This window comes from Oryx dammah, unplaced genomic scaffold (assembly GCF_014754425.2).
Source record: "Oryx dammah isolate SB20612 unplaced genomic scaffold, SCBI_Odam_1.1 HiC_scaffold_2, whole genome shotgun sequence".
Lineage (NCBI taxonomy): Eukaryota > Metazoa > Chordata > Mammalia > Artiodactyla > Bovidae > Oryx > Oryx dammah.
Genome location: NW_024070186.1, coordinates 193,927,108 through 193,999,196, shown reverse-complemented (window position 1 = coordinate 193,999,196; position 72,089 = coordinate 193,927,108). Strand labels below are relative to the sequence as shown.

General features: G+C 43.2%; 1 protein-coding gene and 1 long non-coding RNA gene across 4 annotated transcripts in view; one reads left to right on the top strand and one right to left on the bottom strand.

Annotated features, from left to right (window-relative positions):
- SMURF1 (SMAD specific E3 ubiquitin protein ligase 1) overlaps nucleotides 1-15,042 on the bottom strand; it is a 24,021-nt gene extending 8,979 nt beyond the window's left edge. The window contains exons 1-11 of one of the 3 annotated variants that reach the window (XM_040263248.1): nucleotides 14,869-15,042; nucleotides 13,632-13,740; nucleotides 11,933-12,066; nucleotides 11,712-11,777; nucleotides 10,203-10,278; nucleotides 8,543-8,784; nucleotides 7,751-7,835; nucleotides 7,072-7,149; nucleotides 5,959-6,105; nucleotides 4,675-4,873; nucleotides 3,193-3,296 (exon numbers count right to left, since the gene is read on the bottom strand). In XM_040263248.1, the coding sequence (XP_040119182.1) occupies nucleotides 3,193-3,296; nucleotides 4,675-4,873; nucleotides 5,959-6,105; nucleotides 7,072-7,149; nucleotides 7,751-7,835; nucleotides 8,543-8,784; nucleotides 10,203-10,278; nucleotides 11,712-11,777; nucleotides 11,933-12,066; nucleotides 13,632-13,740; nucleotides 14,869-14,944 (1,316 nt within the window). In that variant the 5' untranslated portion in view covers nucleotides 14,945-15,042. The remainder of the gene's footprint in view (nucleotides 1-3,192; nucleotides 3,297-4,674; nucleotides 4,874-5,958; nucleotides 6,106-7,071; nucleotides 7,150-7,750; nucleotides 7,836-8,542; nucleotides 8,785-10,202; nucleotides 10,279-11,711; nucleotides 11,778-11,932; nucleotides 12,067-13,631; nucleotides 13,741-14,868) is intronic. The other 2 variants (XM_040263240.1, XM_040263232.1) reach the window with 2 other exon arrangements.
- An 18,115-nt stretch (nucleotides 15,043-33,157) lies between these two features.
- Nucleotides 33,158-59,426, top strand: LOC120880098. The gene is made up of 4 exons (XR_005724958.1): nucleotides 33,158-33,226; nucleotides 52,102-52,107; nucleotides 57,374-57,376; nucleotides 59,410-59,426. It is a non-coding gene; the product is annotated as an uncharacterized LOC120880098 (long non-coding RNA).
- Nucleotides 59,427-72,089: the final 12,663 nt, after the last annotated feature.

Here is a 72,089-nt window from a genome sequence, read left to right as displayed (position 1 = left end):
AATATGGAAGGATAAGCACAAATGCAGATAATCTGTCAGAGAAGCTCGTGAAAATACCTGCAGAATGATCACACCAACACAAAGTGACGTATTGAACTCCAACAGGAAGGAACTGTCAGAGATGAGACGCCGAATCTTAGGAAGCCTCTTTATTAGGAAGGCAGGATTTCCCAATTCTGGTGCTTTGTTCAGCCCCAAGTTTCAGAGTTTGGATTTACAAAGAATTATTTTCATAAACGCCAAGGACCTGCAACTGTCTAGACAGGAAGTGATTAAAATACAAGCAAACATTCCGACTGAGCTGTGGACGAGGTATAGAGCATGAGAAAAGTTCTAGAAGTGGTCAAGGAAGAGCTATCCCCAGAGTCAGAAGAGAGAGAGAAAGGATAAAGATTCAGACCCAGAGGCAGGGCAGAGGAGAAGACACACACGCATGTGTAATACACAGGTAACTGACATCTCAGCCCGCCGCAACAGGTATGGACCATTCAGACACGGGGAAGACTCCAGAGCTGAAAAAGCGGGAGATCAGACTAGCGGCAGAAAAGCAGGGCTTCTCGGCTCTTTCCCCTGCAGCACCGTGTTCATCAAGGCAGCTACACCAACACTCATCTCCACCTGCAAGACTTCATAACCATGGAAAACGGTAGAGAACGCGAACTCCTTCCAAATCAAACTTCACCCAGCTGTTCACATGCTCGCCTAGGGACCATAACCCCAGCTACGCATGGAACAATGTAAAGTGAAACCATTCAAGATGCTGACTCTTGAGACATCCTGAGACTAGAAAGAAAAAGGCAGAGGAGAGAGAATGCAAGTAGTGTGACATGAATTTCGGACAAACATGAACGAGGAAACAGAAGTCTCCCTGAAGAGAGGGACGGAAAGCCTAGAGCCCTTTTCTTGTTGGGACTCATGTTTTCAGGGCAGACGAAAGTTACATTTGCCAGAAGAAAGATGCTTTCTAGAATCAATATGGAGATCAAAGAAGAAACCTGGGACAATCGGGAAAGAAAAAGCACTTCCCGGGGAGAGGCAGTTGCAGTGTGAGCACGTGGTCAGGAAGGCCCAGGCTCAACCTGTATCCCAGACGGAGGGGCAGGAGGGCAGAGAGGCGGACGCGGTGGGAAGAGGCTGCAGGAACGATTCTGTTCCCGGCCCCATTTACTTACTTTTGGCGGCTGGAAAAGATCCCAACTTCACCCAAAGACGTAGTGAGACCCCCATATCAGTTCTCAGAACCTAATTCTGCTGGTGCTGACTGCTGCAGGGGTGAGAATCTGCTTGTGTATTCTAAACTGTGAGGGTGGGAGGCTCTCCTGTCCCATGACCCCCAAGATGGGACCACTGTCACACACGACTGCACGCTAACGAGGCCCCTTGCAGCATCTACCAGAGTTGAGGTTTGCAGTCACTGGTGATTCTCTGACTCTAACCTTGTCAGAGAGGGGACTCTTCACAGGGGGTGGGATGCTTCAGAACTGGGGTTCTGCCAGTGAGTGACAGCAGGCCGAAAGAGGAGCAAGGAGGTGAGGAGGGGGTGGGCGGAGTGAGCAGGACGGTGGATACGAGCAGGGAGGCCTTGAAGACAGGAGTGGGAGAGAAAAACGGGAAAAAGGTACAGCATCTACAGATGATGGGTGTTCCCGGATGGGACGAACGGCACGAAAGTGACTGAAACCAGACTCACATCAGACAGTGACCCAGGTGCAGGGAGACGGGGGAGCAAATTCAGAGTTCTGATTGAAAATGATTTTTTTTCTAGAAGTCTATAAGAAGCCAAGCTATCAAAGCGAAGATTATAAAACATTTTCAGACCTAAGATCTTGGAAAATTAACCCCACACACACCCTTTCTAAGAAACCTACTTGAGGATATACTCCAATAACACAAGGGAGTAAGCCAAGGAATAAGTAGCCATGAGACCCACACAACAATGGCTCCAACCCAAGAAAGCAGTGATGTCCCATGAAGACTGCTATGCAGAAAGTCTAAAGAAACCGTGTCAGGGGACAGGGCCTCCACAAGAGAGGATGGGACGGGGGAATTGGCCAAAGGGGATATTCAATGGAGCAACAAAGACAAGACCTGGTTTAAAAGAAGAAGAAGAAATTCTTAGAAAAATTAAAATTTGCTCAAAAGGATAAAATAAATGATAGCATACCATTTAATCTCTCAGGGAACAATATTTACAGTCATAATAATATAAAACAATGTATTGACTTTCAACTCTTACAAATAATACATAAGCACAGGAGACTGACTTAATTTTGGTTACAGAACAAAGTGTAAATCTTTGGCCTTGACACTATAAAAGTTATACTACAGATAATGGAATGCAACAGGTAAGAAGTGGAAGGAAGGGAAAGTCAGCATTGATATCCTTCTCTTATGAAAAAGAGAGGCCAAGAGACAGTGTCTCTAGTGGACAACAGAAAAATAAAGGCGGAAACACATCGTGCACGGTTGCAAAGCCAACGACAGAAGAACTGAAGACACTGAGATTCCAAAGCTGGGAAGGATTAAATTTGATCCTCACCACAGCCATGACCTAGTCTATGTGCCTACAAACACACCTCACAGGGTCAGCAGATAATAAATGAACTTGAGCAAGTTCATGACCTAGATGACTGGTTCTATTAAAACAAACAGGTAAAAGAGCCAAAGAACTGTTGTCTCAAAGGTGAAGAGAGGGAAGATAGGACACATAACATAATCATGAAAAACTACTGCCTTTAAAATCATCTGCATGAATCATTTTGACCCAAACCTCACTTTACAAAACCCCTTTGACACAAAGGCAATGTACTGCCTTCCTCCCTCCCACCCCTGAAAGTCCTCTTAGGACAAAAGCCAGGCTGTCCCCACATTAACTTCCGGTTCAGGAAGTTCAGTGAGTGTACTGTCTTCCCAGGCCAGATGGAGAAGGGAGTAAGGTTAAAAGTTTAATTCAAACTTTGTAAGAAGTGAAGTGATGATCGGGTCAAGAGCTGGGTCTTGATGGGTCATGGCAAGATGCTAGCAAGCACACGCTTTTAGGAATTCTTTTCCTAAGAATGCTCTCTGATGGCGAGACCCGAGCTCTGACTGCCCCGAGATCAGCACCAGGAAGGGGCAGAGGGCCGCTCGGCAAACATCTGCTCACAGGTGCGCCGACATCCACGCAGGAGCGGGGACACACGAGCCTCTCACCTCGCCACCCCGCCATAGTCCAAGCCTTCTTCTCCTCGGAATTTCACCATGAGGCGCTTTTTCAAGTCTTTTGGTCGCATCTTCATTATCTGGCGATAAGACTCCTGCATGTCAAAATTACAGTTTCAGAGAGAAGAACTTGTCTTATTTTTAAAGTCTTAACATGATGAAAGGTTATTTATAATGGAGCTCAACTATAAATAAGATCTGAGCTTATTTTTAAGAATTCCAATCTGAGTCCTGTCTGGTTCCTGTTCAGGATGTTACTTTGGGCTCTGGCTCACTGCTCCTTCTTCACCTTTCTCCCACCATCACTCCCTCAGAAACAACAAAGCTCATGGCAGCTAACACTGTACCCAAGGATACACACAGGTACCCTCAGCACAATCACAACTTAAGGATTAAACGTCCTCTCTAGGGTTGATTTTCTCCACACAAATGAATTCCAATGTGTCCTATAAGTTTATATGCTTTAGCCAAATGAAGACCTCATAAGAGAGTAAAATAATAAGAAAGAAATAGTAAAAGAATCTTGAGCCTGGTTTTACATCTGAAGTCAAAAATCACGTTTTCCCACTGAGTCAAAAAGCCAAGCAGGCGTTCAGTGGAACATAAAGCAGCTTATCAGACACAGGAAACGTGGTCAGCCTAACAAGGCCTCAGAGTCAGCCTCGGGAGTGGAACCAGCTCAGTGTCTGTGGGTATTTTCAGTGAAAAGGCACTGAAGAACCTTTTCTTGCTTTAAACTTAATGGGATTCAAAAGCGACTGTCCCAAGAGGCGAGGGGATGTTGAACGGAAAAGATCTGGCAGCAGCGTGGTCCCCGTCCTGACAGCCGTTTAGGACGCTCAGTGGGCAAAACCGGGCACCTGAGTTGCTCCACTCGTGCGGCCCCGGGCACTCTGGAGAAGGCGCTGAGCGGCCCCCCGGCTGCTGTGGGCCAGGAGAGCCTGCGCCTCAGCGAGGCTTCCACAGAGGCCCGTACATGGCTGAGACTCTACCGATGACGGTGGTCCTGAGAAAAGGGCCCTGCCTGCCAGAGGTCCCCTATTTAGGGAGCCCAATGCCACAGGGCAGCTGGACAGAGGTCAGCACGCCACCCAGAGCCAGAAGGGAGAGGGAGGCCACTGGCTCCTCCAGGGAGACAGTGCCCTACGGGGAGGGGGCGGGCCAGGCCCCGCATGGGGATGCTCAGTTCTGAGGAGGCGGGCCGACGGCAGGAAATACCATCCGTACAATGCAGGTGTGGGATTTACAATACCACTTCGTACTGGTTCTATACAGATTGCTAGATCTTCACTCAGAAGTCATCGATTTTTAAACCTTGACCACAGGAGGAAATATTGATCCCTCTCTTGCCTGGGGCTTCAGCCCTGATAAAGCCCTTCATTTCACCCCCGACACACCAGACAGGAAGCAGAACTCACTGTCCACTGGCGGGGGGAGAGTCCGCCTGACGGCCAGCTGCCCCGAACCCCGTACCTCAAATATCTCCTCTCTGGACACCTCGATGCGGCAGTGGCCAGCCTGGGGCTGCTGCAGGGAGAGCTCATGTCTGAGGACCTTCAGTTTCTGGACCAGATCCCTCTCGTACCTCTGGGCGGGCAGCTCCTCGTCCTCCACGGAGCCCTCGCTGGGTGGTGGTGGTGGCTGGCTGGGCTCCTTCAGTTGGCACTGGTGACTTGAGGAGAACAGAAGCGCTGAGGTCACCGCAAGGGCAGCGGCCAGTGGTGTCCCCCCCACACACGCACCAAGGGACCGAGAAGAGAGGTCAGGACACCCACTTCCGGTCAAGAGTGCTTCCCCGGTGACACAACTCTGTACGCAGATACATGAAAACCGAGGAGGCCACCCTCAGACCATCCTTTTCATCAGATGTTACCGGAAACCCCAAACGAACTTCCTGGCCAACCCAACAGGTGTCCAGGATATAACAAAGGAGACCCCCATCTCCGCCTCTCATACATTCTCACTGCCATGAATAAACACAGAAGCTTCTAGCATTCATTGGCATCTAGTGCCGACGCGCTCTCAGCTGGGCCTCGGGGCTGAGAACCACATGGAGGCGACCGGCACACTGAAATCAGATGGCAGTGGGGGTGGTGACACGCAGAAGAGCAGCCCAGGGAAACGTGGCAGGGGCCGCCTCTCCTCCTCTCATCTGGGGCATCTCCAGGGCTCCTCCAGGGGGCGCAAGTCCAGGGACAGAGGCGGCCCAGGACCAGCTCTCTCTTCTGCTCCAGTTTTGCTGACTCATGTCAGCTCTCAGTGACAAGCACCTCTGGGCTCTCATGTTTGAGGACACACATCCCTTATCTTGGGACGTGGAGCGTGGGATCCAAGGTCATCTCCAGACCCAACTCCCCCGGGAATGATGGTCTGGGAAGCCAAACGGCGCTCTGGACTTGCCCTCCCCCACGGTGGTGAGCAGGCCCCAAGGGAAACCTCACTCCGCTGCTTCCCACTCTGAGGCCACCCGTCTTATCAGATACGCGTGTGCAAGCTCCGAGAATGAAGCTGCGCCAGCTCGGGGGTTTGATTTAGGCTGCAGCTCAGCTATAGGCTGGCTGTGACACAGGCCTTCAGGACTGCACCCAGCTGGCTTGAGAGTTTAAAACACATGACTGTCCACTCAGTAATTAGCGTATTTTGCTCACGCTTATTCTCTGCTAACCAACAAGGCAGTCGACAGATGAAGGGTAATACCAGTAGAAAGCGTGGCACTGTAACGGTACAGAGGCCGGAAAGAGCCAGTAAGAGTCTTACGTCATGATGTGGTGTAACCGTGGGTCTGTAAACTGGGTTGTTCGGTTATTATGATCTACAAAATATATTCTCCCGGAAACTGTGCTGCGGACTTCCCAACCGGGCGGCAGTGGTCCAAGTTCATCGCAGTTCACGCTGTTAAGGTCTCTACCAGAAAGGAAGACACACAGCGGTTTGTCCATCTGAGCATGGAGGCCTGACACCAAGACTTCAGTGAGAGAAGCAGGGGCGCCCCCTTATCCAGGGGCTACGCGGGCCAATCGAGGTGCTACTTACACCAAACACCCACCGAGGCCCGGCCTCCGTGGTGCACGTGGCAGCAAAATCCCACAGATAAAATCGCAACTCTCAGAGCCTGTGGTCATGACAGGGAGCACGGTCTGCCTGGGAATTCCATTCCTTCCACCAAAGAGGAGCAGAACATTGCAAATGCAATGGGAACCTCAATCGCACCTTTGGCCAGCCCAATAGTAAGGGGGATCTGAATGCTGCCGGAAGGCCTCTCTGGGTTCACAAGTTAATGATATGCTCAAGGTCAGAAGGGTCTCTCCGTGGGAAAGCTCCCAGAAAACACGTTTTCTCCAGCAGACAGGGGTATAAGAACATGCACTGGAAATCTTCCCAATCTAGAGAGCTGCACCAGGACAAGGCCGTCTCATTTTTGACTCACTTTTGTTAATAAGCAAGTAGCTCTAAGTCTAACCTCTTGATTAATTATTTCAACCCAATCCACAGTCACCTGGGAGCAAGCATTACTGACCAAGATGCTTTTCTAATGAGCACAAAAGCCTGACCTTCCTTCCCAAGAGTACCAAGAAGATAGCTCATTCATTTGCAGGTAATACTTTCATTCTAATTATAGACACTGAATTGTAAGTTCAACATAGATTTGGAAAATCAAAGGCAAGAAGCTTGTTCTCAGATGAAACAAATTATGAACAAAAAGGAAATGAGCATTACTAAAATGTTATTAGGCAGTAATGCTATTCTGAAACCAAAAAAAAAAAAAAAAAAAAAAAATTATAAGAAAAAAAAAAAAAAAGAAAGCAGAGCAAAGAGAAAAAAGAAACTTAACTCCATTACAGGTAGGGGAGGGGCAGGGATCTCTCTGACCTGGGCTCAGATGTATGGCCTTGTAGAAGGAATTCGTATAGAAAAGCTTCATCTCCCCCAGGAATGGTCCCCAAGGGACTGAGGCAATAGGGATGGTAAAGTAGAAGAGAAAAAGGGTGATAGAGTCTTTATATTTCCTGTTTAACTTTTTATTATGGAGAATTTTAAGCATATAAAAAAAAAGAGAGACCATAGTGAATAACCAGCTTCAACAATTACCAGTTCATCACCAACCTGCTGCCAGGGCTCCCCATTCACTCCCCCACTCCAATTATTTAAAGCATCAGGTCAGATATCAGATCATTTTATTCAGCAATATTTTTAGTTTAAAATGAGAGCAACCACATCTTGAAGGTTTTTTGAGTAAGTGCATTTGATTTCATCTAAGGGTAAGGGTCTTTTCCAGTTACGGAATCTGATTTCAAGACCCAGGATCGCTCTCTAAACTTTAGTCTAAAGGACCCAATTGTGTTACAACAGCTGCTGACCAGCTGCGGGGAGGGGGGAGCAGAGCTGGGACTACCGGCCCCCGCCCCACCCTGAGAGTCTGAGTCAGGACCTCCGACAGCCCACCCTCTAAGCCTACATTTCCATACCCTAAGGGCTGTATCACCCACAGCCAGAGGGTCCAGGCACTGCTGGAATGCAGCCTTGCCGGTGAGCCACTCAGGAAACCTACCTGGGTATCCTGGGGTCGTGCCACGTGCTGACTCCCGTCTGCGTGTGCAGGAAGTACACCTGGCCTTGTACCGTGGTTCTCTGCTCTGCACGACACAGTGGGGACACGGTCAGTGACACTCACTCAAGGAGTCGATCCTGTCAGCTCGGAGGCCCTGCTTCCTTCCCACAGTCTTTCAAAGGACCGAGAGAAGGGTGTGAAGGGCAGGAGTGAACTTGGGCCTGGCTTGCTGGGGTCAGTGTGTGGACAGATCTTACTTCTGTTCCCACCTGGAGAGGCGGCCACACCCCTCAACCTGCCACCTCGAGACACATCCTGCCTCCACCTGTCCCCTGCAACAGCTCATACTTCCTTCCGGTCTCATCTGCCCCATCTATGTGGATCCTCCAACATGGATCTACATGGATCCTCCTTCATTTAGGCGCTTCCTCTGTGGTTGTCAAAAGATTCTGTTTTACCTTTCGTGATAGTGGTACGTCTTACCACTCCTACCCAAGGCCGTCCTTCCCACGTTCAAATCCCAGGGCACTACAAAGAGCTTCATCCAGACCCCCGCCCCAGTCCTCTTGGCTCTCTTTGCCTAAATTCTTCACACAATTGCTATCTTAGAAGCTTGGAGCAAGGGTGGATACATTGAGGAGGAGCAGGATTTATCAACCATCACACTGACACAATGGGGCAGAGCTCTGCAAACATCAGCGGTTCTGGCAGGCACGTGGTACCAGAAAAGGTCTGAAACTGGAGAGGGACACGTGGCCGACCGCACGTGGAATGGCGGGCGCGCACCCTCACCGTAGCCTTCGGGCAGCTCCGGCGACTGGTGGCCATGAGGCCGGTTCTGTGGCGTCTGGAGCGACCCTCGCACCTCAGGGTTTCGCAGTCGCTGGGCCTGAAGTCTTTGGTCTTGACTCGGGGATTCCACAAACCTGCAGTTGCCCCCGCCGGCCGCGGCCCCGGGGCCATCCGTGTATGGGGCTGGCTCCTCCATGAAGCAGCTGAGGGGCCTTCCAGGCCCAGAGTCTTCATACACGGTTCTGGAAGGGGGAGAGCACAGCCCACGTGACCACACCCGCCGAAGACGGGGATGCGCCCCCAGTTCACACCACGCTCCCATGCCCGTATATTCTGCTTCTCTTAGACAATACAGAATGTCCCCTGGGCTTAGTTTCATAAAATTCATGCTGTCCTTTTTCACTGGGAAGCCAAACTTGTTCACGAAGAATCAATGGCCTAAGGAAGCCATGTGTTAAGTGCCACTGAGGCCAAGGTAGGATTTCAAACTTGGGGATAGCTGAATGGTTGGAAAACACCAACCTTGAATATAAGAAGTTCAGAAAAGGAGATTTCAATTTTCTTGACTTGGAATCAAATTCAAACATTACATTTGCCTTGTCATTTTATAATAGAACTCCTGGTTACATCAAATATTACAATGACTTTAAAAGTGACTTTTAATATAAATCCTCATCCCCTGAACAACTGTGAAGACAATTTACCTTAATAGGCTATTTTCCCTTTTAAGCAAGTACTTTTGAAAAACGTTTTACGCTGGAAAATTTCAGAGAAACACAGAGAGGGACTAGTTCAGTGAACGCCCTGCAGTCTTCACCACCTCCGATACCATCCTGTGGCCACAAGTCCAGCTCTTCCCCCCTCCACTGGATTATTCGGAAAACAATCCCCATATTTTACCATCTCATCCTTAGATATTCCGGCACATACCTCTGAAAGACAGGCCTTTTACCATTAGCATGATCCCCAAAATGGGTCGTCATAATGCCAGTCAGTACACAAGCTTCGCCAGCCCACCATCTCGTTAATCAGGATCCAAATAGATCCACACACTGCATCTGGCAGCTGGGTCTCTTAAATCCTGTTTATTAAATTTACAGCTTCTCTTCCTTCCTTTTTATTCCCTTCTCCTTGCACTGTATTTGCCGAGGACACTGGCTTAGGTCTGCTACAGTCTACAGGGAGCCCCACTTCTGGATGGGGTTTGCTATAGTCCCCTGGGGCTGGCCATTCCCACCCCTGGGACCCCCAAGACCTCTGTTCACGCCAGGTTCTCTTTCCTGATGGTGTCAACAACTATTAACGGCATTAAGAGTTAATTCATCGGGGATCGAAAAATCATGATAGTGACCAACAAGAGCTCTTGACAGCTTTGGGGGTTTGGTTTTTTTTGTTTTTTTATAACTTATTTCTTTCTGTATCGTCATGAACTCCACGGATTGGTGTGACAATGCTCTCAGGCCAGTGGGAACCTCTGTAAACTGGACCCTGAGTCTTTGGGGGCACGAGCCTACTAGTCTTGACAGCTTCCTTTACAGACAAGGAAACTGGGTCGCAGCTGCACCCCAAAGTCCCTCCCTGCACCTCAGGTCCTCAAGGCAGAGAAAAGGTGTGAGGCCGCTCTCCTGCAGCGCGAGCGCCGGCGGCCCGGGGCACGCACCCTTCGCTCTCCAGCAGGCCCCTGCAGTCCACCACAGAGCCGCCGGTGCCGATCCTCTCTCGGGTCTGTAAGCTGACTGAAAAGAAAAGGACATCTTGCATTAAAATCCAGGGATATTGTATACAACTGCAAAATAGTGAGCCACTAGAAATGTATAATTTATATACGATATGATTTTTAAAAGGGAGGCGTCTGTCTCCGCACTCATTACACACGCCTGTGCTTTCAAGTGTGAGACATTTCACTCAGTGGCTCCACACCGCCGCACACCACCCGGCCCCTTCCTCGTGAACGTGGAACAGAAGGAGGTGCTGTGTTTTCCACGCTCTCCATAAAAACAACACAATACTCACTCTTCCCAAGTTACCTTGTTTTTTAAAGATTCTGACTTATGCTGGGTAAGGACACAGAGAGCACTCTTTGCACAGTCTAGATGCGTCTGTGTATCTACTCTCCGTCCCTAATACAACCAACAAAGACACTGATGAAGTTGCTTCCAGATACTGGTTTTGCCCCGCACGTCTCTCCACAAAGAAAACGAGACATCACAAACAGGCAGAGAGTGAGAACTCTGACATCAGGAGAGTTTGCAGGATGGATACTCACTGTTCGTTTATCCTGGGTCAGATCTACATAGCTGACTCATTGGAAAAGACCCTGATGCTAGGAAAGATTGAGGACAAGAGGAGAGGGGGCAACAGAGGATGAGATGGTTGGATGGCATCACTGACCTAACGGACATGAGTTTGAGCAAACTTTGGAAGATAGTGAAGGACAAAGAAGCCTGGCATGCTGTAGTCCTTGAAGTTGCAGAGTCAGACACAACTCAGCAACTGAACAACAAGTTCTACATAAGACGAGACCTAAAAGACTTGGGGTCATACGTCATTCTGTGTGCTACTGAAATACTATGGGGTTTTTCCTGGGATTCCCTGCAATGCAGGGTCAATATCTGAGTTACTCTGAAATGCTAATAAGAATGGGGTGGATAACAGGATGAACTGCTTAACCAACAAATTAACTTCCAGCAGAATATGTCTAGTCAACATTTCATAACATTAGCATGTTTCGTGTCTTCATTCTAAGTAAGTCAATCTGTAAAATCACAGGACATGGACGTCTTCAGAAAGCCCGTTGCCTCCTACAAGTACACTGGTCCTCCTGTGGAGCTGTCTCAGCTCGTGCATGCGCAGCCACCATGCGTACCATCTGCGCTTGGGTAGCGGGACAAATGTGAGGACTAAAATTACATCAAAAATTACAACCCTACATCTTTGTGAACCTTAGTCACTTTAACTCCACCTTGAACGACTAAATGAAGGGAATTGGATAAAGTAACAAAAACCACACAAGATGAAACTTTTTAGTACTGGAGAGATGGCCCCCAAATGTGGCTTGTCCTTCGCGTATGTCACCATGGGTCAGTGGCTTTGTGTGTTTTCTCAGTGATGAAGAGCTGGATGTTAAGTTCTGTATAAGTTATCTCTTTAGAGATGAGAAAGTTCTTACCCACTATTTGGCCACGAACTGCATCAGTATCTGAGGGGTTTAGTTTGCACAGATCCAAACGCTGGTCTGCAAACAAACAATTCAAAACTTCACCTGGGGAATGGTAACTAGGCAGGAAGGCAGGAATTCTGTATTCAGTATTCAGAACTAATAGTAAACAAACTGATGGCTCATAAGCCTTCCTTGGTACATTAAGAGGCAGAAAAACGTCGGGCTCTTACAGCCAGTGTCTTTTAATCTGCTGACGGCGTTGGAGAGCAGCCGCACACACCCCAGGAAGCCGGCTCCCTGCTTCTTGTGAACCTTCTTGTGGTTCCACACGCTGATGGTTATAGAATCCGTTTTTCCAACATATCTGAAACCAAAGTGCAAATTCATCTTTAATTGCATTTCTATATTACAACACCCCGTTGAGACTCTATCTGACTGACTTGTTGGTCCAGGAGAATTCTCTGAAAGTAATGTCGGCTCTGTATGCACAATGAGTATCTGTCCACCAGCTTCAATGGGCGGCAAAAGGGCTACAGCTGATTATGGGAGCAGCACACGGAGATAACTGCATGCTGATGACGACCTTATAACAGGGATTTACTAGATCTTAACAGTTTCAAAGATAATGGCAGGATTCATAAACTCCCACCAATTAGGCTGCATAGAGAATAACCAGTCTGCAACAAAGGACTCCTTACAAACCCTCCATCCATCCAAAGCACACGAAAGAGCAGAGCTCAGACAGGAGACCCCCTGCCTCTCAGGGCAGGTCTGCCACTAGGGGGCTTCCAGGACTTGGACTGACAACCACTTTCCAGACCACCTCCTGTGCCACAGTGTAATTGAAAATGGGCCTCAGGATCCAGCTACTAAAAACCCCCTCAAAACCAGCACAATCTGTGGTGTGGCGGTAAAACAAATCAGTAATCATTCAGCGTTACCTGACAAAAATTTCTTAGCAAGGACATGAAAACAGGTGAATATAAAATAGTGATTTTCAAAGGGCAATCCACATAATGATTAGATATAAGAAGTTGTCGGATGGCATGTGGGTTTATATACATTCACTCATACCAAACTTTTATTTGCTCTTGCAAAAAATATGTGTGTGTTAGTTGCTCAGTCGTGTCCAACTTTTTGTGACCCCGTGGACTGTAGTCAGCCAGACTCCTCTGCCCATGGAATTCTTCAGGCAAGAATATGGAGTGGGTAGCCATTCCCTTCTCCAGAGAATGTTCCTGACCCAGGGATCAAACCTGGGTCTCCTGCATTGCAGGCAGATTCTTTACCATCTAAGCAAAATTTTTAAAATCAGCATATATATGTGTGTGTGTGTGTAAAATATTTGTATAATATGTGGAGAAGGTGTGTGTGTGTGCGTGTAAAATATTTGTATAATATGTGGAGAAGGTGTGTGTGTGTGTGTAAAATATTTGTATAATATGTGGAGAAGGAAATGTAAACCCACTCCAGTATTATTGCCTAGGAAATCCCATGGACAGAGGAGCCTGGCAGGCTACATCCATGGGGTCCAGACATGACTTGGCGACTAAACAACAAGAAAAACATAATAAATATGTTTAGTAATGCATTTCAAATAATGCATTTTACCAACTATGTTCATGGTTTTGCTGAAAAAACAGTAGCATATAGAGGACCTAAACTATAGCCCCTTTTTCCTGTTAGAGAGGGCCAGGAGATTGAATGTTTGAAGATCACAGTTACAGAAGCAAACCGTAAACAATGTATGGAAACAAATGCAAGACCTCCCAAGTGTATGAATTCTAAAAGTAGGCACTGGATCTTCGGCCATCCACGTGTGTTACCAGAAAGAAGCTGGTAATCCCTTTCTTGAAAAGATGCTTCTCTTACAAGCTAGACCCCGCCTCTCCCCTCATTCCCAAGTGCCTTGTAGGATATCCGACTCACAGATCGTAGTGCTGGTTCCACTTTGGATCCAATGTGTTCTTCACAGTGTCCGTGGAGTGGCACTGCCCAGATCCGTCCACAACAATCTTTGCAAAAGGGTCAGGGAGCCCTGGAGGAGAGGGGACAGCCACACTGGATGAGATGACAGGTCTGCCAATGCGACACAGAACATGGGCCCGCAGGTAAAGGGCGCTTCAAGATCACCTAACTATCCTGGTATGTTTCATTCTCAAATTTAAGGTTAGTTTCGATCAGCAAAATAAGTTATTTCCATTAAGCTTTCTAAGAAAAGCAACCCAGAATGACATCCTCCTCAGATTTTTAGACACTAGTAATGAAACTCTAAAAACAGGCTTAAATTCAGATTTCCATTTCTGAAGATCACTACTAGTTGAATGGAGGAAAAAGTGTCTACAAATAAATGTATTTGTACTTTCTAAAAAATAATACTTAGACATTGTGTTTGCTGGTCTTTGTCTATTTTATCTCTGAAAGCAGTATTCACCAAATTTTCATTAGGTAGATTCTTAAATGCTGGAGTGTGAATCAGACAGGTTTATAAGATCAGAGAGGTGGCCAGGTCTGAGAGACAGACCTGGATGGGATCCATCCCTCTGCACCTTCTTAGCTCCTTGAATAAAGCCCGTGAACCTCACTTTCTTCACCTGAGAGTGTGAATAATACACCACTTAGGAACCAAGCAGCATTCTGGTGAGGATCAGAAAGAGTGTGAAAATTTTCCTGCTGCGGGCACCTACTTTATAGTAGGTGAGCTTCTTAAGAAGCGATTCTTTTCATAAGAAAATGACTCTCTATTTATTATTTTTATTTTTACAATTCCTTTCATTACATGACTTTTCAAGTGTGATTTAATTTATCAAATTTGACTATCAGTTTTACTGAAACTCAGATGCTTTATAGAAAAATGTCTCATCTGTATTTGAGTGGAGAACACTTCAGCAGAAAGCGATATATTAATGGATGGAAAGGCAGAGAAAACAGTGTGGCCAGAATAGGGAATGAGAGAGAGTTTTTCTTGCTTGAGTTATAAATTCTGTGCCTTGGAGCTAAGGAGCCTCTGTGCCATAGTCAACTGGGAAATGAAGTTTGTCAAACCATGGGTTTCTATTCTTTTCTTTTAGGAGAATACACCCAGTGTTTTTGAAAAAGTTTTAAATTTCAGAAATATGTGAAGAATATTAATAGTGTAAGAGAGCAAAAATGGGTGTTTACTTACTGAAGAAGTCTTTCTTTGCAAGGTTCTTGGCACATAATACTAAAAACAAACAAACAAAAAAGGCAAGAGTTAGCATTTATGGACAAGATTTTCACCATAGTCAGTCACTATGGACAGAACTGTACCCCACCCAAAACTCGTATGTTGGAGGTCTAGGCCCTGATGCGAAGGTATCCACAGGTGGGACCCTTGGGAAGTGCTTGGGGTTAGCTGGGGTCATGGGGGTGGGGCTGTCAGGATGGGGGGTCCCTGCCTCTATAAAGAAGGGCTCACAGCACACGCCCTCACTTGGCTCTTCGTGAGAGGATGCACGAGGTAGCCGTCTACAAGGCAGCAAGAGGGCCTTGGCCCAGAACCAGATCTACCCCTTCCTCATCTTAGGCTTTTCCAGCCTCCTATGGGAAATAAATGTTCGCTGTGTAAACCGCCAGCCAATGGCATTTTGCTAGTGGCCCAAACTGGCTTGAGGCGCTAGCTTATATTTGCAATGGGGAAGAAAAAAAAAAAAACCAAAAAACTCAAAATTATCTTTGCCATTGATTGTATTTCAAATTGTTACATTAAACAAAAAACTGACAAGTAACTAGAAAATGTGTTCTCCTTCAGTTAGAAATCAACTGTAACAAATGCAAAATGGTTTAAACTTAAAAATCTTTCTTAAACATACATGGGTGGATTTATCAATGTGTTCTTAAAACTGCCAGGATCACATTAACACCAGTTGAAATGAAGACCTACAGTCTGTATCTTCAGAGCACCTGCTCATAAGAGGAGCCATGCATCTTTGGTATTTGACTGAATTACACAATTTTATGAACGTAAGCTCTGGTATGCTGGAGAACAGAATGGGAGAGTGACAGAAAATATGGGGCCATCATTAAATGTTGTGAAAAACAAATGATAAAATGCATGCTAAGAATTTAGCACAATGTTGGTATATGGAAAGAATGCAATAAATCCCATTGTTACAATTTTATTAATGAGGTGGGTAAGAAATTTTGTCACTAGATCCATACATGATTAAAGTGATTATATGAAGGGAAAATACATAATATATTATACCACCTGCCTCCTGACAGACCTGTATGCAGGTCAGGAAGCAACAGTTAGAACCTGACAGGGAACAACAGACTGGTTCCAAATTGGGAAGGAGGACGTCAAGGCTGTATACTGTCACCCTACTTATTTAACTTCTACGCAGAGTACATCATGCGAAATGCCGGGCTGTATGAAGCACAAACCAGAATCAAGACTGCCGGGGGAAATCTCAATAACCTCAGATATGCAGATGACACCACCCTTATGGCAGAAAGTGAAGAAGAACTAAAGAGCCTCTTGATGAAGGTCAACAAGGAACGTGAAACGGTTGGCTTAAAACTCAACATTCAAAAATCAAAGATCACGGCATCCGATCCCATCACTTCATGGCAAATAAATGGGGAAACAATGGAAACAGTAACAGACTTTATTTTCTTGGGCTCCAAAATCACTGCAGATGGCGACTGCAGCCACGAAATTAAAAGACACTTGCTCCTTGGAAGAAAAGCTATGACAAACCCAGACAGCATATTAAAAAGCAGAGACGTTACTTTGTCGACAAAGGTCCGTCTAGTCAAAGCTATGGTTTTTCCAGTAGTCGTGTATGGATGTGAGAGTTGGACTATAAAGAAGGCTGAGAGCCAAAAAATTGATGCTTTTGAGCTGTGATGCTGGAAAAGACTCTTGAGAGTCCCTTGGACTGCAAAGAGATCAAACCAGTCAATCCTAAAGGAAATCAGTCCTGAATATTCATTGGAGGGAGTGATGCTAAAGTTGAAGCTCCAATACTTTGGCCACCTGATGCGTAGGGCCAACTCATTAGAAAAGACCTGGATGTTGGGGAAAATTGAAGGCAGGAGGAGAAGAGGACGAGAGAGGATGAGATGGTTGGATGGCATCACCAACTTGATGGACATGAGTTTGAATAAGCTCCAGGAGTTGGTGATGGACAGGGAGGCCTGGTGTGCTGCAGTCCACGGGGTTGCAAAGAGTCGGACACGACTGAGCAAAGGAGCAACAACAGTACGTATACAGCTGGTAAGAAATTTTGCCACCAGACCCATTACATGATTAAACTATGGCATGAAGGGAAAATACACCGATGTATCGTGCATACATAGCATCCCAATTTTTAAGAATACAGTGTTTTACCGTGACCTTATTTGACAAAAGCATACAGAGGAGCCTGTCGGGCTGCGGTCCACAAGGTCGCAAAGAGTCGGACACAACTGAAGTGACAGAGCACACAGATCACTACTAAGGCAAGTACAGGTGATAGGGTTAGCGACCGTTTCACCAACAGGAAATTCATAACATACTGCTCTGCACACTTTTAGTATATTTTATATAACAACTTTATCAAGATGAAATTCCTATACAATTCATCCAAGTGAAGTGTATAATTTATTGGTTTTTAATATACTCACTGAGCTGTATAACCATCAGGACATCAATTTAGAACATTTTCATCATCCCATAAAAGAAATCCTGCACCTATTAGCAGTCACTCATTATTAACCGCAAACCCCACCAGTCACAGCCGCCACTAATCTGCTTCACATCTCTGGATGTGCCTAGAATGGATAGTTCACATAAATGGAATCACAGAATATGTGGTATTTCGTTGACTGGCTTCTTAGCATTTTTTTTTTACTTTTTTAATTGCAGGATAATTGCTTCAGAGTATTGTATTAGTTTCTGCCATACATCAACATGATTCAGCCACAGGTACACATACGTCCCCTCCCTCGTGACGCTCCCTCCCACCCCTCTAGGCGGAGCTCCCTGAGTCACGCAGAAAATTCCCACTGGCCATCCGTTTTACACACGGTAACGTGTATGTTTCCATGTGACTCTCTTCATTCGGGCCACCCTCTCCTTCCCACCATGTCCACAAATCTGTTCTCTAGGTCTGCGTCTTTTTCTGTACCTACTGGGATGACCGATTGCTATTTGTCCTGCACCTACTGATAATGCTGTTTTACATGAATTGACTTCCAGCGTGAAACCAACACTGCATTCTGAGCTAAAGGCCACCTGGTTATGGTGCATAATGGAACCTTTTAATGTGTGCTGTGAGCCAGCCAGGCCAGGGCTTTTCTTTGTAGAAAGTGTTTCCAGTCACTAATCCATAACCTCTTCACAAGTCTAGTAACATTTTCCACTTCTCAAATCAGCCTTGGTAGTTGGTGTCTTTCTAGAAATTTGTCTGTTTTACTTAAGTTACCGATTTATTGGCATACAGTTGTTTACAGTATTCCTGATAATACAAATATACTACCAACTATACAGAAATATACATTTCCTCTTCAGTATAATCTTTACACCCTTTCTTTCAATGGAGATACACACACATACACACACACTCTCTTCAGCCTTTTTTGTGGCTGGACCATAATTTATTACAGCTCTGGTTAGTGCTTTATTACTTGTTTCTCTAATTTAAAAGTAAGAACAAAAGTACTTACAAAAAATGAAAACTTGCAAATGTGTAAATAGGAAATGCATGCCTCCAAAATCTCATCGTTATCCTTTGTGTTTTAATAACATTTTCCTGGCTGGTCTCACATACTTCCTTTTTTCCCATATAACTTTAGAATTACTTTGAGCAAGTTTTCAAAAAATTCATAAATAAATTTGAGGGGAATTTACTGCTTTACAGTATTAAGTATTCCCATTCTTGAGAGCAGCATATATATCCAGTTATTAAATTCTTCTTTAAATGCCTTTAAGTAACACTTTCACCTACTCACGTTTTCCACATTTCTAACAGGGGTTACTATTACGTGTCTTCGGTTTTGTTGTTGTGATGGATGGGAGAGTGCCTTTCATTGCATTTTTAAAAACAATCATCCAAGATAGCTGTTCTTTTATGGTTTTTCAGTGCACTTTCTAATAGTTATTTGGGTGTAGGTGATTACTTGTCTCATAATAATTGTAAACCTACCATCTTTTTCACTGCTCTTCAAATGAGCCTGTGAGGTACTGTTCCCTTCCACTTCCTTGTTTTTCCAAGGTGCTGATGCTGGACTGCTTCTGACTGGAAGAATTCTGATAACATCTCAAAAAGATTAATCCTTGTTCTTTTGCACAAGACAAGTAATTTTTTAAAACAGCATTTATTTATTTCCTTGGCTGTGCTAGTTCTTAGCTGCGGCATGTAGGCTCTTGTTCTCTGACCAGGGATTGAACCCAGGCTCCTGGCATTGGGAGGATGGAAGACCAACAGTGTTTTCATTTAAGGCTCATTCCAGTGGAATTTGGTTACCTCAAGAAGTGGCGAGGGTTTCAATATCATCAGCACAGAGAGAATTTTGCCTCAATTTTGTGCAAAGATCATTTACGGTCACTATGAATCTAGTTTAGTTAAGGGCATTTGATTGACGCTGGGCTGGAAGAAGCACAAGCTGGAATCAAGATTGCCGGGAGAAATATCAATAACCTTGGATATGCAGATGACACCACCCTTATGGCAGAAAGTGAAGAGGAACTCAAAAGCCTCTTGATGAAATTGAGAGAAGAGAGTGAAAAAGTTGGCTTAAAGCTCGACATTCAGAAAACGAAGATCATGGCATCTGGTCCCATCACTTCATGGGAAATAGATGGGGAAACAGTGGAAACAGTGTCAGACTTTATTTTTGGGGGCTCCAAAATCACTGCAGATGGTGATTGCAGCCATGAAATTAAAAGACGCTTACTCCTTGGAAGGAAAGTTATGACCAACCTAGATTTAAAAGCAGAGACATTACTTTGCCAACAAAGGTCCACCTAGTCAAGGCTATGGTTTTTCCTGTGGTCATGTATGGATGTGAGAGTTGGACTGTGAAGAAAGCTGAGCGCCGAAGAATTGATGCTTTTGAACTGTGGTGTTGGAGAAGACTCTTGAGAGTCCCTTGGACTGCAAGGAGATCCAACCAGTCCATTCTGAAGGAGATCAGCCTTGGGATTTCTTTGGAAGGAATGATGCTAAAGCTGAAACTCCAAGACTCTGATGTTGGGAGGGACTGGGGGCAGGAGGAGAAGGGGACGACAGAGGATGAGATGGCTGGATGGCATCACCCACTCGATGGACGTGAGTCTGAGTGAACTCCGGGAGTTGGTGATGGACAGGGAGGCCTGGCGTGCTGCGATTCATGGGGTCTCAAAGAGTTGGACACAACTGAGTGACTGAACTGAACTGAGCAGAAAAATTTTGTGATCCTCTGGTAGAATTCTGTTTGTCCACTCTATGAGATAAGAGAGAACTTATTGCACTTAAAATCCCACTCTGTCTGGATCTACCACTCATTGTAAAGACATGCACCAATTTTAAGTAAGATTCTGGAACTACAACAATGAACAAAAGAGACAATTACTCTTTCGAGAAAAAGCAGCTGGTGTTTTCAGAGTATACTGCTGTGTGTTCTCTTCAACTCTGAGGTGCCCTCTACTGTGGACAATCATGTCTAAATCCAGTAATTTCCTAATCATATGGCATAGTTTCCTAATTTGGGGGGTAAAGAAAGAACAAACTACATAATGTTCACTTAGCTCCTGAAAGTACATGGAAAGGCGTGTTTTGCTAACATTCAGTTAGTGACTCAAGCTTCTCTACCAGCTCCGACGGATGCGTAGAGTCCCGAAAATACTGTTTGTGGGCTTCCCCCACTCTCTGTGGGCTTCACCCACTCTCTGAAAGATCATGTTCTTCAGAAGGAGTTTATGCTATTTCTTACAGTTTCATTAGTGTCTACTGGTTGGCACTATGGATAAAAACGTTTGCCTGCAGTTTCAAGCCAGAGGTTGTATGACAGTGAGAGAGAAACATAGTTCATGTTAAAAAAACAAGTAACAAAGTCCAGGGGTCACACAGAGTCAGACATGATTTAGCAACTAAACAACAACAAAAAGTCCAGAGCGCATTTGGGACTTTTTGTTATGTTTGGGCTTCCCTGGGGGCTCAGGCTGTAAAGAATCCACCTGCGATGCAGGAGACCCCAGTTCGATTCCTGGGTTGGGAAGCTCCCCTGGAGAAGGGAGGGGCTACCCACTCTAGTATTCTGGCCGAGAGAATCCCCATGGACAGAGGAGCACGGCAGGCTACAGCCCATGGGGTCCCAAAGAGTCAGACTCGACTAAGTAACTAAGCACAACATGGAACACTGGAATAGTAAACCCGATTGTCTCTTGGGCTGCCCTTGTGGCTCAGCAGGTAAAGAATCCGCCTGCAACGTGGGAGACCTGGGTTCAATCCCTGGGTTGGGACGATCCCCTGGAGAAGGGAATGGCAACCCACTCCAGTATTCTGGCCTGGAAAATTCCATGGACTGTATAGTCCATAGGGTCACAAAGAGTTGGACACATCTAAGTGACTCTCACTATATTTGCACAAAGCCCTCCTTCATGAACATTTTTTAATATCTTAAGGGATGATTTCCATGGACCAATGAAGCCATTACATTCAAAGAAAATCTATAACTGAGGGGCATTTTTCTTTTTTTTTTTAATTTAAATTTTTAAGACATTTTTTAACTTTAATCTTAAAAACGTTGCTTTCCTTGACACCTGGATTTTCCCTCAGAACCTATAGGAGGATGACTTCTTGGGTGGAGGACAAAGGCCTCACGGGAAGCAATTTCCAAAGCTATGGTTGGTTTGACCTTTTTTCTCCCTCAAATATTACAGGGCTATGCACCTTTGCCTTGGAAGATAAGAAAAACAGTTCATTAAGGGTCTCTGTCACTTAGAATAACTTCCATCTCCATATCATATTTCTGTCTTAAACAAAGTAAATGAGATGTTTTTCAACCTTATTCGAGTGGGACTAAGACGACAAGAAGAATCAGGGGAATTTTCTAGGTAGAAGCATTTTCCCTTGTGAAGAGCTGATGAAAATTTAAGTTTTCATTAGAGAATGTTTTATCTAAATAATTAAAGTTACACTCCAAAACTAATCACCTCATCGATCAGTTGATTATTAGCATCAATGTTGTCTCCCTACATGTTTCTTTCTGTTTTCAAGCGTCCTTATTCAAGAGCCATAACGTGGTGACGTTTACTCAACTCCAAAGCTTAAAAAAATAAAATAAAACTCCCAAACTTCAGCCCTGATGTCTAGTATCTCATCTCCTCAAAAGCTCCTAGTGATTTTATAACCAGGAACTAACTACTGGTGCTTCCAAAAACCACCCTGTAAAGCAGTCTCCCCAGCAACCATCTGACCAGTGCCTCTGCCAAAAGCACTGGATGAAATCTATCAATGGAATCACAGTGGGAGGTTTGGAAACTTTGTCATTGTTTTGTGAAACTGTTCCAAATACAATCTAATTCCCTTTCACAGACCTAATAACAGAAGCTAAAATGTATCAGATGCTTACAAGGTATGAGGCACTACCCTAAGGGTCTGACACACCTGGCCAGGTTTATCCAACACCATAATCCCATGAGAGTTTCTATCATGTTTATTTTCCTAATGAGAAAATGGGGGCTTAACAAGATCACACAACTTGACCAACAAAAGCCACAGTTAATGCTGCAGCTCTGGGCAGTGCATCCGTTTACCCATTTAACAATCATCCACTGATGACCCACCAGAGGCCAAGTCCTGTTCCAAGCTCAGAATGCTACGAAGAACTCAACAAAACCAAAACAAAAAGGTGCTTGTCCTGGGGTGCTTCTCAGGCCTGAAGGTTTGACTTTTAAGGCAAGTCAGGTATTTTTTTTTTTTTTCCTTTTAAACGGTTGCTTAAAATTGACTTCCTAAGATTAGACTATTTTCGTAAGGTTATATGATGTAAAATAAAACTCAACTTTGTCAGGAAGGAAATGAACTTTAACCCCCAAAGGCTTGTCATTAAGTAAATGATACTTGATTGTCACCTTAGAAGGAAAGTGAATGAACTCCATTGACAGGAGATAATCCAGAGTTAACAAGGAGAACCTCCCATAAGGCCAAACATCCCCACCCAGTTGACTGCTCAAGAACTATCAAGATAAATGCAAACTGTGCTCTGCTGGCTAAGTCATTTTAAACAAGGTGGTAACTGCTGAGGGTGAAAGGAAAATGAAGGAACGTTGTGGGAAGAAAGCTAGAATTAAGCAAGCTCTCCTACAACCTCACAATCAGTCCAGACCTAAAACAAACAGACAAGGAAAAAGTAATAATAGCCTGAGAAAGTTCTGTCTGCATTTTCTTTCAGTTACTGAGTTGACATATGAGGCTTTATTAACTTGATGCATAGGAAGGTCAACAGAAAACTGCAAGGGGAAACCAAAGCTTTAGCAAATATCCCCGCAAACGGCTACGAAAAAGCCACAGTGCACACACTCTTCTCAAACAAAGTCCCGTAACGATTCTTTCCTATATATCATTTTATAGTAATACTTTCTATAGCACTGAAGTGAAGGTATTATTTGGCACAGTTTTATCACAAAATCATCTATAATTGTGGAACTAATCACTATTCACATCACAGCATTAGTCGGAGTGAAATTATTATGCTCAGTTTAGTCAAGAAAAATAGAAGAAAAGGAGATTGAACAACTTGCTCAAGGTGACTTTGGCAAGTCAGTGATGGAGATAAGAACTTGATTTATCCATGAATGAAAGGCACAGAGCTCCCTAGATTACGCTCCTTCATTAAGACAACTGAGTGTTAGGAATGAATTTGTCACCATATTAAACTTTTTCAGTCTGTGTGGCCAATATTGAATTCATAAGATCATTTTAAATTTAAAAAAAAATCGTGGCCCAGCCATTCCACCCTTAGGCATGTAATTAACAAAAATACACACATACATAAGTTCGTGTGGCATAACAATTATAGATGCAGTGAGTAAGAGCAGATACATTGAGAGGGAGATCGAATAATGATTAACTGTAAACTAACAGTAACAATTGCTAATATTTATTGAGCTTACTCTGTGCCAAACACTATCAATAGCACTTTACAGATTATATCTTATTTAACACAACAAATAAGGAGGCCAAGACAGGTGAGATTCAATCCCTTGCCCAAGCCCATGGAACCTGTAAATTTCTCCCTTGCGTCTGACCGGCTCCAGAGCCCAAGCTCTACTGCACGCATCCTGATACAGTTTCCAAAAGGTATAATTACGGTGACAAGTTGACATAAACATAAGGAAGCCAGAATACTCTAGAGAAACACATATTTTTGTAAAAGCAAACAAATATGACTTAAAAAATAAAAAGGGAACTAACTCTGCTAGATCCTACTTCTAACTAGAAAATGAAAAAAAAATTGTAAAGCGGTGATATCTCATTAAGCATACATTTTAAAATATAACAACTTGCTGAGATATAATTGACAAACCATAAAACTCATGCTTTTAAAGTATGAATACATTTCAGTGGTTTTTAATATATTCAGAGTTGTACAACCATCACCACCATTTAATTTCGCAACATTTTCGTAATCTCCCAAAGAGATTGTACCATTAGTGGTTACACACCCCTTCACCCCTATCCTAGCCTCTGGCAACCACTAATCTGCTTTCTGCCTCTGTTTATATTTGTATTGATGTTTGCCTACAGCGGACACCTCACAAACAGGGTCATGCAGTATGTGGACTTTTATGACTGGTTTCTTTCATTTAGCATAAGGATTTCAAGGTTCATTCACATTGTAGCAAGTGTCAATACTTTATTCCTTTTTGTTGCCAAATATTACTCAGTTATATGAATAGATCATACTTCATTTAATCTGCTCACCAGAAAATAGACATTTCAGTTGTTCCCACATCTGGCCTACCGTGCATGATGCATGAATATTCATGTAATGAGGTTTTACGTAGAAACATGTTTTCAGTTCTCTTAGGTATCCACCTCGGAGTGGAATTGTTGGATCATATGGTAACTCTATGTTTAACATTTTGAGGAACTGCCAAATTGTCTTCCAAAGTGGCTGCCCAGTTTTACATTCCCACAGCAATGTGTAAAAGTCTCAATTTCTCTGCATCCTCGCCTCCGAGTATTTTTATCTGTACCAGCACCATGAGACACAAAGGCCTCTCTTTCCCTCTTCTAGTTGTCTCGACATCACTGCTGAAAGCCAACTGAATGAAGACATGAGGACTTATTCTTGGCTCTCAGTTCTGTTCCATGGATCTATATACTTCTCTCCTTATCGACCTCTACCCTTGACAGTCTGGAATGACTGCCATGGCTTGGTATTAATAGTAAGTTTTGAAATCGGAAGTATGAATCTCCAATTTTGTTGTTTTTTTAAGATTGTTTTGGTTATTCTAGATCTCTTGCATTTCCATATGAATCTGAAGACCAATCTCTGTAAATTCCCCAAATGAAGCCTGCTGAGATGTTGACTGGCTCTGTGCTACAGGGAAGCCTGCGTGCTGCAGTCCATGGAGTTGCAGAGTCGGACACGACTGAGCGACTGGACTGAACTGCTTCAGGTGCAGACGCGTCCAGTCCGTAAGCATGGATGTCTTTCCATTTACTCAGGTCTTCAGCTTCTTTCAATGTTTTATGGTTTTCAAATACTTATTTTTCTGTTTTTGATGCTATTTTAAAAGGAATTGTTTTCAATTCTCTTTTCAGTAGATTAATGGTTATAAAGGAAGTTAAAATGAGAGGACCCAGGGATGACAGCTAGGGATACAGGGTTTATTTTGGAGGTGATAAAAGTTCTGCAATTGTGGTGGTGGTTATATAGCTCTGCGAACATACTAAAAACCACTGAATGATACACTAAAAATGAGTGGATTTTATAATATGTGAATTCTACTTCAATAAAGGTGTTACTAAACAGAAAGAAAGAGAGAACCCCGTTGCGTAGATAAATGAAAAAGTACAAGATGAAAGGAGTTTATCTCTATAGGAAAGACTATAGGGTTCATTTCCCCAGGCCAATGTCAAAAAGACTCTGTTTAAGGACTGATGATTTATTTACAAATTAGTTAAATCATCTGAAGCAAAGTTTGAATGCCAGGATATTAAACTAAGGAAAGAAAAAAACTTGTTTACTTTTATAATGTTGATCAAGTCCATTTTAGATGGACAAATGACCTGCCCATTAAACAAACCAGCTGAAGACTGCTACAATGATTTCAAAATTATTGGAAGACTCACAGCTGAAATCCCTGCTTCCTATGTTGATTTACACTCAAATTATTTTTAAAACATTATCAAAATCCTTTTTGATAATATCTCAAGGATCTCCACTGTCTACAGACTGCTCCCTTTGGAGTTCAAAACACAAAATAAAATTTCTCTTGATCTATTTAACCAGCTTTATCACCCGAGTATGGTTTACTTAACCGGTCCCAGACCACAACATGGCAACTTTTGCCACTGTGCCTTTCTTCCTGTTGCACGCTGGCCTCTCTCTGTGCTAGTTAAGCAGGTGGTTTCTTTTTTTCTTTTGAGCTAGAGCATGAGTCCAACAATTGTGAGTGATTTGCAATAGCCAAGACATGGAAGCAACCTAAAGGTCCACAGCAGATGAATGGACAAAGACGTGGTGTGTGTGTTTGTGTATATGTGTATATTATATATACGTATGTATAGTGTGTGTGTGTGTGTGTTAGTCGCTCAGTCGTGTCTGACTCTTTGCTACCCTATGGATGGAGCCCACCAGGCTCCTCTGTGCACAGGATTCTCCAGGTAAGAATACTGGAGTGGGTTGCCATGCCCTTCCCCAGGGGATCTTCCCAACCTAGGGATCCAATCCAGGTCTCTCGCGTTGCGGACGGATTCTTTACTGTCTGAGCCACTAGGGAAGCCCTTTGTATACTATATATGCACCTATTTATATACACACGCACATACATATAGGCACAGTGGAATAGTACTCAGCCATAAAAATAAAATGAGGCCATCTGCAGCAACCTGGATGATGAATCTAGAGATTAACATACTAAGTGAGGTCAGACAAACGTCATATGATGTCACTCACATGTGGAGTCTTCAAAGGGGATATAAACGGACTTACTTATAAAACAGAAACAGGCTCACAGATGCAGAAAACAAACCTATGGTTACCAGAAGGGAAAGTGGGGAGAGGGATTAATTTGGGATTAACAGCTAAACAGTACTACATATACGGGGAACTATATAGTCAATATCTTGTAATAACCTATAATGTAAAAGAATCTGAATCACTCTGCTATATACCTGAAACACTGTAAATCAACTATACTTCAAAAAAAAAAATTTTTTTAACCCATAGAGCAGGTATGCAGTCAGTATCTGTTGAGAGCTCTACTTATCTTCTGCTCAACTCTGTCCCAAGCACTTCACCTCTGCAACCTCCAGTAACCCCTCCACAAACCCCAGGAAGAACCTAAGGGTCTGAGGAGAAACCCCGCCCAGGCTGCACACGTGCAAACACCGTTCAGTCACTGCGGTTCTTATTCTTTCAGTCACAGCTCAAATCTTAACTTTTTCCCTGTTAGGCCAACAGCGATTTCTCCTTTCTCTGAACTTCTAAAGGACTTCCTGCCTTTGACATGTACTGCCCTGAATTGTATTTCCAAAGCAGACTTTATTTTTTAGTGCAGTTTTAGGTTCACAGCAAGATTAAGTGGGAAGCAGGGCGATTTCCCTTACGCTCCCTGACCACGTGCACAGCCGTCCCACCTCTCAGCAGCCCTCACCAGAGTGCCTGCCATCTCTGCGGCAGTCAGTGAAGCCACGCTGGGGCGTCATCAGCGCCCCAAGGCCACAGCTGACGGGACGCTTCACTGCCAGTGCTGCGATCCTGCAGAGACACATCCACAAACACAGGGTCACACAGAACAGTTTCACCGCCCCGAAAGTTGTTTTGCTTATTCATCCCTTCCTCCAAATTCCTGGCAATCACTGATCTTTTCAACAACCTCCATAGTTTCGTCTTTTTCAGAATATCACATGGTTGGAATTACACAGTATGTAGCCTATTCAGATTGAGTTCCTTCACTTAGTAATATGCAGTTAAAGCTCCTCCTCGTCTTTTCATGACTTGGCAATTCATTTCCTTTTATGTTTTTTAATTAACTTATTTACTTTTATTGGAGGCTAATTACTTTATAATATTGTAGTGGTTTTCATTTCCTTTTAGTACTGAATAATATTCCACTGTCTGGATGGACTAGAGTTGCTTTCTCAAGTTTTGGCAATTATGAATAAAACTTCAATAAACATTTACCAAAAAAGAATTAATCAACACATCAATCTAACAAAGAAATGGACAGTTTTGAGCCAACCTGAGGATTATAACCCCAGGAGACAGTCTTTCAGAAAGCTATAAGGACTGTTCCACCTTTTAGAGGTCAAGGCACAGTAATGCAAGTTTTGAGAAGTAACATATTGATAGTGTCCTTGTCCCACAAGGCCAGTAGTGGGTTCCTGTGGCCCCTTGCAGGGTTGGGGAAGGAATGTTATCTCCTAAGGAGTTACCTTGCTGGCGCCAGGGGGAAATTGCCTTTTATTCTGGCAAGGAGGCATTCCTGTATCTTCTAGGGGGATCTAGTTAATATGTAATGCAAATACACCATGCTCACTAAAGGTGAGAGGGCAAGCGGCTCAAACGGGCAAAGAGAATTTCATGTTTAAAAATTTTCTTGTCCTGTCTCGAAAATAATTTTATTTCATCATATCCACGTGCAGGTTTTGTTGTGGACTAAGTTTTCATCCCCTTTGGTTAAACACCAAAGAGCACAACTCCTGGATTATGCGGCAAGGATATGTTTAGTGTTGAAAAAAACTGCCATACTCCAAAGGGACTGTACCATTTTGCACTCCCACCAGCAGTGAACGAGAGTTGCTATTTCTCCGCATTCTCACCAGCATTTGATGGTGTCAGTATTGTGGACTTTGGCCCTTCTAATAGGTGTGCAGCAGTGTCTCATCACTGTTTTAATTTGCACTGCCCTGATGATGTATGGTGTGGAGCACGGTTTCATATACTTTTGGCCATCTGTATATCTTCTCTGGTGAGATGTCTGTTCAGGTCGTCTGCCTACTTCTTAATTGAGTGGGTGGGCTGTTTTCTCATTGTTGAGTTTTAAGCATCCTCTGTACACCTGAAACTACTATTATAAGTCAACTATACCTCGATTTTTTAAAGTTATTATTTTGGATTAACAGTCCTTTATCAGATATATCCTTTGCCAATATTTTATCCCTGGCTGTGGCCTCTGCATTAATTTTTTTCACATTTTTATGTACAAAATTGGGCTTAAATATATCAAAGTTATTTTGAGTAGCCATACTGCTTTCCCTGGGAAGTAGTAGCACCTGATGTTTACAGTAACTTCGATGAAAATTCACATCATCCATATAGAAGATAATATGTGGCCTCTCTGTTTCCTGGCAGCTGTCATCCAGATGGGTGATGCGAGCACATGGGAGCCACGGAGGACAACAAGGCTTCCTGCTGCACAGCAGCTCCTGAGCCTCTGTAACCCCAACCTCTCCCGGAAAGCACACAATGTGGGTACGAGGCTAGCCCAGGTTATGGATTTACCGGATTCATGTCTGATGTGGTGGATCCAAGTGCCCAGTAAGTGTGAAACTCACGGCAAATCTAGCCATCACAGTGCCAACCACCTGCAGGACGCACGGAGCTGGAACCAGATGCCGCCAGCACCTTGCTTGTTGTTTAGTCCCGACATCACGTCCAACTCTTTGCAGCCCTCTGCACTGCAGAACACCAGACCAGGACCGTCCAGACCAGGACCGTAACCACGAGCATCAGGGAGACACACAGAAACTACAAAGAACGGGAGGTCCGGCCCGCCAGGCTCCTCTGTCCACGGGATTTCCCAGGCGAGAACACTGGAGTGGGCTGCCACTTCCTTCTCCAGAGGATCTTTCCGACCCAGGGATCGAACCCACATCTCCTACACTGGCAGGCAGATTCTTTACCACGGAGTCAGCAGGGAAACCCATTAGCACCCTCAGAGTCCTGAATTCTTAATAGGCTGGTAAAAATTCCAAACTCATATTCTTTGAAGTTATCCTCACTGAAGCAATCCATAAAATTATCAGAAGACATCAGTGGTAACAGCAAGCCAATCCATAGACACAGGGAGCTTTGTGCCATGACAGCTCCTGACTACAATCCTGTGGTTTTGGAAAGGACCACGAGTCTCACGGCATTGACAGGGGTTCTCATGCTATCGCTTCAAAAGTCTCAGAAATACTCTCCAAATCCACAATCACCACTAACTGAAGCAAGCTCTGTAAAATTCAAACCCAATAAAGTCAGTATGTTAGAACAATAGATGTCTGGACCTTATTTCATGAATGTAGTCAGGCTTAGGAAAATTCAAATTTAATAGTGGTGCCAAACCACTTCAATGGGAAGACAGCAGTCTTTTCAATAAATGGTGCTGGGACAACTGAGTAGCCACATGCAAAAGAATGAAGTTGGACCCCTAATCTCACTCATATATAAAAGTTAGAAGAAATCACAGGCCCGATTAAATAAATCTACATCTGGGACAAAGCAGTGGCTGCTTAACTGTAGCACCAAAACCGCCACCAACAGGGGCGTCCCTGGTGGCTCAGTGGTAAAGAAGCCACCTGCCAACGCAGCCGACGTGGGTTTGATCCCTGGGCCGGGAAGATCCCAATGGCCCAGAGCAGCTAAGACCATGGGCTGCAGCTACTGCAGCCTGGGGGCCCAGGGCCTGTGCTCCACAAGAGAAGCCCCTGGAACGGGAAGCCCCACTCGCTGCAACTGGAGGAGGCCTGCACACAGCAACAAGGACCCCAAAGCACAGCCAGAAACATAAAAAGTAAGTCATCTTTTAAAAATCACAAGCAACACAAGAAAAAATAGGTGAGTTGGACTTCACTGAAATTTAAAACTTTTCTGCTTCAATAGATATTATCAAGAAAGTGAAAAGACGACGTGCTAAAAGAGTGGGAGAAGATATGCATAAATTAAGTTTTTATAAAATCGGGTGAGGGGTTGAATCCAGAATATTTAAAGAACTCTTACAAAGCAACAATAAAAAGACATCCCAGTTAAAATATATAGGCAAAGGATCTGAACCAACATGTCTCCAAAGAAGATGTGCAAATGGCCAGCAAGCCCATGAAAGATGCTCAACACCACCAACCGTCAGGGAGACACACACGAAACCTACAGTGAAATACCACTCCACACCCACCAAGGTGGCCAAAGTGAAAAAGGCAGACAGATGCAAGAGTTGGCAAGGATATAGAGGAATCGAAGCATCCATACACCAATGGTGGGAATGTAAAATGGTACAGTCACTCTGGAATAGCCTGGAAGTTCCTCAAAACATTAAGCAGAGAGTTGCCACATGAATTAGCAATTCCACTACTAGTTATGCTCAGGAGACTTGAAAATATATGGCCACACAGAATCCTGTACATGAATGTCCATGGCAGCATTATTCTTAACAGCCAGAAAGTAGAAACAACCCAAATGTCCATAATCTGATGAGTGGATAAATAAATGTGGTGCAGCCACTGCAGTGAAACAGTATTCGGCCGTAAAAAAGCAGCACTGATCTGTGACATACGCTACAGCGTGGATGCACCCTGAACGTTTTATGCTTAGTCAAAGAAGCCAGACACTTAGGGACCACATACTGCATGATCCCATTTATATGATATGTTCAGAATAAGCAAATCCACTGCTATAAACTGAATGTTTGTGTCCCCTCAAAATTCATATGCCAAATCTTAACACCCAGTGTGATGGTACTTGGAGGCGAGGGCTTTGAGGGGCAATTAGATCATGGGTGAGTCCTCACCAATGGATTAGCACCCTTACAAAAGAGAGCGCCCTTGCCCTGGTGGCCAGAGACAGTGAGAAGAAAGCCAAGTATGAACCAGGAACTGGGGCTTCACCAGACATTAAGTCAGCTGGTGCCACTTCCAAGCCTCCAGAGTTACAAGAAATAGATTTCTGTTGCTTATAAACCACACTGCCTGTGGCATTTTGTTATAGCAGTCTGAACGGACATCTATAGAGACGGAAAACAGGTTCGTGGTGGCCAGAGGCTAGGGATAAGGAGGACTAGAGGGTGACTGCTCAAGTAGGTGGAGGATCCTTTAGGAGGTAATGAAAATATCCTGAAATCAGCTGGTAAGTGGTTAAACTCCATGACATACTGAAAACACTAAACTGTAACTTGAAAGCGTATAGTTCATGATATGATAATCATATCTCAGTTAAAAACTAAATGCAACAGTGATCCAAGGACTAATGAAAGTGTGTTTGTTTCTCATAAGACACACCCTTCAGTCTCAGCTTTCTCTTACTAGGGACTTACAGGACACTGTCCAAAATGTCACGGCGTGTGGAATAATAAGTGTCAATACATTCTTTAAACTGGAATAAAAAGACAATGGGCACCTACAACAAAAGAGGGTAAAATGTCATGTATCTCCCAAAGAGCTTACAGTTTGGCTCAACAGACACCATAAATCAAGAAAAACAAACAATAGTGCAAAGCAGACCCCTTCTGTTCATGACTCATCAAGTCGTATCAATTCATCCTTTGTTGTATCTTTGAAATCTGTTCTTTCCAGGCCCACTATGGTTGCTCAATTCCCGGCCACTCTCATCTCCTGAGTTATGACAACAGGCTCTGGCATTTCTTTTCTCGAATTCATTTCAATCATGAAATAATTATTTGTTGGCTAAATGAATAAAACGCTATTATGTAACCCCCTTCACATAAACCTCTGAGTTCAGCACCACTTACAAAATAAAATATAAAGTCATCCCTGGCCACCACCCTCCCTCTCCAAGAAACAGACAGAGAGAGAGAGAGAGAAAGAAAGTGTAAACTCTTAGGATCTAGCGCATAAACTTCTATAATTCTGTCCCACTCACTTTCTGGCCTTACCACCCGCCCGGGCCCATAAAGTGCGGCCTCTCCAGTCAGACTACTGTACTGTCTTCCAGATCTTTCTCATGCTTCTCTAAAAATTTTATTGAAGGATAATTGATTTACAGTGTTGTGTTCGTTTCTGCTGTACAGCAAAGTGATTCAGTTAAACATATGTATACATTCTTTTTCATACTCTTTTCCATTGTGGTTTATCACAGGATATTGAATACAGTTCCCTGTGCCATATACAGTAGGATCTTGTTGTTTATCCATTCTCCATAAAATACTTTGCATCTGCTAATCGCAACCTCCCAATCCATCCCCCCAATATCCCTTCCCGCTCATGAATTAATTCTCTCCTTTGCTTGAGAGCCCCCACCCACTGCCCTCCTCTACATCATCATCCTTCCAGATCTCTGCTTCCAGACCAAGCTCAGGACTCCCCTCTCCTATCATCTGTCCCCTACCCTTTAGTGCCCTGTAGAGTTACTCACATTTTTTACTAGTTACTTATATACCCCTCCAAACAGATTTTAAACTGAAAGTAGGATCCATGGCAGAAATGGACCTAAGATTAACATCTTGCTCAATAACCACCACCACACGGAATCAAATTTCAAAACGAGCTGTACAGGCAGATCAGAAGAATTCAGAGAAACACAATATTACTGTGGGAGTGCTTAGAAAGGTTGTTTTGGTTTGTTTTTGTGTAAATGAGACAAGTTGGGTTCAAAGGCTGGGTAGGTTTTAGATTCATGGAGAGGAAATACTGTCAGAAATCAGAGGAGGCAGGCAGGGGAGGGAGGTAAAGCCCAGGATCCATGTGTTAATTGACTGCATTTTACTGGGAGGACTGAGACAAAGATAGGAATTAAATTTTTAAAATACTGTTGATTAGTTTATCTTCAAGCCTTTAAATTTTTATGCCATTTGTCAAAATAATGTTGGAAAGTAAACTAGCATTGATCCACACAGTATTGAGGTTCCTCAAAAAACTAAAAATAGAGCTACCATATGATCCAGCCAACCCACTCCTGGGCATACATCCAGACAAAACTAAAACTGGGAAAGATACCCTCTGTTCATAGCAGCACTATTCACAATAATCAAGACATGGAAACGACCTAAATCTCCATCAAGAGAGGACTGGGTAAAGACACGGTGCATATATACAGGGGACTATTACTCGGCCATGAAAAAGAACGGAATCCTACCATATGCAGCAACACAGATGGGCCTAGAGATTATCATACTCAGTGAAGTCAGAGAGAAAAAGACAAATGCCACGTGATACCACTGACATGTGAGATGTAAAATACAACAAAATAAGCTTGCTGGTAAAACAGAAACAGACTCAGACACAGAACAGACATGTGGCTGCCAAGACGGAGAAGGGGTTGGGCAGGGATGGTCTGGAAAGTTGGGATTAGCAGACACAAACTCCTAGTCTTTGAAGCAGAGCTAATCCTCGTTACTCATGAATTCGGTATTCACAAACATGCCTACTTGTTAAAATGTGCTTGTAACTCCAAAATCCACACGTGTGGCACTTTTCCTGTCATTCACAGACACATGCAGAGTGGTGTGAGCACCAACTCGTCACCCAGCGTACACACTCCCAACTGTGGTTGAACAGGTGATATTCTGCCTTCTTGTTCCAAGTGTCAAACCACACGGAATGTCCTTTATGGTCCATTTAGTGCCACATTTTCCACATTTCTGTGCTTTTGTTGGTGGTTCTGCTATTTAAAATAGGCCCAAAGTACAGTGTGCAAGTGTGACCTACTGCTCCTAAACCAAAGAAGGATGTGATGCGCCTTCCAGAAAATTCACGTGTGTTAGGTGAGCTTCATCCAGGATGACTCGCAGCGGGGGCTGGCCATGCTTTAAGTGGTAATGAATTGGCAATATATATTAAATACGGTGTCTTTCAACAGAAGCATGAAACAAGCTTATGTGCTGATCAGGTGACAAAAAGGGGAGGCTCATGGGAACAGAATCCTGTATTCCTTTAGAAGCCATGGTTCTGTGTCCACTAATTTAGTTTGAGGGACTTTAGAACATAGTTACCATGGATAACAAGGATCAACTGTAGAGTCTGCTTTCTACTGACAGTCAGATCTGGTGTTATCCACACCTCAGACATTACACAGACTCACACCCGAAGTTTCTAGTCCGTCGCCAACTCGCACCATCCATCAGGCACTGATTCAAGCCAGGCAGAGTATTGGCAAAAGAAGGAACAAGAGCAGAGTGAAGACAGGCAAACACGGTGTTCCAATAATCATACTGCTCAAACGAGGATGGGAGAAAACGCAAGCTTTACACTAAAAACATATTCTGTTCCTCTCTGCTCCTCCCTACTTTCAGAATGATAAGCAGCTTTGGTAGTAATCTCCAAAATCCCTATATTCAGAAAAGGTTTCCAAAATTGAATTACAAATTAATTAATCAAATTGAAAGCTGCCTTCAGTCTGGCATTCTTGATAATTTATCAAATTTATCAATGAATTTACAACTTTTCTTTCCTCTCATCTCAAAGCCACTGTTTCCAGTTCCAGCCATAAAAATTAGGTGAGAATGTAGACAGAATTATCTCCACAAAGATTTAGTGTGTTTTGTCCTGGAAAAGAGAGATTCTCTTGGAATTTACTGCCAAAAATGCAGTCAAATGTAACACAGCAACCACACCATGATGATATTAATTATTACCAAATTGTCAGAGCCTTACAGAAATGGTGGCCCAATCCTAAGGAGGTTTGCAGTTTCACTGCTAAAATTCTTATGCAAAAGTTATTTTATGCCAAGCTAAATATAGTTATGATTTCTTTTCTCCTCATATATAGGGTTGCTCTTTAAGACATTCTCTTTATTTAGAAAAATATCAATGTGATCCAAATTACATCATCCTACATGCGCACTCTTCTGTGTGTGTGTGTGTAACAATTTAAAATAAAAGCTAAGTATAAATCCCCAGGTTGAATTAAGGTAAGTCAATTTTTCAGTTATGTGTTGATTATAAATAATTTGCTAAAATAAAAGCTTTTCAGTCTAAATAAATAACTGGGCTTTCTATGTTATAATACATTAATGTGAATTTTAAAAAATAACAGACAACAAAAGTCAAGTTGTAAGTTTCATTAGTATTAACTCAGTTGACATTTATAGACAAGATTTTAAAATAAATGATAGAAGTTATTTGAAACCCAAGTATATAATATTCAAAATTAAAATCTAATAGATATTACAGGGCAGAAAACTAAAATACTAGAAATAAAAACAGGATCAAACTAAAAATTCATAAATAATCCCTTTTATAAGAAAGGAAATAACTGGAAAAATGAATAGCCTTATATTAAACAGATCATAAACAGAATCATCTCCTAACTGAAAATGTCAAAACTGACCATGTTTAGGGAAATAGTTAATCAACTTACTTTTTAAATAGCTGCACAACTAATTTTTAAAATACAACTCTTGCTAAACCAATATCTTGTAAGTCACTTAAACTCTCAGTTTGGGCTAGTCCCAGGAGGCAGCGTGCCGGGGGTAGGAATTCAGGCAGCAGCCCACCTTTGTATCAGTTGGTACCCAAGAAAATCTCAAGTCTTAGTTCTGGATTACTACAAATGACTTGCAAACACAAATGTCCAGCACCTCTGATCTATGGGGTAAACTACCAACCGAGCGTCAGGTGACTACTAGCAGCACGCAAGTCAGATACAGACAGCTCTGAACAGGTTTTGAAACAGAACTGACCCTGAACCACAATGCCCAGAGGGCTGCTTAGAACACATACTCTGAACCCAACTAGGTCAATGACAGTGAAACAAATACAGCTGGACCTTGAACAACCTGGGCCTAAGGGACACTGATCCCTGCCCCCTTGCAATTGGTCACCTCTCAGTATCTGCAATTCCACATCCACAGATTCAATCAACCACAGTTCAAGTAGTACTGCAATACGTATTTATTGAAAAATATATTTAAGTGGACCTGTGCCATTCAAACCTGTGTTGTTCAAGGGTCAACTGTACATCGATATTCTCCATAAGATTTAAACAAGATACAATCTCATGACACAACACTCAAGATGTCCAGAAATATAAACCTAAATTACTCAGCATACAAAGAACCAGGAAAATTGCAACTCGTGTGAAGATACGCCATGCAAACACTAATCAAAAGAAAGCTGGAGTCACTGTATCGGTATGAAACAAAGCAAACTTTAGAGCAAAGGATATTGTAAGGGATAATGAAGAACATTAACTCATGATAAAAGTGTTAATTTGCCAAGAAGACATAACAACCATAAACACGTGGGTGCCTAACAGAGCTTCAGAATACCTGAATCAAAGACAGCCAGGACTGGGGACAGAACCGGGGGCTTCCCCGGTGACTCAGTGGCAAAGAATCTGCCTACCGATGCAGGAGATTCGACTTCGATCCCTGATCTAGGAAAATCCCACATGCCTTAGAGCAACTAAGCCCATGCGTCACAACTATTGAGCCTGTGCTCTAGAGCCCGGGAACCACAACTATTGAGCCCACATGTCGCAACTGCTGAACTCAGTGCCCTTGAGCCTAACTGCTCCGCAACAGAAGAAGCCACTGCGATACCAGGCCTGCACGCGCAATGCAGAGCAGCCCCTGCCCGCGGCAGCCAGAGAGAAGCCCGCACAGCGACAAGGACCCCGCACAGCCAGAAGAAAATAACAGAACCGAAAAAGACAAAATTACAGCTACAGACTTCAACACCTCCTTCAGCAACTGATAAAAGTAGCAGACAGACAGCCAGCGAGAATAGAGAAGGAGGGAAGGCCATCAACTGGATCAAACTGACATTTATTTTACACTCTCTTCTTAATCACCCACAGAATGCGTGAAAAACGAATGAACAAACCTATAAGAATTGAAACTGTACAATCTATGTTCTCTAATCAAACTGGAATTCAACTGTAAAGCAAAACAAACAAATCTTCAAACATGTGGACAGTAAATACCATACTTCTAAATAATCAGTGGATAAAAGGGAAGGTCTAAAGGTAAATTAAAGAATATTTTATTACACTGAAAGAAAAAACTTTTTAAAACATACCAAAATTTGTGGAATTCAGCTAAAGTAAGGCTCAGAAGGGAACTTATGAGATTAAAGTTTTTTATTAGATAAATTACAAATGGACAGTCTTTTATACCTTAAAAAATTAGGAAAAGGTCAAAACAAACTTATAGTGAGAAACCCTAATTGTAAGTTTAACTGAAGTCCCAGAAAGAGAAGAAAAAGAGAGTGGGCAAAAGCAACAATGAAAGAGATCCTGTCTGGGAATGTAAGAAGTAGTAAGAAACATCATCCACAAATTCAAAAACCCAAGCAGAATAAATAAAAAGAAGCATATCTGGTTATATCAGAGCAAAACTGTAGAAAATGAAAGACAAAGAAAAATCCTAAAAATCGCCATAGAAAAACGAAAGACTACTGGGGTTCCCTGGTGGCTCAGTGGTAAAGAATCCGCCTGCCTGTACAGAAAACACCGGAGAAGCAGGTTCGATCCCTGGGTTGGGAAGATCCCCTGGAGAAGGAAATGGCAACCCACTCCAGTATTCTTGCCTGGAAAGTTCCATGAACATAGGAGCCTGGCAGGTTACAACCCATGAGGTTGTAGAGTCAGACATGACTGAGCAACTGACACATTTCACTTTCTAGAATTCTCTACCCAGTAAAAACAGCTTTCAAGAAGCAAGATGAATGTCCCTCAAGAGATGAATGGACAGAGATATGCTATATATATATATAATCGTGTGTGCACACACACACACACACACACACACACACACACACACAGTGGAATATTACTCAACCATAAAAAAGAACGCAGTCGTGTCATTTGAAACAACACAGATGAACCTTGAGACTACCATATTAAGTGAAGTCAGTCAGGCACAGAAAGACAGATATTACATGATCTCACTTACATGTGGAGTCTAAAACAAATGAACTCATTTACAAAACAGAAAAACTCATCAACACAAAATACAAAGTATCGGTGACCAAAGGGAAAGGGGGGACGGAGGGAACGCGTCAGGAGTAGGGACTGACAGGTGTGCACCTAACAAGGACTTTCCGCAGAGCACGTGGAGCTGTAGTCAGCGCCTTATAATAACCCAGAGTGGAAAGAAGCCGAGCTGTGCACCTGAAACCAACACAACACTATAAATCAACTCTAGGTTAACTTAGAAATGTGTTAATAAAAAGTTTTATTTTAAAAATGTTTTAAAAGATGAAATGAAAGATCTCTTCAGAACAAAACCTGAATTAGCTACCAGTGAAATTTTCATTGTCACCATCAAAAAATGCTTTTATTTAAAACATTCATGAAACAAAAGAGGCAAGTTCTCAACAGTGAACTTTATAATTATACAGTAAATTTACTACAGTTTTGTAATGGCTCAGTCATGTCCAACTCTTTGTGACTCCATGGACTGTAGCCCACCAAGGCTCCTCTCTCTGTCCATGGAATTCTCCAGGAAGAACACTGGAGTGCGTTGCCTTTCTGTTCTCCAGGGAATCTTTCCGACCCAGGAATTGAACCCAAATCTCCTGCATTGCAGGCAGATTCTTTATCATCTGAGCCACCAGGGAAGCAAGATACAGTACCTTCATTTATATAACTAAAAGCTATATGGCCAATATCATTCTTGCTACTTACTGGCTTCCCCATTAATGAATTAAATAAATCTTTGACACATGCTGACTCTAAATTAACAGTGTGAGATGGGCTGTGTTTAGAGCGGGTAACCAACAAAGTCCTACTGTGCAGCATGTTCTGCGGCAGCCTGGATGGGAGGGAAGGGTGAGGGAGAGGGGGTACGTGCATATGTCTGACTGAGTCCCTTTGCTGTCCGCCGGAAACTATCAAAACACGGCTAACTGGCTATACTCCGATATAAAAGAAAAAGTTCAAATAAATAAAATAACAGTGAGGAAATGCTCGGCCAGGCCCTGTGCCACTGGAGAAACAGATGGCCAAGTCTCTGCCTCTTTAGCAGCAGCAAAGACAAGGAAAAGAATAATATGAGTAAGGTTCTGAAGATACCGCTGCAGGAAGATGAGAAGGGGACTGGCCTCTGCCTAGCAGGACGGGGCTGGAGTAGGCGATTCTACAGAGGAGGAACACACAGGAAGGCATGTTTGAGAGGCATCATGCATTCAGAGGAGACTGTGCTTCTGTGGGTTGCCTGGTTCCGGAGCGAGAGAAAAGGCTACAGACTGGAAGAGGTCTTATCTGCAAGGCTCAGGAATTTGGACTTTACCCCCACCCCGGGCAACCAGGAGCCAGATGACTTTGTTAAGAAGCTAGGAACTCCTGTCGCTGGAGGAGAAAATGAGAAGGAATGGGGAGAGGCTGGAGACAAGAAGACTGACGTTATCTGGAGGCTGTTTCAAAAATCAAAGGAAGTCCTCTTCTCCTTTCTTCTCCTCCTGCAGCAGCTAGCACAGTGCCTTAGGTGTGGCAAAGAGAAGACAATGTTGAACTAAACCGACTCCAAGAGAAAAAGACCTAAGTTCAGTTCAGTTCAGTCTCTCAATCGTGTCCAACTCTTTGCAACCCCATGAATCGCAGCACGCCAGGCCTCCCTGTTCATCACCGTCTCCCCGAGTTCACTCAGACTCACGTCCATTGAGTCCGTGATGCCATCCAGCCATCTCATCCTCGGTCGTCCCCTTCTCCTCCTGCCCCCAATCCCTCCCAGCATCAAAGTCTTTTCCAATGAGTCAACTCTTCTCATGAGGTGGCCAAAGTACTGGAGTTTCAGCTTTAGCATCATTCCTTCCAAAGAAATCCCAGGGTTGATCTCCTTCAGAATGCACTGGTTGGATCTCCTTGCAGTCCAAGGGACTCTCAAGAATCTTCTCCAACACCACAGTCCAAAAGCATCAATTCTTCGGCGCTCAGTCTTCTTCACAGTCCAACTCTCACATCCATACATGACCACAGGAAAAACCATAGCCTTGACTAGATGGACATTAGTTGGCAAAGTAATGTCTCTGCTTTTGAATATACTATCTAGGTTGGTCATAACTTTTCTTCCAAGGAGTAAGCGTCTTTTAATTTCATGGCTGCAGTCACCATCTGCAGTGATTTTCCACTGTTTCCCCATCTATTTCCCATGAAGTGATGGGACTGGATGCCATGATCTTCGTTTTCTGAATGTTGACCTTTAAGCCAACTTTTTTGCTCTCCACTTTCACTTTCGTCAGGAGGCTTTTGAGTTCCTCTTCACTTTCTGCCATAAGGGTGGTGTCATCTGCATATCTGAGGTTATTGATATTTCTCCCGGCAATCTTCATTCCAGCTTGTGTTTCTTCCAGTCCAGCGTTTCTCATGATGAACTTCTTACAAAGTGCTTTCTTGCTTTCCAAGGCAATTTTTTTCTCAAGATAGGGGAAGGGGAAAAAAAAAGCCACACCATGTATACTCTGCTAAGACCACCAATTTCTTTCATACCATTCTATAATATACAGCTAAAACCTTGAGGGACCCTGGTTCTCCAAATTTTGTCTCTCCTTATCTTTATCACAATTTCACTAATCTCAAAACATAGGGTGGGGGACTTCCCTGGTGGTCCAGTGGTAAGGAATCCACCTGCCAATATAAGGGACACAGGTTCAACTCCTAGTCTGGGAAGATGCCACGTGCCACGTGCACCATAGCTGCTGAGGCCCATGTGCCCTTGAGCCTGCGCCACAACAAGCCTTGTGCTCCACAGGCCCGCATGCACAACCATGGAGTAGCCCCTCCCCTGCTCACCACAACTAGAGAAAGGCCGCTCACAGCTCAGCCAACAACAAACAAACAAATAAAGATAAACGTTTTTTTTTAATGCTAAGCGAAAACTTTAAAAAATGGGAGGAGTAAAAAGCCTGCAAAACAAATACTCAGACCAAAGGATGCCACATCTATATTTTTAATAATGACACCAAGGAAAGAGTTTGATACAAAGATAATGCCAGCTGAGTGTTTCTTCAAAAAACAGTTTTGGACTTGCACTGTTATCCACCAAGACACAAATCTCTTATACACAGTTGAAATAACTGAGACCTCTTTCAAAGCTGAATGCAATCTACTATTGATTGCATTCCTATTAAAATTCCAGCTGTTTTTTTTTTTTTCTTAATAAATTGACAGTCTGAGCCCAAAACGCCTATGGGAATTCATTTCATTGGACTCAGAAGCCAAAGCAACCTGAACAAAGGTGGAGACTCACACCAGTATCAAAACTTATGACTAAGCTCTAAAAGTAACAAGTGCAGAGGGGGTGTGGAAAAAAGGGAACCCTCCTACACTGTTGGTGGGAATGTAAACTGGTGTAGCCACTATGGAAACCAGTGTGGAGGCTCCTCAGAAAGCCAGAGAGAGAGCTGCCATATGATCCAGTAATCCCACTCCTGGACATATGTCCAGACAAAACCCTAACTCGAAGACACAGGCACCCCTGTGCTCACAGCAGCGCTGTTTCCAACAGCCAAGACACGGGAACCACCTAAATTTCCATCAACAGAAGCATGCACACAGAAGACACAGTGTGTGTGTATATAAATGGAACTCTACTCAGCTAAAAAAAGAATGAAATAATGCCATCTGCAGCAACACGGATGGCCCTAGAGATTACCATGCTAGGCGAAATGACTTAGCAAGAGAAAGACAAATACCATATGATATTACTTATAGGTGGAATCTAAAATATGACACAAATTAACATATCTATGAAACCGGAACAGACTCACAGATATAGACAACAGATATGTGGTTCCCAAGCGGGGTGGAGGAGGGATGGACTGAGAGTCTGGGATTAGAGACGCAAACTATCACATACACAATGGATAAACAACAAGGCCCTACTGTACAGCACAGGGCACTATACAAATTCAGACTGGTATTCAAATCCCCAACAAAGCCTAAAATATGAAAAAAAAATATATATATATATATCTGAGTCACTTTGCTGTACAGCAGAAATTAACACAACATTGTAAATCAACCACACTTTAATAAACACAAATTTTAAAAACCTTATGACTAAGCTATGGTAATCAGAATGGCATGGTACTGGCATAAGGTAGACATATAAATATAGATCAACGGACTACAACTGGGAGTTCACAAATACACCCGTACGTTTATGTCAATTGATTTTGGACAAGTGCCAACATAATTCAATGGGGGAGACAACAGTTTTTTCAACAAATAGTGCTGGAATACCTGAATATCTACATGCAAAAGAATGAGGCTGGAGCCTTAACTCACATCATACACAAAAACGAACTCAAAATGGATCATGGACCCAAATGCAAGAGTTAAATTATAAAACTCTTAAGAAGAAACTATAGTAGCGAATCTTTGTGACCTTAGGTTTTGGCAGTGCTTATCTAGATACGGTGCCAAAAGCAAAAGCGATAAAAGACACACAAACTGCACTGGGTCAGAGTTTAAAACTGTAAGCAAAAAGACAAGCCACAGAATGCTCCAAAACTCTATGGAAATACACAAGGAGACCTGTATGCAGAACGTAGAACCCTTACAAATGAACAATAAAAAGACAACCAATTAAAAATGGGCAAAGGATATGAAGAGACATTTCTCAAAAGAAAATATACAAGTGGTCACGAAGTACAGGAAAAGATGCTTATCAGAGAAATGCAAATCAAAACTACAGTTAGATACTATGTCACAGTCATTAAGATAGGCAAAATAAATATAACATTAACAAGTTCTGGTGAGAATGTGGAGGAATTGGAATACTTAAACATGACTGGTGGGATTGTAAAATGATTCAGTCACTTGGACAAAGTTTGGCAGGTCATCAAAATGTTGAACACAGAAGTGCATATGACCCAGCAATTCCACAGATAAGGTATGTACCCAAGAGAAATGAAAATGTATGTGTACATAAAAACATGTGCATAAATTTTCATTAGCAGCATATTTATAATAGCCCCAAAGCAAAAACAATTCAAACGATGAATGAATAAAATATGGCACATCCGAACAATGAAATATTGTTCTATTATTCAGCAAAGAAAGCAAAGGACTGCGGATACAAACAACATGAATGAACCCTGAAAACATGCTAAATGAAAGAAAAGATCACATCTTGTATGATTCCCTTGATATGAAATGTCCAGAATAGACACATCCATCAGTTCAGTCGCTCAGTCGTGTCCGACTCTTTGCAACCCCGTGGACTGCAGCACGCCAGGCTTCCCTGTCCAGCACCAACTCCTGGAGCTTACTCAAACTCATGTCCATCGAGTCGGTAATGCCGAACAAACCCCCAGAGACAGAAAATAGTAGATTTCATGAAATGAGGGGAGGGGATATAGGGATTGACTGTTACTGGGCACAGAGTTTCTTTTTAGAGTGATGGAAGTGTTCTAAAATAAGACAGTGGTAGGGACTTCCCTGGCAATCCAGTGGCAAAGACTCCACTCGCCATGCAGAGGGCCCAAGTCTGATCCCTGATCAGGGAACTAGATCCCATATGCCACAAATAAGAGTTCAAAGATCCCACATACCGCAACTTAAGACCCAGCACAGCCAAATAAATAGGTAAATAAATAAAGAGAGTGGTGATGGTTGTATATAACACCATGAAACACCAAAGGCCACTGAATTGTTATGCTTTTTATTTCTGGACTTTAAGTCCAGAAAGGTGGACTTTATGTTACTGAATCATATCTCAATAAAGTTGTTACATATATATATGATTGCTTATGAACTAAATTGGCACTGGTGTTGATGGGTTATTTTCTCTTCTATGAACAATCAGTTTAAGATTTATTCGGAAAATATTGAACCAAAAAAATCATCACAAAGGTGAGGCAGACAGCATAAAGATATGACTCGGAAACATTTTTACCCTTAAATAATGCCAAATGTTATATGCTTTCTAAATATGCAGGATAAGATCTACTTATAAACTCTCAAGCTAATCTTTTCAGTTAAATGAATAGTCCCTGTTTTTACAAAGTCCAGAGCTATTCAGGCCTGCGGGCTAAATAGCAACAAAGCAGGGGAAAGTACGCGGGAAAGACATGGGCTGTAACAAGTTAATCAGTTTGGACAGAATGGAGGGAGGTCCAGGCATTTATTTCCTGTGAGCAGAAGGTTTGAAGCAAATTACGCTCAAAACTCAGAGTCTCTGCCTGTTATTTTAAACAACTGGTCCAGGATCATTATTAATAACTGAGGGTTACAAATATCACACATTCACTTAAATACACTGAGGTTAGCAACAGGCCAGACAACAGGAAACCTATGAATTTAGTCCTGGAAAGATGTTGCACTTTAGTTTAAAAAAAAAAAAAAAAGGAAGAGAGCAACCAGAGCCTCAATTACAAAAAGCAAACTGCAAGTCCTGAGCCCAGCTGTCTATAGAAATATAGATCCTGTCTTCCCAGCTGATGTGTATAAAGAAGCACATTTACTTGAATAAGTTCTGTATCTTTGTTGGAACAGCAATCACTAACTCATAGCCATGGTTTAGAAGTTAATACTAGAAACATTCTATCAATGATCAAACTGAGGCTGAAACAGAGACTAGAGAAGCGAGATTCCTGATGTGCGATGGAGAAGAGCATGTGGGATGCTTCACATTGTGAAGCAACAAGAATTTTCAGAGTTAGCTAGAGAGAAGATAATCCCCATCAAATTTTAATCCCATATCCAAAAAACAATGGCCAGAGATAAACCTGGTAGGAGAAAGAACTCTTTACTTAGTAAAGTGATTTAGAGACTAAAAAAATAATAATTGGGCCTTCCCTGGTGGCTCAAATGGTAAAGAATCCTCCTGCAACTCGGGGGCGACCCAGGTTCGATCCCTTGGTTGGGAAGATCCCCTGGAGGAGGGCATGGCAACCCATTCCAGTATTCATGCCTGGAGAATCCCCATGGACAGAGGAGCCTGGCAGGTTACACTCCATGGGCCGCAACAGTCAGAGACAACCGAGAGACTAGGCACACACACAAATAATGAGAGGAAGAGGTAACCAATTTCTAATCTCAATCAATTTTCCAACTGTTTATTTCCATTTGAGAATTCAGTCTTCTAAAAAGTTACCAGTGAATTTGATTCCTGTTCAGGAGCAATGCTATTGCTATGTCCTAAAGAAATCTGGGGTCTGAGCCGGGGGATATTGATAAGAATGTCCCATCAATGTAACATGCAGTTTCTACTAATTTAAAAACTAAGACACTGTGTTCCTGGCTCATGTTTGGACTGGAGGTTAGACACACCAATGCACACACTACAGGAGACATGCACGACTGAATTCCAAACTGAAACGCAACACATACGTGTAACCTGTTGTATGATGTACAACCGATTCTGTAAATAGGGGTAGGGATTGCACTTGTGAAGACTCAGAGATTTTAATCTCACACTGAAGGGGAAAAAATGATATATACAAAAATACAGAACAATTTAGTTTTTCTTATTTTGCATTTCCATATCTAGTCAAACTCAAAGACTTTTAACATGATATTATAGGAGGGGGTTAAATAAAATATGATATTATGATGTACATTTGAAAATTTTTAATAAGGCATCATAAATTGCTTTTTACAGGCACAAACTAGAATTCTTGTTTTTTTAATCCCATTTAAATCTACATTCTTTTTAGAGTGATGAAAATGTTCTAAAATAAGATCCTGGTGATGGCTGTACAATTTTTATTTGCACAAAATTTAGGCGAAATAAGATCTTCTATAAACAGTAACTTGAAATTTTTATATCTAATTCTAAAATCTCGCTAATGTTTTAATGGATTCATCTCAGCATTTTTCGATTCTTTGTATATATTACTACCATCCTATACATCTGTCTCTAAAGAGTTTTGAAAGAGAAATTATCTACTCTATAGTCATGTCAATATTACAAGAAAGGCATGCCGTATGACGGGAATGGTGTTACATTCCTGGATTCACTGGGGAAAGAAACCCAGACTTAAAGGCTGCCAGAAAATTCAGTAACGAAGCAGGGACTATACTCTGGTCTTAGGAGCAGAGGTGATATTTTTAAATAAAAGTGGGTGGAGAACAGTCATGCTGTCTTCAAACAGAATCTATATAAACCTGAAAAGTTCTTACATAGTAACTACACTGTTCTGCAAAAGTAAGTAGACACTGAGAAGTATATTTGTATTATCTGGAGTAACCAAAGGAACCAAAAATAGCAGCTCTGGGGAGTGGAGAAAGGAAGGCAGAGATATTGTCAATTTTTCAGCCTAATCTCTTTGGTGCTCCTTCTCTAATTTATTTATTACCATAGGCAGAGTATTCAATTTTTTAAATAGAAATTGTAACAGAGAATAAAATAAAATGAAGTTGCTAGGTCTCCTTCCAAATAGACGTTTCTAATTTGAAAAACAAATTAGAAACATTAGTATGAGCCCACGACAGTGGAATATGAGGAAGATAAAATGCTGGCAATAAATGTGGCCTCAGGCCTAGAATGAAACCTGCAGGCTCAGGCTCCTAACTCTGGAATCAAGAGCTATCTTACCAGTTAACAGCAGGGGAAGGCGGGGAGGGGTATAGGATAGGCAGATGGTTCCCACTGTCTATAGCAAACAATTCTCCTATCTAAAAATTTGTCCGGCACAACACAGTAAATCAATGCTATTTCAAATAAATAAGAGAAAGAGTGGACCACTCTTCCAAAACAGTTGCATTGCCAACTCTCGTTATGGCCTAGTGTAGAAAGACACAAATATTGTTGATGCTGGGTCAGCTGACTCAGAATCAACCTGAATGTGAGGTTGTTTTAGGGATTCTTTCGCCCAGTTTACTTATACTTTTTAATTATAACTCAGAAGAATACTACATGATTAAAAAAAAAAAAACCTATACTTAAACAAGTCTCTCCTCCAATAGTATAAATAAATAATATAAATAAGGCACAACATTTTCTTTTTAGTACTGCGTATAATGACCTCTCACAATCAGTGTGCTTTGATATTTGAGTTGAGACTTGCTGAAAAGGATGAGGAAACAGGAAATGTTTTGTTTTTAATTTTCTAACAACCATGAACATACCACCCAGCACTATATATGTATGTGTGTATATATATGTATTATATACATATGCCTTTGTGCATATACCCATGGGCTCCTTCCCTCACTTCCTGTGAAACAGAATATCAACTTTCATTCCAACAAATTTTTGGAAAGTAATAAAAAACACAGGGAAGAATAGTTAAAACTAATCTCATTTTTGCCAATTCAATGTTTGCTATTCCAAGTACCAAAACAAATGCATGGCCTCCAAGTAAAGGTATGACAAAGCAGAAATCTGATATGGATATAATGTCTGTTACTCACTTGAATCCATGACTCAGAGTATTTTAAACATACATATGGAAACCAGAGTCTTTTCATAACTAGACTACAAACGAGAAACTCGTGCCGAGACATGACAAACATAAATCTTAAAAAGCTTCACAGATTTAAATCTTCCATTTAAAACACAAGCTGTGTTATCAGTGCTTTGATATAATCCTGAAAATGCAGCAACACTGAGTTTAAAATCCCAGTAACATTTTCTGGTTGTGATGATGGTAATCACTTGTTCCATTAATGGTAAACACATACTGTATGACACATACAAGTTCAAGAAGGGAATTCATATATTGATGGAGATAACTTTTGAGATTTCTTGTTACATACTTAACATATTTGCAGTGGGTATCTCTGGACATGTAACTGGAAGAAAAATCTAAAACTTTACATTTTTACAGTAACCTCAGAGCCAGTTTGGTCACTACAGAAGTAATATATGGTCATCCAGAAGTCAGAGCAAGTAATAAAACCACCCATAACCTCACCACCTGGCCATAACCTCATGACTGCTTTCAATCAGAGTGTATCTTTGTCAGAGCATTCGATAAAAGTGGCTAAGTGCCTGGTTCTGAACTCCCAGGTTTGAATCCTGCCTCTTTCCTTTATTAGCCCCATGACCTTGAGCAAACTTAGGAACTCCGTCCGTATCTCTGTGTCAAACAGGAAAAATAAGAGCAGCTACTTCACTGAATTTTTAAATGTAATTATCCTACCTATAGAGTTTTGCTACCTGCCATTTTCACTTACTAGAATCTGTGAACAGTTTCCATGCCATTATCCCATTACATGGCTGTTCTAGAATGTATCCTGACCCTCATCGCCAGGCATGTAAACTGTCTTCAGCCTTTTGCTATTATAACGGGGCATGAGGAGATGTCGGGGCTGGAAGGAGGATGTCCTAAATCACAGAGACACTGACCGTGGCTACACCGACCAGGCTGTTAGCCTGTGAAACGGTTGTCATCTTCCTGGACGCCGAGGCCACTCGGTTCTGCCTTCTCTCAAGTTAGGTGCCAGCCTTCCAGCCGTTCTAGGCGTTCTCAGCAGCCTTCGCATAAATTATCTGATGCTCAAATTAGCCCAAGTCAGCTTCTGTTACTTGTAACCAAAACACTGTACAGATACACACGATGTCATTCTCTTATAATTCCACTGCACACACACAAATGACAAGCTACACAACCAGCTGACCTTCACAAAATCAGCTCCATTCCAGGAAGCAGTCAGTAGCTAGACAACCGCAGTGCAAAGGACTCAGGTTCTCAAGACAGACATTTTTTCTTCCAGTGAATACAAAAGCCAAAGGAGCCTTCATGCACTTAGAGGCCAAGGATGCTACAATTTCACTGATGCAAAACTACACAGACTGTCATCCACAGAAAGGCCAATCTAATCCCTTTCTCAGAGGAAAAAAATCAAATGCACGTTATACCCAAATACTGATCACTACTACTACTAACACTCACTACGGTTACAGTTGCTAACACTGTGCACCATTCTACTATAAGGCCAGGCCCTGTCAGAAATGACTCACACGTGTGCTAGTCATGCAGTCGTGTCCGACTCTGCGACCCCACGGCCTGTAGCCTGCCAGGCTCCTCTGTCCATGGAATTTTCCAGGCAAGGATACTGGAGTGAGTTGCCATTTCCTTTTCCAAAAACTTGCAAGAAACTTTTAAGTAGGTACTATTATCCCCATGTTATATGTGAGAAAACTAAAGCCTCAGAGAGACCGAGTAACTTGCCAAAGGTCACACAGCAATTCAGGATTCAGATCCAGGCAACCCAGCTTCAAAATCCTGTGTCCTTAACTACCCTATATACTGCGTCTTGATTTTTGTTTTATGATGACAGACATTTGATTTCTGCTCAAAACATAACATTGTCTGTGCCTACAGGGCAGGACAGTGCTGACCACACGCATGGACTCTGATAAAGACCCCATTTTCTGTTGCAGCTTCTCCCCCTAAGACTATGGCCCCCACACACAGAACATCTTATCACACCCCTTCCCCCAACAAATGCCAAGTGCTCTTTCACTTCTAAGCCTTCGCTCAAGCTATTTCCACAATTTAATTGTTTTGTTAGGTGACTTTATTGTTTTGGCTGCAGCACATGGGGTCTCAGTTTCCCGACCAGGGATCAAACTTGTGCCCCCTGCACTGGAAGCTTGAAGTCTCACCCACTGGACTGTCAGCGAAGTCCCAATCTCCATCATTTTAAATGCCCTTCCAAACCCTTACCCTTCTTCCTGTTTCCATCCAATAACACAACACCAAGTTCAAATGCCACATCCTCCACAAACCTTCCCCAAGCCCACCCAGATGGAGTGAGTTTGCTGGCCCCTATATCCTTGTGATTCTGTTTACCTCCAGTGGAGTACATACTACACTCTGCCATCCTACTCTCCCAATTTAAGAGTCCAGAAAGCAGCGACTATATCTGATCAATTCCCTTCTCTTATTTGGTATCCTTCACTGCATAGAAAAAGGTCATTGCAAGAAATAGTTGCTTGATTAATAACCACTGAGGTTAAGGAAATAAATCCAGGCTGTAAAGACTTCTCCATCAAGATGGATTATCAAAGGAAGCAACTGGAAAATATCAAAGATTTAGAAAACCTTAGGCTATCATTAAACTACTCTAAGCCCCAGTAAATCTAAGTCTAAAAACCTATCATTAAGAGACACTATCATTTGTGAAATTTTAACATTTATCTCAAAAGAGCCTTTTATGGTCTGAATGTGCGCCCTGGGGGAAATGAAGAAGGAAATTTGGGGGAAAACTATTTCAAATATTTGGTAAATATTGGGAACACAAGGTCACAGGAACCACAAGGGAAAAGCCTAAACTCGGGCTGCTGCTAGAGCCGCCAGCAGAGGGTCACAGCCGCAGGCGAGGCAGGCGGGGCAGCCCTCCTCCGGGGCAGCCCTCCTCCGGGCAGCCCTCCTCGGGAGTCCACTGCCCTCTGAGAGCTCTTCTTCCTCTAGGTGGTTTTCCTTGAGTGATTTATGGGCTCAATCAAAGCTAAGAAGCTGTCTGCATTTTTCTGAGTTACCTGCTCATCACTGCGGAGACAAGAAAATATTATTCCCTTTGCATTTTTCTCAGATCGGATACGTAATTATGGAAAATGGGAGGGAGAAACCCAAATGGAGTTACGGTTATTAACCAGGTGGTAACACTAAGATTCTGTGATCCATTTACAGGAAAGGTGCGATCCTGGGCCACCAACAGGAACAAGAACGAACAAAAAACACTCACTGCCCTCTCCACCTGCAGATCCAACACGGAGTGGGCTCTCCTGCCTAGAGCCCCTGCCCCAAGGAGAGCCGCCACAGTGAGAAGCCCGAGCACCGCGAGAGGAGAGCAGCCTCGGCTCCCAGCACCGAGAGCGAGCAACCAAGAGCCAGCGCGACCAAAACAAGACAGAAACTCTAAGAGAGAAAGCGCTCCTCCACCCTCACCAGGTGACCCACTAAAGCCCCTGTCATGAGCAGCCCTTGGTGGGGGCATCTCAAACCATGCACTCCTTCCTAAACACTATAAAGCCTCACTTACAATCATATGAAACCTCGGGACTTCCCTGGTGGGTGAAGGCTAGGACTCTGCGCTCCCAGTGCAGGGGGCCTGGGTTCAATCCCCGGCCAGGGAGCTGGAGTCCACAGGCCTCCACTAAGAGTCTGCACATCACAACTAAAGATCCTGCCTCTCACAACGCAACCACGACCCAGCACAGCCACACAAATAAATAAAAATAAATATGTTTTAAAAGGATATGAAACCTGTATTGTGATCATTCTGATTGTGTTTGCTTGCTTTCCTCTTGGTCCAGACTCATAAGGAGCTCTTGGAAATCCCTGGAACTGAACACAACAGGAAAACAACTGTTCTCAGACACAGAGAGGTGGGTAACTGCCCTCAGCAGTCCCCGGTGGAAATGATCTTTCTGTTAATTGCAGGACTGCCCTGTGCCAAGCAGCTTACAGTCACAGCAAGGAAGCAACGTTAAATGGTCCCAGCTTCCCCTAAGCCTAGTCCTCAGGTCAGTTCAGTCGCTCAGTCGTGTCCGACTCTTTTCGACCCCATGAATTGCAGCACGCCAGGCCTCCCTGTCCACCACCATCTCCCGGAGTTCAGACTCACGTCCATCGAGTCAGTGATACCATCCAGCCATCTCGTACTGTCATCCCCTTTTCTTCCTGCCCCTAATCCCTCCCAGCATCAGAGTATTTTCCAGTGAGTCAACTCTTCTCATGAGGTGGCCAAAGTACTGGAGTTTCAGCTTTAGCATCAGTCCTTCCAAAGAAATCCCAGGGCTGATCTCCTTCAGAATGGATTGGTTGGATCTCCTTGCAGTCCAAGGGACTCTCAAGAGTCTTCTCCAACACCACAGTTCAAAAGCATCAATTCTTCCACGCTCAGCCTTCTTCACAGTCCAACTCTCACATCCATACATGACCACAGGAAAAACCATAGCCTTGACTAGACGGACCTTAGTTGGCAAAGTAACGTCTCTGCTTTTGAATATGCTATCTAGATTGGTCATAACTTTTCTTCCAAGGAGTAAGCATCTTTTAATTTCATGGCTGCAGTCACCATCTGCAGTGATTTTGGAGCCCCCCAAAAATAGTCTGACACTGTTTCCACTCTTTCCCCATCTATTTCCCATGAAGTGATGGGACCGGATGCCATGATCTTTGTTTTCTGAATGTTGACCTTTAAGCCAACTTTTTCACTCTCCACTTTCACTTTCATCAAGAGGCTTTTGAGTTCCTCTTCACTTTCTGCCATAAGGGTGGTGTCATCTGCATATCTGAGGTTATTGATATTTCTCCCGGCAATCTTCATTCTAGCTTGTGTTTCTTCCAGTCCAGCGTTTCTCATAATGTACCCTGCATAGAAGTTAAATAAGCAGGGTGACAGTATACAGCCTTGACGTCCTCCTTTTCCTATTTGAAACCAGTCTGTTGTCCCATGTCCTAAGTGGCACCAAATGGCCTTCCCAGAGAAAAGGGTATCCTCAACGGAATCTCATTTCTTCTCTTGACAGTTAGAAACCACACCAGGGGAGAGAAACATCCTATAGTTCACGTCAACAGCAAACTCATCTGCATTTATCCACATGTGACCCAGAAAACAGATGACAAACATCCATCCCAACCCTGTGAAAAGGAGCAAAATCTTATTTGCCTACATGAGAACACTTTCCAAAGTCATTTTTCTTGTGGCAGGGGAGGATACATTAGGAGCTTGGGATTAACGTATACACAGTACTATATGTAAAATAGTAAATAACAAGAAAACAAGGACCTACTGAATAGCACGGGGAACTTTATTATATCCTGTAATAAGCTATCATGGAAAGGAATCTGAAAAAGAGCGTGTGTGTGTGTGTGTGTGTGTGTGTGTGTGAGAGAGAGAGACAGAGAGAGAGAGAGAATGGGGCTTCCCTGATGGCTCAGCAAGTAAAGAGCCCACCTGCCAATGCAGGAGACACGGGAGGCGCAGGTTGCATCTCTGGCCCGGGAGGATCCTCTGGAGGAGGCAATGGCAGCCCACTCCACTATTCTTGCCCGGAGAAGCCCGTGGACAGAGGAGCCGGGCGGGCTGCGGTCTCTGGGGTCGCAAAAAGTTGGACATGACTGAGCGACTAAGCACGTATGTGAATGAATCACTTTGCTGAACACTTGAAACTAAAACATTGTAAATTATAATAACTATGCTTCATTTTTTTTTTAATGTCATTCCTCTAAAAAAATCATTGAGAACAGACATCTCCAAACTCAGTGCAAGGTTTAAGAGAAACCCTTGAAACCGTGCGAAAGGCACCAGCGGCACAGACCTAGGCGACCCCTAACGGGCCTCCGAGCCCGCTCACAACCTGAAGAACCCGGGCCACTGCTGCTGCAGAGTCTCCACAGCTGGCCCATAGCAGGCATCCCGTCACTCCCCTGCACTCGCCTTTCGATTTTCAAAAGGGCAACAGGATTGCTTATCTTGAAAAGAACCATTCCTTTAATAAGGAACTGACGCGGACAATCTCGTTAGAGACGTGCACGTATTTGGGCGTGCGGATGTGTGCTTGGTTGGGCGCAGTCGCCCAGTGATGTCCGACTCTTTGCGACCCCACAGACTGCAGCCCGCCAGGCTCCTCTGTCCATGGGATTCTCCAGGCAAGAATCCTGGAGTGGGTTGTCATGCCCTCCTCCAGGGGATCTTCCCAACCCAGGGGTCTCCCACATTCCAGGCGGATTCTTTACCGTCTGAGCCACCAGGGAAGCCCAAGAATACTGGAGTGGGCAGCCTATCCCTTCTCCAGGGGATCTTTCTGACCCAGGAATCGAACTGGGGTCTCCTGCATCGCAGGTGGATTCTTTATCTCCTGCCAAATCACGTATGTTGAAGACCTTGTACATGTTATATCTATGGATCTACAGAGTCTTCAGTCTCAGGCCTTATGTTAACCCCAATCCCAGACTTTGGCCTCTCTCTGTCAATGTTCTTCACATGGTGACCTGTGACACAGCTGGACATCTGAGCAGCCAAGTTTCAGAATTTCTAAAGATAGAATAATACCAGAGAAACTGGCTTGAATAATAGTTAAGTTTTATATCAAGTGACCAAATCAACCAGATGGGAGCCCTTTTTAGAAAAAGAGAAGGTCCTCTTATTAACTGTGCCAGGACAAAAGGGTCAAACAGAAGGTTAAACAGAACTGTTCCAGGCAAAAACTGAGAGTGATTACTCTAGAATATTCCCACCAGATAAAACTTGTTCCCAGTTCTAAGGCGTTATTTATACTGTTCTATAGATGCCGAAACACTGGGTAGGCCACCTCCTCTCAGGCACGCTGCAGCCATACCTCATTTTACTGTGCTTTGCTTTATGGAACTTCAGATTCTGCAGGTTTTTACAAATTGAAGGCTTATGGTAACCCTGTGTCAAGTAAGTCTATAGGCACCATTTGTCCAACAGCCTTTGCACAGTTTTTGTGTCTGTCACATTTTGGTAATTCTCACCATATTTCAGACTTTTTCATTATTATTACATATGTTATGGTGATCTGTAATCAGTGATCTTTGACGTTACTATGATTCACTGAAGGCTCAGATGCTGGTTACCATTTTTTAGCAATAGAGTCAGACATGACTTAGTGACTACACAGCAACATCATGACATTATTTAGACAGAATGCTACAGCAGAGCATAAACATAATTTTCATATGCACTGGGAAACCAGAAAGTCCATGTGACTCACTTTATTCAATATTCACTTTAATGCAGTGATCTAGAACCAAACCCACAACGTCTCTGAGGTATACCTGTATTTGATAATGGCAGAATAATAGGAACTGGGCGGGGGGGAAGGAAGGTAAAATACGGCTGAGACTTGAAATGCATTGTTTGTCCAATAAACTAATGCAGGAACTGACAGCATCTTGCGCATCCCTGATGTGCAAAAGGACACAGCAACCGTAGATGCACGGCACTTCCCAGAGTCCCTTTTTCAAAAGACACAACTGCAAGCCTAACACAACAGTCACACCCTGGATCAAAGGAGAAGGTTTGTAAGAACCATGCATAGGATTCTGAATCATAAGATTAACAAATCTGCGCTGTGAACTGTAATTTACAAGAGATTGATCTCTCCCGATATGATATTAAGAAATTGACTGAATTTTAAGACGTTGGAAATAAGATGTTAAGAGAATACGACGATTTCTTACGTGCCACTGTTTACGCATCTTCTATCCTCTCTAAGCTCACTCTGGGAAGCTGGGGCTGCAGCTCTACAATCTACATTTCTAGGACCCAGGGCTGGCTGGCTCCCTGTTCACTTCTGCCAAAGGGAAATCCTAGAGAGAGGCTAAAAGAGGAGAGAACAAAGGGCTTCTTCCTTGTTTTTCTATTTCTGTCAGCATCACTCCAGCAGCAACTGGATCTCCAGTTGTTGAGATATGCACCATGATACATACTCAAGCATATCCGGGGCAGAGTCATGGGTAAAACCCTAGAACTAGAGACACCTGCACGTCCGTCAAAGAAGTCCAACTGATTTAACACAAACACGGCAGCGGAGGAAAAGAGTAACCCCAAAAGTATGTGAGACATACAGATAACAAGGATAAAAATGGAAGAAAGCTTTATCAGCAAGTACATAAATGTATAAGTGTTTAACTCTCCTGTTAAAAGGCAAAGATGGACAGAGTGGACACCAAAATATGATCCAACTATATGCTGTCCACAAAAGACTTTTTTGTCTGGCCATGTCACATGTTCCCCGACCCTAGATTGAGCCCGGGCCACGGCAGTGAAAGCACTGAGTTCTAACCACTGAACTGCCAGGGAATTCCCACAAGGGACTCACACACAAATAAGCGGAAAGTGAAAGAACAGAAAAAGGCACTCCATGCCAACAGTAACCAAGGACAACCAGAGTATCAGCTATGGCAATACCAGACAACATAGACTTTAAGACAAAAAGTTGGTAGACTGGACAAAGAGAGACCTTATATAATGATGGGTCACTTCATCAAGAAGATGTAAAAACTATATCTGCATCTAACAATGGAGCCACAAATATATGAAGAAGAACTGACAGAGTTGAGGAGAGAAACAGTTCTCCAATGACAGCTGGAGGCCTCGATACCCCACTTCCAATGATGGAAAGAACAGGAAGACAGATCAACAAGGAAATGAGAGACTCGGCACCATAAACCAACTAGGCCTAACAGACAGACATCCGATATCCCCCCAAGAATGGCAGAAAACACAGTCTTCTCAAGTGCATGTGGAACATTCTCCAGGACAGGCCATATATTAGGACAAAAAACAAGTCTCAATAAGTTTTAAAAGACTGAAATAATTCAAAGTATCTTCTACAATCACAGTGGAATGAAACTGGAAGTCAGTAACAGAAGAAAATCTGGAATTTACAAATATGTTGAAACTACACAACACACTTTAAAAAAACAGTACATCAAAAAAAATCTCAAGATAAATTAGAAAACACTTTGAAATGAATGAAAATGAAAATCCAACATATTAAAATGCATGAGATGCAGTGAAAGCACTGCCAAGTGGGAAATGTAGTTTTGAATGCCTACACTGAAAAAGGAGGATCTCAAATAACCTAATCTTCCATCTAAAGGAACCAGGAGAAGAATTAAACCCAAAGCAGGCAGAAGATCAGAGCAGAGAACAAGCAAACTAGAGAATAAAATAGTAGAGAGAATCAACAAAAACAAAAGTTTGTTCTTTGAAAAGATCAACAAAACCAACAAATCTCTATCTAGACTGGCCATGGAAAATCGCTAATACAAGCAGTGAACCTGGGGTTCACTAAGAAATAAGATTACAAGAGAATATGCCCTGTTGCTCACCAGGCTCCTCTGTCCATGAGATTTCCCAGGCAAGAATACTGGAGTGGGTTGCCGTTTCCTTCTCCAGGGGATCTTCTCAGACCAGGGATCGAACTCACGTTTCCTACACTGCAGATGGATCCTTCACCACTGAGCAACTGGGGAAGACCCCAAAGACTGAATTATTTCCTCTAATAGCAGGAATAAGACTAGAATGGCTGCTTTTGCCAGATGAAGGGCATCTAGATGGGAAAGGAAGAAGTGAAACTCTCTATTCACAAACGGCATAAACCTCACATACGGAAAACTCTAAAGAATCCATGTAAAAACTATTAGAGCTAATAAATGAGCTCTGCAAAATGGCAGAATACACGGTCAGTAGTCTAATATCAGTTGTATTTCTATACACTAGCAATGAATATCCAAAAATAAAATTAAGAAGACAACTGCATTTACATTAACATTAGGGAGAATAAAATAGTTTGCAATAAATTTAGCCAAAGAAGTACAAGACTTATACACTGAAAACTATAATACACTGTTGTAAGAAATTTTAAGAGACCTAAATAAATAGAAAAATAAAATCCCACGTTTATGCATTGTAATATTTAATACTGTTAAGATGACAACAACCCCCAAATAGATCTACAGGTTTAAAGCCATTCCTATCAAAACCTCAAATGCTTTTTTAATGGAAATGGACAAGCTCATTCTAAAATTCATATGAAACTGCAAGGGACCCTGAAGAGTCAAAACAATTTCGAAAAAGAACAAAGGCAAAAGATTTACTCTTTCTATTTCAACTCACTACAAAGTGATAATTATCAAAATAGTGTGGTACTGACGTAAGGAGAGAGGAAGACAATATACAATTGAGTCTAGAAGTAAAGTAACATATTTATGGTAAAATGATTTCAACAGGTGCCAAGTCCAATCAATGGGGGCTAAAGTCTTTTTCAATAAATATAGTTAAACCTTGAATAACGCGAGGGTTAGGGCCCTGACCACCCCAGGCAGCTGAAAATGTGCTTCTGCATCTGTGGAGTCAACCAACAAAGGATCGGGTAATACTAGAGTATTTACTACTGAAAAAACCTATGTATAAGTGACCCTGTGCAGTTCAAACCCATGTGGTTCAGGGGTCCACTGCAGTCTTCTCAACAAATGATGCTGGGACAGCTGGATATCCACTCACAAAACGGGTATGTCTGGATCCCTACTTTGCAGCATACACAAAATTAACTCAAAATGGATTAAAGACCTATAGGTAAGAGCTAAAACTATAAAATTCTTAGGAGGAAACACAGGGGTAGATTCATTATTTTGGGATTAGGTAGTGGCTTCATATGACAGCAAAAGCACAAACAAAATTTAACAACAAACGACTTCATCAAAATGAAGAGCTTTTGTGCGAAGGAAGAGAGTGATAAAAACAAGTGATAAAAACCAAGAGAGTGATAAAAACAACCTAACCATGGAGAGGAGATATTTGGAAATCACGTACCTGATAAGGATCTGGTACCCAGAATATATAAAGAACTATCAATTCAACAACAAAAAGACAAACCAATCAATAGGTGTTTCTCTAAAGAAGACACACAAATGGCCAATAAGCACATGGAAAGACCCTCAACACCCTTAGGGAAACGCAAATCAAAGTCACAGTAAGATATCACCTACCGTCATCAGGACAGCCGTAGTAGCGACTTTTTTAAAAATGCAAAGTAACAAGTGTTCACTAGGATATGGAGAAACTGGAGCCCGCAGACACTGCTGGAGGGATGGTAAAATGATGCAATCACTGTGGAAAACAGTTTACTCAGTTCAGTTCAGTCGCTCAGTCGTGTCCGACTCTTTGCGACCCCATGAATCGCAGCACGTCAGGCCTCCCTGTCCATCAATGATGCAATCACTGTGGAAAACAGTTTACTAGTTCCTTATAATTTAAACAGAATTCCATGTGACGCCACCATTTCTATCCCTAGGTATAACCCAAGAGAACAAAACATGCGGTTCCACAAAAACGTGGACACACATGCTCACAGCAGTGTTGGTCATACTAGCCAAAAGATGGAAATCATCCCAATGCTTATCAACTAACGAACGGACCGACAAAATGTCTAGATCCACACAATGAAATATTATTCTGCTATAAAAAAGAAGTATTGACACATACCGTAACATGAATAAACCCTGAAAACATTATGCCAAGTGAAAGAAGCCAGACACAGAAGGCCACATGTTGTATGAGTCTGTGAAATGCCCAGAACAGGCAAAGTCCTAGACAAAAGCAGATGTCGGGGCCAGGGTGGGGACAGTGGAGAAGGACTGTTTAGCAGGTGCTCAGTTTCTTATCGGAGAAGGCAGTGGCACCCCACTCCAGTACTCTTGCCTGGAAAATCCCATGCACGGAGGAGCCTGGTAGGCTGCAGTCCATGGGATCGCGAAGAGCCGGACACGACTGAAGTGACTTAGCAGCAGCGGCGGCAGCAGCAACTTCTTATGGGGGCAAGGAAAACGTTCCACAGTTTGATAGTGGTGACGGCTGCACAACACTGGGAATGCACGAGAAGTCACTGGATCGCACGGTCAATTCTGCTTCAAATTACAAGAAAAAAGAAAAAGGAGGCAGCCCTCTCTATACTAATATTGGAAGCACTCCAAGATGCATTATTTAGTGAAAAAAGCAACGCATGGGATTGTGAATGATATGATCTCCCTTAAAAAGGGGGCAACAGGTCAAAGAACGCTATACATACAAGCATTTATCTAACATTTTAACAAACTCATAAGAAACTGTTTCTGGTAAACTGTCTGGGGAAGAGAATCTGATGGCCAGGTAGGTATAAAGAGACTTCCTTTTCAAAATAAGCCCTCTTGAACAACCTAAATGTATGTGTATATTACTTCCCCTGACCCTGTCAAAAAAAAAATATATATATATATAACCTTTTCAAGAGAATAAATAAAGAGATGCTTATATAATGAAAACGTTTACGGGAAGGTATGTTAAGTATGCGGATCCGTACTGGGTATGGAAAAGTACTGGGAATGAGATTCTACAACAATGTCAGATATTGGAATACTTTTTAAGAGTGTAATTACACATTTCCCAACTAGAAGACTATATAAACAATGTGATGCTTACGTAAGAAATTGAAAGGCTATTTGAGTCAGTGACAACAAGCAAGCCATCCTTAGGACCCCTGACCCCTTGGGCAGGAAACCTGGGCTTTTTCCTCCCAGTTAAGATCTCAGCCTGGGGCCTTCAGGCACTAACAGGTAAGGGCGTTCCCCATACTGAAAAGGAGCTTGACTTAAAACATCTGTAATCCTACAAGACAGAGACTGTACAAACACCCATGACCACCATTATAGTCCAAAGGCCTATTTTCAACACTTTCTCACGACTCTGAAGATCTTCCAACTGTATCACTAACCGCCCAAAATAACTATACTGCTTTAATTCATGGCTAGTGAGTCTCCAGGCACATTGACAGGTGTCAGGAAAGTAAAGAAGTCCTTTTGGTGTCCGCTGCTATCTTTTGTTCGGTTGCTAAGTCAGCTCTGACTCTTTGCAACCCCATGGACTGCGGCATCCCAGACTTCCCTGTCCTCCACTATCTCCCGGTTGCTGTTGTTTAATCACTAAGTCATGTCCAACTCTTTGTGATCCCATGGACTACAGCCCGCCAGGCTTCTCTGTCCATGGGATTCTCCAGGCAAGAATACTGGAGTGGGGTAGCCATTTCCTCCTCCAAGGGATCTTCCCAACCCAGGGATCCAACCCAAGTCTCCTGGGTTGCAGGCAGATTCTTTACTGCTGAGCCACCAGAGTTTGCTCAAATTCACGTCCATTGAGTTAGTGATGCTATCTAACCATCTCATCCTCTGCCACCCCCTTCTTTTGCCTTCAATCTTTCCCAGCATCAGGGTCTTTTTCAATAAGTCAGGTCTTCGCATCAGGTGGCCAAAGTATTGAATCTTCAGCATCTGTCCTCCAATGAATATTCAGGGTTGATTTCCTTTAGGACTGACTGGTTGGATCTCCTTGCTGTCCAAGGGGCTCTCAAGAGTCTTCTCCAACACCACAGTTCAAAAGCATCAATTTTTCAGCTTCTTTATGGTCCAACTCTTACATCTGTACATGACTGCTGGAAAAACCCATAGATTCAACTAGACAGACCTTTGTCAGCATAGTGATGTCTTTGCTTTTTAATATGCTGCCTCAGTTTGTCATAGCTTTCCTTCCAAGGAGCAAGCTTCTTTTAAATTCACGGCTACCTACAACCTGCAATATGACCCAGTCAAAGTGTTTGTCTCACCCACACTCTCTCAGGCTCGTGACTGTTTCCCATTTCTGTCACATTTACCACCAAACCTTCTCTCATCTTCAAGTTCATTACAAAGGCAGCTAGTGGGTTCTGGCTGAAACAGGAGAACCTCCTGGAGCAGCTGGGAATAAGAGTCTGTCCTTCCTGCCTAGTTTCATTTGGAGCAGAAAAAAAATAACAAACCTGGAAGCCCCATGCAGCAGGAGCTTTTGTAGCCTGTGACTTCATTTAAGGAAGTATTCTATGAAACCTCTGAAAAGCGACTAAATTTAGATTGAAGTCTTTCACCATGGATGCCAGCCTCTTCAGCTAGAGAACCCACATGCCCACCAGCACAGCGGGGGTGGGGGCGAAATCAACAACTTTAAAAAGTACATATAAATGTGTCATCATTGAGGGAAGTGAAGCTGGCACGATTCAGCCCAAAGAAATTTTCTTCTGGTCCCACCAACATCTTAATTCTCAAAAAAGGAGGAGTGACTACAAAAACTTTTAGGGAAAGAAACAGTGAACTAAGGGAGACGGGGTTTCGAGCAAGGAATTACTCTGTATACCAGGATGTCTGTCATGACATCATCTAGTATCAAGGTACTGAAATCAGCACACTGTCTGAAAATGAGTTCTCTACACTGAGTCACACAGGAAGGAAAAACCATCTACTTTCTTACGGGTACTGTTCCCTCAATACCTTACTCTTCCCAAATGTGTTGATTTAGACCTTGAACTCTAAAATGAGACACACACAAAAAGAAAACAACCCCCCACACACACACACACAATAACCTGGTGTGACTTGAGATGAGCAACAAATAACAGGGAGAATAGGGGCTTCCTAGGTGGCTCAGCAGTAAAGAATCTGCCTGCAATGCAGGAGATGAAGGTTTGATCCCTGGGTTGGGCAGATCCCCTGGAGAAGGAAATGGCTACCCAACTCCAGTATTCTAGCCTGGGAAATCCCATGGACAGAGGAACCTGGCAGGCTACAATCCACGGGGTCTCAAAGAGTCGGACGTGACTTAGTAACTAAACACTGACAACAACAGAGAGATCATGCCCTTTCCTGTGCATTTTTTTAACCTTTAAGAGTGAGCCATTTAAAAGCTAATCTTCGCCAATGTTCCAGTCCCAAACTAAAGTTAGAATATTATCGATAATTTTAAAATCAACATTTCACAGCCTCATCCAACCTCATGTTCCGAAGCTGGCCCTACTCTGCAGCCTTCTCCAGACAGGGTTCAGCAGAGACAACCAGTGAGTTTCCTCATTCCGGAAGACTTGTCTCTTCTTCTCCCCGCCCCCCAGCAGCTGGGAACCAGTCCCAGATTCTTCCCGAGCTTGGTTTGGAAGTAAAGCTCAGCCTCGATAAACACTCAACCCAGGAAATGCTTTGAATCGTCGACCACTTAAAATACTCAGTCTGTCCTTTCCCAGGAGGTCTCTCTGCAAACTCCGTTTGACAGACAGTTTGGCAGTTTTGTATTTTCACTAAAACCTCCTGGAACATTGCTGAGAAATAAAATCACAGCAGGCTGGAAACTCTACAAATGGTGGAGGGGAGCACCACACCCAATGAAAACTCCTCACACCTCAAGGGAAAAGTATTGTTCAAAAGAGCTTCCACAAGAAAAAAAAAAAAAAAAAGGGAATTCCCTAGTGGTCCAGTGACTAGGACTCTGAGCGCCCAGTGCACGGGGCCCAGGTTCGATCCCTGGTCACGGAACTAGATCCCGAATGCCGCGCTCAAGATCCCGCATGCCGCAAGTGAGTGGTAAAGAATCTGCCGGCCAAAGCAGGAGACACAAGAGATGCAGGTTTGACCCCTCGGTTGCGAAGATCCCCTGGAGTAGGAAATGGCAATCTGCTCCAGGATTCTGGCCTGGAAAATTACATGGACAGAAGAGCCTGGACCCTACGGTCCAATAAGGTCGCCAACAGTCGGACATGACTAAGTGATTAAGCAGCTGCCTGCCACAACTAACGATCCCAAACGCCAGTCCAGCCAAAATCAGTCAATCAATTGCGATCCCAACAGACCTACTCCCTGGGGGAAGGGAGAGCAGAAGTGGGAGGGAAGAGGAGGGGGAGGCGAGGTGAACCGAGTCTCCACTCTCCGTGCCACTGGGCATGTTTCTTTTCTCGTGTAACCTCAGTAGCTGCTTGATATTGTTAGGCCAAAATGAAAATAACTAGAATATCTGTTTTTAGTTATTTCTGAAATGTCCTGGTCCTTGCACTACTGAAAAGGCTGACAGTCACACTGACATTCCACATCCACCTTTTTTACACAATCACCATTTCACATCCTTTCTCTTGTGTCTTTTGGACCACGTTTCACACTGTGTTTGGGCGCTGTTCAAACCGTCTCCCAAATCACACAATTATCTGTACTAGCAAATTCTCTCCTAAACTTGGTTCCTGAGTTCACAGATTACATAGAGCCACAGAACACTCCAGCTCAGAGCAACAGTCGGCTTCATTACACTGAACAGAATGTCCAGCTCTTTCCCAGCGTGGTGGCTGGGAGGCCTGGTATGGTGGGCTATGTGGCTGTCGCTCAGTCATGTCTGACTCTTTGCAACCCCGTGGACTGTAACCGGCCGGCTCTTCTGTCCATGGGATTGCCCAGGCAAAAAGACAAGTGGAGAATACTAGAGAATACATTTCCTCCCCCAGGGGATCGTCCCAACCCAGGGATCAAACCTGCGTCTCCTGCATTGCAGGCAGGTTCTCTACCGCTGAGTCACTGGGTGAGCCTGTGGGGAGACCCAGGGGCCAAACCAAATGGAAAAGCAGCACAGGGTTAATTTACACCAAGAATGTGACAGCGTCTGAAAGTCACCAAGGTTTTATTTTTTCTGTGGAAGCATAACAACAGAGTAACACTTCAGTAATACATATATGATAATAAGGCACAGTCGAATCTGATTTTTAGTAAATAATCAATAGGGGTAAAGGTCAATTAGGAAATAGCTAATTAAAAAAAAAAAAAACCTGAGGTTGGTTAAGAGATGGTGGAAATTTGGGGAGAACAAATATTCTCTTTCCTATTTGTATTGTTACCCATCTGTGTCAGGCTCACTTCCCTCTCCATATAACAACCCTTAAAATGCTCACTCTCTGGGAAGGTCGGTTGAACTTGGGAGTTCCTCACAGAATGATGTTTAATGAAGGCTTTGATTCAGAGACAAAAAGGAAAAGAACCAGATTCAGAAACAACTCTGACATCAACTTATAAAGTAAGATGCAAAGTTAACAAAGGAATTCAACTTTAGTCCATTTACAAGATCTTCAGTGAAGTCTTGGGCAAGGTAGCCCCTACTATATGCTGCTTGGCATCTGGTTACTTCATTTATTCCTGGCAACAGCCTTAGGAGGAGGGTACTATTTCTGGCAACAACCTTAGGAGGTGGGTACCTTCTGCTGCTTAAAGATGAAATATTCGATTTGCTCAAGGTCACTGGTATGTAGTCAAACTGGGCTGCCGACTCCACTGCGCTCCACGGTCTCCAGGATGGGGACAAGATTAGAACTTCCCCGGTAAGTTTATTGAGAGGAGGAAACAGACCTCAGGGAAACTGCTTAACCTAGCGTCTGTCTGCCAAGTAGTAAAAAGTCAATAATTGCCAGATACCTCATTATGATTACCTAGGTCACCCAGCTCCTGAGCAGCACAGCTGGAACTGAAGCCCAGGTCAGCTGTGCTCCAAAACCCATACTCTGCGCACAGGGATGGCCCTGGATCCACTGCTCAAAGTTGCATATAAAGAGCTACAGGACAGAAGGGGCGCACCAATGAATGACTTCCCAACACGGAAGCTCGGAAGCCGGCACTTGGCAGACTCCCCTTCTAGAGTATCTGGGGAGAGATCCCAAACTTTGGGAATGAAGGCTGCCAGCCCCAGCCTGTGTGATGTAGGGCAGGGTAAAGGGAAGGGAAACAGGGCAGGGCCTTCCACCACCGAGTCTGCCTCCCCCACCACACCATGCAATTCCCTTCCATGCACTTAGGGGTGACCTCTTTTGCACAAAAAAGGATTTTAAACAGCACCTGACTGTAAATGAAAGGAGACCTGGTGTCCAAAAAACAGACACCTTTAAAAAAAAAAAAACCCACTACACAAACACCAGCCTAGCATCAAGACTGGAGGAGCCCCAGAGGCTCCAGTGACAACTTGTGAGACAATCTGAGATAAGCACGTGGCTGGTTTATCCAGCACAGGCTGGGGCTGGGGCAGAAAGGGACCTCCTGCTCCACATAATCATTCAGGGACCCAGGCTGATGGAGGTTCCCCCACATGATACACAGTTCTGGGTGCTCCATGGCAGAGGGGGAGGCGCTTATAGCAGCAGCCCAGCCTGAACCAACCACGCCGTCCCAGCCAACTGAAGGGCACAAGGACAGTCACTGAGCTGTTTGCGCCACCGCAGAGGCAGCTCTGGAGTGCTGGGGGGCGGGGCACGAAAGAAGTAAGAGCGCATGGAGTAGGCTATCCTCTGTGTTAACAGGAGGGAGAAACGGAGAAAAGGGGACAGAAAACCTCCGTGCAAATACTACGGGAGAAACTAGTATTACCGTGGTCAAAACAGTCACCTCTCTGGAAACGCAATGAAAACTACAATGAGGTACCACCTCACACCAGTCAGAATGGCTGTCCTTACAGAGTCTACAAATACCAAATGCTCGAGAGAGGCGGTGGAGAAAAGGGAAGCCTCCTACACTGGCGGTGGGAATGTAGGTTGGGATAGCCCCTGCGGAAAACAGTATGACGCTTCCTCAGAAAACTCAAACGAGAGCTACCATATGATCCAGCCAGGCCACCCGCCCCTGGGCGCGTGTCCAGACAAAACTATCTCTGAAAAAGACACACGCATCCCGATGTCCGTAAGAGCGCTGTTCACAACCGCCAAGACGTGGAAACAACCTAGACATCCATAGACAGATGGCTGCCTGAAGACATGATCCATACGTACAGTGCGATAGTCCTCAGCCATCAAGAGGGACAGAGCGACACGGATGGACCTAGAGACTAGCACATACGTGAAGGACGTCAGAGACAAACACTATATGACATCCTTATACGTGGAATATAAAACATGACACCATGAACCTATAGCTTAAATAGAATCACCAACAGAGAACAGACTGGTGAGTGCCGAGGGGGAGGGGGAAGGGATGGAGGGGGAGGGGGTTATCAGCTGCTAACTATTACATATAGGATGGACAAGAAGGTTCCTACTGTGTAGCACAGAAAAACAGGTCCAATGTCCTGCGATAAACTATAATGGAAAAGAATATTAAAAAGGTACAAATAAGCAGAATTTTTAATGTCACATTAAAACAAACAGCGTTAAAAACCAATAAAAAATTCTAAAATATGTAAAACATTTTGAAAAATAGCTAACGTCTCTGGAGGCAAGCTGGTTGGCAAAGGACAGGGAGGAGGACAACACATTTTTAATGGGTACCCTTTTATATCACACACACGTGTAATCTATTTTAAAACTAAAATACATTTTAGGCTGTGATTTATACACTTTAAATTAATAGGTTGTTTGGAGGGTTTTTTCCTGAATCAAGTCCAATCTATTCTAATATAAGAAACACCAAGTTCTTGACTCATACAGCCTGAAATTAAACACCTGGAGTAACACTGACATAATCACACCCCTTTGTAAAGCCTCGCTGAGAGATTTTGGACTGACTTCTCTCTGTTCCAAATATAAATATCACTACGACTGTAGGTGATGAGAAAAGTACTGAAGCCGATCAAATGTCTGCGCTTTGAAATAATTTTTCCTGTTACTTCAACTTCAGTACCATTTATTCTCTGAAGAAAATGTTCTTTTCTACAATAAAAGTGTACTTCTGGCACTGTTAAGCTTAATCTCATGCAAAATCTCAAAAAAAAAAAAAAAACAACCAAGTCTCCTGGGTTCTCCCCAGAAATGTTTCAGAATGCATTAAAATATGGCCTGCACTGAGATATAGCCTTTGCCAAAATCATGATCAACATCCCTAAACAACGCTTAAATACTTCATGGCCAGATGTGCCAGGGGCCTGCCTCCAGGCTCGTGACAAGGTAGCCCAACAACGTGTCTGCTCTGCTCACGCAGCTGCCAACAGAAGCAGGATCCTGCTGACACTCAGCTGATGAAGGGAGCCATGAATAATGTAGTAAGTAAACAGTTAGGTCAAGTCCCCGAAAACTCTTCCATCATCATTTCAATTTTAATATCAATACAGGCCTAAAAAAAAAAAAAAAAAAAACAGGCTTATATTATCCCATTCTCAGCACTCAAAATACCAGAAAATTTCCAAGAGAAATAGCACTCTATCGAGTTACATGATATCCTTATGGGTTTTCCTTCTAAATTTATGCTAAGCACATTACATACTATACCAAGTTCGTACTTAAATAGGCTGTGACTATCTCTCAAGTTCTACAATATACTGTCCGCATTTATATTATAGGGGAAAATCAACTGCCATGCATTTCTTTCAAATAGCAATACTACGCTTTCCAAACAGAACGTGTTTGGGTGTATCAAAGGCACTTTCCTAAGTGGGCTTTCTGCCAACAAATTGTGCTTTTCTTAAAGGTTATGTGCACTATCATTTAACCTGCTGGGAGCCTCCAAATAGGTTTATTCAACTAATATTAATGAATTCCTTAAATGTATCTCAAGTTTCTTTCTAGATCAGTGAAGAAACGCAAAGAACCCAAGTTTGCCAAGCCTTTCATGGGTCTTACAGGATCCGCTACTCAACGTACACCATGAATTAGTAATTATGAAATTGCCAATACTGCGACACATGAGGCCAAATCCAATATAAGTTCAGGACAAAAACACAGAGGAAAGGAAACTGCAGATCCCACTGTGTTATGTTTAAACTGAAGACAGATGGCATTAATTTGTGGGTATGCAAACAATTTCTAGGACTTTAGAGTCAGAGACAGCCATAATACCATGTATCATTGATGCTAAGACACAGTTCTTCATATTTTAACATCTCTGAAATTGTCAAATGAATCACATTGTAGTGTAATTACTGATGTTTCTTTTTTATTGGTCCATAAAACAATGGTGTGACTTTCAACTCAGAGTCACCAAAATATGACAATGTTAATATCAGCTAACAAGTACTGAACATTTACTGTATACCAGACATTGCATGTGGATTATTTTAATACCCATGATACTCTGAAGTGGCTACAATTATTTACCCCATTTTTATAGCTGGGAAAACTAAGAGATGAGGTCACTTGTCTAAAGGCACAGGTTGGCTCCAGCTCAGCTCTTAATCCTACCCTTCACCCCCGCCACTGACTCCACGGAAGAAGAGCCTGCTGGCGGTCTGAGAGAGCCAACTAACTGTTCCTTGGGGCATGAGTTCAGGGCTCAGTAAAGCATCTTCTAAGCACTTTCTTTTTTTTTTTTAAGGAATATAGAAGTAAAAATATAGAGTTCCAAATATCAAGAACAGATATTAATTCATAGCCTTTACTTAAAGGAAGGGTTGGTAAGAGTTTGCTAAGAGTTTTCATACCGAAACCAAAATCCTGCATGCTACAACCAAGACCTAGTACAGCCAAACAAATATTTTAAAATTTTTTTAAATTCTATTATTGCTAGAGAAATGATATAAGAATGTATTCCTTTACTCTGTAGCTAAATTTTGTTTAGTGTTGAAACAACCCCAAATAAAACAACTTATACAGCAACAATGAAATTTATTAGTGTGCTTGCTGCTCAGTCGCTAAGTCATGTCCAGCTCTTTGCGACCCCATGGACTGCAGCACGCTAGACCCCTCTGTCCTCTACTATCTCTCGGAGTTTGCTCAAATTCATGCCCATTGAGTTGGTTGTTGGGGTAAGTTCACATAAAAAACTACCATTCCTAACACTTGGCAAAAATGTTTGGGACTTTTACAAAAACACATTTTTTAATCCACACTAGTACAGAGACTATGTTTTTTCTTCAAAAGTTCTTTAAATAGTTTCATCTACTTATTTGTTGGCTGCCTTCCTCGTATTTATTTTCCAGTTCCCTCAAATGCCCCTGTTGTATATGTTGGGAGACTAATACCAGTACTAGATTCCAAGATGGACCCTAATCCCCATCATCCTAGCCAGTGACTAGTTCAGAGACGGACACGTGGACCCAAAAAGGCCAATCAGACAAGAAGATTCAGCTCCAGGACTTCTACTCCAGGAAGAAGCCATTGGGGAAGTACTCTCTTAACATCTCTGCTGATTAAAGCTAGACGCAAACAGCCTTGTGAGCTGCTGGTGGCCACCTCCTGCCTTTCGAACACAAGTGGAGGCAGCCAGAATGGTCTGAGGTCACAACACTGAGAAATGGGAAAACCAGGTCCTTGCCATGCTGCTGCAATGACTTTTGGACTTTTCAGTAAATTTACAGAACAAAATTCTTTCTATTGAGCCAATTTAAGCTAGGTTTTCTGCTACTTCCATCTGAAAGCATTCTGTTTTTTTAAACTAATAAAAAAGTTGGAATCAGGAAGTGTGGTATTGTAAATACAAGACAGAAGTTAAAATGTGAAATTGGTTGAAGAAAGGAAACAGGATAAAATTCAATGAACACCTTAGCATCTCAGCCTGAGCCTTTAACTGCCTTTACTAAGAAAAAACAGATGGTGGCCTCATGTGCCCACCAAGATGACAATACAAGGAGCATGAGGGCACTTAATAGGGAGATTCAAGACAAGGAAAGGTTCTGACTCCTGCTCACAGGATTTTGTAAGGCTCCACGAAGAGATAAAATGAAAAGGGAGAAAAACATGCCTTTGCTAAAAGAGGGCCCTTCTGCTTCCAACTGCAATCCCAGGGGACCAGTAGGTGTGAAGAGAGGAAACAGGATAAAGAGAGGGGAATAGCACCCCGGGCAGGAAATAAGACTTCAGGGTAGGGGTGGGCTAAAGAATCCTGACCCCCAGGACACCCTCAAACGTGCTGGTTAGGTATTCTCAGCCTGAAAACAGGAAACATCGTTCAAGATGTAACTGCAAAGCACCCCCTAGGCAAGGGACAAATTAATGACACTTTCATCCAACTACTTTTGTTCCAACAGCCCTGAGGGAGAAGCTGAGGCGATAACCTGGAAACCAAAGGTTACGAAGATGGGCCAAATTCTAGACTTGAGATTATTTGAGGCTTTGGTTCAAACCTGTGGAACTGCCCAAAGTCCAGGAGCAGACTAGCTCTGGGGTGTCATATGGCCACAGACATCCTAAGCCTAGCCAACCACAGGCTGTGACTGCCCAGTTCCCAGCCCCAATCTCTCACCCCGTGGCCCACAAGAAGTGGCAAACACCACCTCCAAGAGGAGTGTCCTCCAGTGCCCTACTCACATGCAGCCATGGAACACGATCAACAAGAAGGTCATTAGCTCCCTCAATCAATGGATATGTGTGAGCACTACTGTGAGACAAGCCACCTTCAGTGGGACAACCGACGTAAACAAGACAGCAAGGCCAAAGGCTTCCTGTTGGCAACAGGCTCTCCAGCTCTGCCACTGGACACCACTCAGCTTGTCACTGGCCACCCCTAACTCATCAGACAGAGGGGAGCCCCATATCACCCTGACAAGGGCAGCTGGCCACCTCAGCAAGGCCCCTGGAACGGGAGCTGCAGGCAGTGGGCAGAGGCAGGAGGGAAGGCGCTGCAGGAGTGAAAGCAGCTTTCCCGGTTTCCACTTAGCCTCCCCCTCAGGGCAGTGGGAAATAAGTGGCTGGATGGAGGAACGGATGGAGCCAGTTTCTCTCCACCCTACTTGAGGATCTGCCCGTGTGAGGACTTTTTTCATGAATCCTTTAACATCACTGAAAGAGAGAAATAACTAACACTGCAGCTGGATGGTTCTGGTTGTAAGTAACACTGAAATACAAAAGGGCAAGCAGCAGCTGTCCAAGCAAGAGCTGATGATGGCAGCTGGAACCAGGATGGGGTCAGTGGACATGAAGAGAAGACACATTCCAGACAAAATGTGCTGACAGAAATGAGGACTTAAGGCTGAATTACATACGAAGAACGACAACGAGGCTTGTTTTTCGTTTTTTTTTTGGGGGGGGGGGGGGGTCTTTGGGCAACTGGGTAGATTCAGTGAAGTGAGAATGACTGTAGAGAGCAAGGTTTCCTGGGAAGGGGATCAGAAAAGCTTAGTCTACTGGGCATGTTGTAGAGGAGAAGCTACCTTATCTCCACCCAAAAAAACTTGTCTAATTTTGTGAGTGTAGATTATCCTCAG